At 56.1% G+C, this 66,103-nt stretch overlaps 6 protein-coding genes and 2 long non-coding RNA genes across 17 annotated transcripts; 3 read left to right on the top strand and 5 right to left on the bottom strand.

The window, feature by feature from the left end:
• The first annotated feature begins 12,289 nt into the window (after positions 1-12,289).
• On the top strand, positions 12,290-13,607 carry LOC117030093 (uncharacterized). Its single transcript, XR_004424325.1, has 2 exons — positions 12,290-12,482; positions 13,449-13,607. It is a non-coding gene; the product is annotated as an uncharacterized LOC117030093 (long non-coding RNA).
• A 291-nt stretch (positions 13,608-13,898) lies between these two features.
• Positions 13,899-25,108, bottom strand: PSMD13 (proteasome 26S subunit, non-ATPase 13). Its single transcript, XM_033119759.1, has 13 exons — positions 24,976-25,108; positions 23,520-23,598; positions 20,089-20,123; positions 19,946-20,001; positions 19,661-19,704; positions 19,398-19,484; positions 17,748-17,919; positions 17,205-17,284; positions 17,005-17,130; positions 15,680-15,742; positions 15,074-15,154; positions 14,813-14,929; positions 13,899-14,316 (listed from the first exon to the last, which is right to left on the bottom strand). The coding sequence occupies exons 1-13, from the start codon at positions 25,068-25,070 to the stop codon at positions 14,221-14,223; spliced, it is 1,131 nt and encodes a 376-aa protein (XP_032975650.1). The 5' UTR covers positions 25,071-25,108; the 3' UTR covers positions 13,899-14,220.
• Positions 25,109-25,324: 216 nt separating this feature from the next.
• On the top strand, positions 25,325-36,296 carry SIRT3 (sirtuin 3). 5 transcript variants are annotated; one of them, XM_033119764.1, is made up of 8 exons: positions 25,334-25,459; positions 29,887-29,931; positions 30,055-30,238; positions 30,321-30,553; positions 31,967-32,067; positions 33,139-33,300; positions 34,903-35,112; positions 35,908-36,296. In XM_033119764.1, exons 3-8 carry the CDS (start codon positions 30,192-30,194, stop codon positions 35,926-35,928), a joined length of 774 nt encoding a protein of 257 aa, XP_032975655.1. In that variant the 5' UTR covers positions 25,334-25,459; positions 29,887-29,931; positions 30,055-30,191; the 3' UTR covers positions 35,929-36,296. The 5 variants fall into 5 exon arrangements, with proteins under 5 accessions (XP_032975654.1, XP_032975655.1, XP_032975652.1 ...); XM_033119760.1 differs by lacking the exon at positions 25,334-25,459 and adding an exon at positions 25,641-25,748; XM_033119763.1 differs by lacking the exon at positions 29,887-29,931 and having other exon boundaries at positions 25,325-25,459.
• A 430-nt stretch (positions 36,297-36,726) lies between these two features.
• On the bottom strand, positions 36,727-42,197 carry RIC8A (RIC8 guanine nucleotide exchange factor A). The gene is made up of 10 exons (XM_033119757.1): positions 41,964-42,197; positions 41,632-41,679; positions 40,954-41,544; positions 40,458-40,549; positions 39,749-39,899; positions 38,697-38,792; positions 38,474-38,618; positions 38,246-38,390; positions 37,721-37,840; positions 36,727-37,441 (listed from the first exon to the last, which is right to left on the bottom strand). The coding sequence occupies exons 1-10, from the start codon at positions 42,045-42,047 to the stop codon at positions 37,321-37,323; spliced, it is 1,593 nt and encodes a 530-aa protein (XP_032975648.1). The 5' UTR covers positions 42,048-42,197; the 3' UTR covers positions 36,727-37,320.
• A 100-nt stretch (positions 42,198-42,297) lies between these two features.
• On the top strand, positions 42,298-46,138 carry BET1L (Bet1 golgi vesicular membrane trafficking protein like). Of its 5 annotated transcripts, none has more exons than XM_033119766.1 (4): positions 42,298-42,870; positions 45,339-45,430; positions 45,692-45,748; positions 45,867-46,138. In XM_033119766.1, the coding sequence occupies exons 1-4, from the start codon at positions 42,783-42,785 to the stop codon at positions 46,032-46,034; spliced, it is 405 nt and encodes a 134-aa protein (XP_032975657.1). In that variant the 5' UTR covers positions 42,298-42,782; the 3' UTR covers positions 46,035-46,138. The 5 variants fall into 5 exon arrangements, with proteins under 5 accessions (XP_032975657.1, XP_032975656.1, XP_032975661.1 ...); XM_033119765.1 differs by lacking the exon at positions 42,298-42,870 and adding an exon at positions 43,105-44,116 and having other exon boundaries at positions 45,322-45,430; XM_033119769.1 differs by lacking the exon at positions 42,298-42,870 and adding an exon at positions 43,961-44,116.
• A 3,036-nt stretch (positions 46,139-49,174) lies between these two features.
• Positions 49,175-51,629, bottom strand: ODF3 (outer dense fiber of sperm tails 3). Of its 2 annotated transcripts, XM_033121098.1 has the most exons (6): positions 51,519-51,629; positions 51,116-51,316; positions 50,633-50,734; positions 50,385-50,506; positions 49,597-49,737; positions 49,175-49,295 (listed from the first exon to the last, which is right to left on the bottom strand). In XM_033121098.1, exons 1-6 carry the CDS (start codon positions 51,625-51,627, stop codon positions 49,206-49,208), a joined length of 765 nt encoding a protein of 254 aa, XP_032976989.1. In that variant the 5' UTR covers positions 51,628-51,629; the 3' UTR covers positions 49,175-49,205. The 2 variants fall into 2 exon arrangements, with proteins under 2 accessions (XP_032976989.1, XP_032976990.1); XM_033121099.1 differs by lacking the exon at positions 49,597-49,737.
• A 1,319-nt stretch (positions 51,630-52,948) lies between these two features.
• SCGB1C1 (secretoglobin family 1C member 1) lies at positions 52,949-54,260 on the bottom strand. Its single transcript, XM_033121627.1, has 3 exons — positions 54,178-54,260; positions 53,435-53,634; positions 52,949-53,095 (listed from the first exon to the last, which is right to left on the bottom strand). Exons 1-3 carry the CDS (start codon positions 54,230-54,232, stop codon positions 53,063-53,065), a joined length of 288 nt encoding a protein of 95 aa, XP_032977518.1. The 5' UTR covers positions 54,233-54,260; the 3' UTR covers positions 52,949-53,062.
• A 162-nt stretch (positions 54,261-54,422) lies between these two features.
• LOC117031241 (uncharacterized) lies at positions 54,423-57,650 on the bottom strand. Its single transcript, XR_004424481.1, has 3 exons — positions 57,497-57,650; positions 57,146-57,270; positions 54,423-55,192 (listed from the first exon to the last, which is right to left on the bottom strand). It is a non-coding gene; the product is annotated as an uncharacterized LOC117031241 (long non-coding RNA).
• Positions 57,651-66,103: the final 8,453 nt, after the last annotated feature.

The following is a 66,103-nucleotide window of genomic DNA, read 5'->3' as shown; positions in this document are numbered from 1 at the left end:
AGGACATGGAGGTATCAGAGCCCTCACGCACTGCCAGTGGGGACGCGAGCGATGCAGATACCGGAAACCAGCTGGGAAGCCTCCAGAATTGAAACACGCTGTTACCGTGTGACCTTGTAAGCAACACCGAGGTGTCTACCCGCGGGCTATGAAAACATAACATCCCCATAAAAACTCCTGCACCCAAGTGTGTAGCAGCAGAATCGATAAGAGCCCAAAATAATCCGATGTTAACCGACAAGGGACACAGGACAGTGGCTCATCCACACCCGGGAATGGCATTCAGCCACAAAAAGGAACAAAGCACCAATACGTGTCATGACACGATGAGCCTCGAGAACATTATGCTCCATGAGGGACGGTGACTATGAAGGACAAACACTGCGAGTCTGCTCAGATGGAATGTCAGACAGGCCAGGCCAGGGACAGCAGACAGCGAGGCCTGGGCTGGGCTGGCGGACGCCTCCACCGGTACTGGGCAGGGCATTCTTTCTTGGGCAATGAAATGTTCTAGAATTGACTGTGGTAACGGCTGTACAACTCCAGGGATATACTAAGAAGCACTGAAGTAGACGGCTTTAAATGGGTGAGCTGTATGATGTGTACATTTATCTCACCGAAGATGTTTTAAAACATTTGCTGCAGTTGGCGACTCATCGGGGGTCCTTTAAGCAGCCTTGATGTGGTGAACACACCCAGTGCCAGGTAAGCTTGATTCACTGTCTGTGCCCCTGGTTGCCGCAGCCCTGTGGCAGCCGGCTGTTGGCTTAGTGGCTGCGGTGGCTCCAACAGTGGCTTAAATGAGACACTCGGCCTGAACAGTGGCACTGCTCACAGGGTAGCTCTGAGGGGTCTGGGACCCAGCTCCCACTGACAGGAAATGCTCCCCATTCTGCAGCTGTCCTGGGTGACCATGTCACCACCAGCCTGTGGAAGAGGGAAAAGCGAAGGCTGGCGACATGCCCTTTCCTTCCTAGAGCGAGACCAGGATTTGCACACGTCACTTCCACTCACTCACGTTTCACTTCCACTCTCTCTCTTGGCCACGAACTCATGGGGCCTCACTTTTTGTCAGGGAGTGTGGGCCGTGTGCCCAGCTTAAATTCCATGGATACAGATGCTCTGTCTTAAGTCTGTGCTGCCAAGAATTTATGATTCTTTCCCCACAGCCCTCCAACCTGAGGGCCCTGAGGGGACCACATGGCCCCCCGACCTGAGAGCCCTGCAGCAACTACATGGCTCATGTCTAGTGAATTTGCGACAAGATCCAGCAATTGATGCTGCTGCCATATCCCGGCTCAGACATGCAGGGACTTTAGCTCCAGGTGTGACAGTTGATCAAAGGTCCAAACCCTCAAGGACCACCCAGCAGAACCCACAGGAATATGGACAGCCCCACGACTCGGCCCACAGCCACACCCAGAAATCACTGTTCAGCTCTGCAAGTCTCAGAAAACATGTCACCCTGTGCTTCAGGTCCCCTGGGGGGGTCTGTCACGTCGCAGGGCAGTCTTGTCCTTGAAGAAGCTGTAGGCGGTTTCCCTCTGCTCGAGGTCAGGCTGAGGGCAGTGGCTGAACCCCATCCCGTCTGCGGCCCCCAGCAGCACACTCACTGCAAACCCCCTCTGTCCTTCCCTTCCGCCATGCCCCTCCAGCACCCTGGCACCCCCACGTCACTGTCCTGCTGGCTGGACCCCTCTCTAGCTGGACTCTATTTACCTTGGGGAGCAGCACCACAGCCCCCCACAGCTCCACAGCCCTTCTCAGCTCTCCTTCCAACACAAGGGGGTCTCAGGTGGGGTCCAGTGTGCAGGCGCTTGCCCACCCGCGGCCCCTTGTGCCCTTCTCCACCATCAGCAGAAGCCCCCCTTGTGCAGGTTTGTTAGGTGCCTTCCCATAGCTTGACTTCCCCGCAGGCGACCATGGGACACGGTCCTGGTAAGGACAGAGAGCTTTCCAGAAGCCCATGTTCCTGCTGAGGAGGATGAGAGAAGGTGGCACGGCCTTTTGCTCTTGGCCTCCCTCCCCTTTGTCCTGGGGTGGGGGCGTGGACACGGGGTCTGGGGGTCCGAGATGAGTGTGCATGAGGCTGGGGAGCAGAGAAAGCAAAGGAGCCTGACCAGGACAGCATCTCGGGCACCAGGACGGCGTCTCGGGCACCTCAGGCACCAGGACGGTGTCTCGGGCACCAGAACGGCATCTCAGGCGAGCTGCCAGGACCTGCCCCTGGCTCAGACCTGCTCCCAGGTGCTGCTGCCCTCCGCCCACCGCAGACGCCTCCTCCCCAGCAAGGCCTTGGCCACTCTGCCTCCCACAACAACGTCCACGGCCTCTGTGTCCTTGTGCCCACAGCCCCTCCAGCAATGTCCTTCCTTTGGCGCCTGTGGATTCCGAGGGGAGGCTTCTCTCAGGGAGCCTCTTGGCCACGGGATCCTCCAAGAGGCCTATCAGAGCAGCCGGAGAGAGAAACGCTTACTCTGGTCTGTAAAAGAAGACAAAGACACATTATTCAGCCTTAAAAGGAAGGAAATTCCTGCTACAGCATGGAGGAAACTGGACGCCTTTACGCTAAGTCAAATGAGCCAGACACAGAAGGACAAACACTGTGTGTCCTTCCACTCACGCGAGGTCCCTGGAGGAGTCAGATTCACAGACACAGGAAGTAGATGGGGGTGCCAGGGCTGGGGAGGGGGAGGGGCGTGAGTGCTCAATGGGGACAGAGTGTCACTCTGGGACGATGGAAAGCTCTGGAAGTGGATGTAGGTGATGGCCACACAACACTGTGAATGTGCCTGATGCCACTGGGCTGGCAGTAAAAATAGGTAAGAAGGTAAGTTTTATTGTGTGTATTTTTCCTCAACTTACAAAAGTGAGACAAAGAGACTCAGTGTGTCCATAATCTGACGAATGTTTAGCTCGGGAGTGCTCCCCTGACAGGTGGGAAACACAGCCTCTCTTTGTCGAGCCCGGAAGGGCTCAGCAGGACCTTGAGAACAGCAACATTGTGTCCAACCCGGGAGGACAGGCTCATAAAGTTTTATCGGGCTTATCAGGCCTCAACCCTTATCACCTGTGGAGAGCGGGTGGGGGGGCTGGGAGCAGAGAGCAGGGCGCGGGCTGGCTGGGTGCCGGTGTGCCTGCCTGTCTCTCTGAACTCTAATCCCCCTCAAGGCTAAATCCCTCACTGCCTTGCTGGCAGCCAGTGGGGCTTCTCTCACCAGCCCAGCGTCCACACTTTTGGCCACAGCACCACCTGTGCAGAGGGAAGTGCTCCCCCCATGCCCCTGTCACCTGGCCCCCAAGTTCCTGCTGGTCTCCCCTGGAGGGAAGTCTTCCGCTGGGGCCTCCAGTGGGCACTTGGTGGAGGTCCATGGGTGAGGTCCTCCTTCAAAAGGTGGCCTGGACCCTCACGTCAGGGAACAGACCCACCTTGTCGCCTCGTCAGATGGATGAGGGGGGCGCCCAGCTTCGCAGGAGGCCCAGGGTCAAGAAGACTGAGACCTGGCAGGAGCAGAGCCAGGGTCACCTCACACACAGCTGCATGAAGCCTTCCCATGAGTCCCTGTTGTGTGGCAGGGCTGGGGGCTCTCCTGGATCCTGAGGACAGGGCTGGGCCAGACACAGGGGGGCCGCTGGAGCCTGGCGGCTGCAGTGAGGAGCTCCTCCAAGGGCCTGGCTCCTGGCCTCCTCTTCTCACAGATCTGTGAGGGGCCCTGCCCCCCACCTTGGGCTCCAGTTGGTCCAGAGGCCCCACCCCCACCCCTGCCCAAGGCTCCCTCTGTCATCGACTTCAGTGAAGGGCAGCTGCTCACCTCTCACCTGGCCTGTCCACCCGTGAGCCTCCTCCTCTCCCGTGACATGACCCGCAGCACAGCAGTGGTAACACTCAGAGAGCACGCAACGACAATGCTCCCTCACTGCTGTGCTGGTGTCACCCCCAGGGGCCACCTGCTTAAGTGGCCTCCCCTTTCTCATCGCCTCACCTATGTCCAGGGGTCAGTTGTGGGTTTGAAGGGAGGTAATTGGTAAAAATGGTTTACAGCACTTAAAATACAGCCTAAATGAAGTTGGATCCCTACCTGACAACGCATAGGAAATTAGCTCACAATGGAACAAAGACCTAAGTTTAAGAATTAAAACTATAAACACCTTAAGAAAAAGCACAGGGGAAATTCTCCACGACCTCATTGTTAGCAACTATGACACCAATAGCACGAGCAACACAAGAAAAAAAATTTGACTTCATCAAAACTAAAACTCTTGTGCTATCAAGGACACTATCAAGAGAGTGAAAAGGCAACCAACAGATGGGAGAAAAATATTTGCAAACCGTATGTCTGATAAAGGATTAAAATCTATAACATACAAGTACTGATAATTAAGTTCGCGAACTCATCCTAGAAAAAGTGCTTCATACCTCATTGCTGAATATCACTACGGTCACCTTCCAATGACTCCCCTTGGGAAGCTATGCACCGATGCCAGCACCTAGTCCACCCTTCAAAGCAATCTTGGAACTCTTTTTCTGGAGTGGCCGTCAGAGTTTTTGTTGTATTATCCTTGATGTCCTGAATGCCATCAAAATGTCTTCCTTTCAATATTTCCTTTATCTTTGGGTAAAGAAAGAAGTCATTGGGGGCCAGATCAGGTGAGTAGGAAGGGTGTTCCAAAACAGTTATTTGTTTACTGGCTAAAAACTCCCTCACAGACAGTGCCGTGTGAGCTGGTGCATTGTCGTGATGCAAGAGCCATGAATTGTTGGCGAAAAGTACAGGTCATTTTCATCTTTTTCATGCAGCCTTTTCGGCACTTGCAAATAGTAAACTTGGTTAACTGTCCAGCTGGTACAAATTCATAATGAATAATCCCTCTGATATCAAAAAAGTTTAGCAACATCGTTTTGACTCTTGATTTGGACTGACAGAACTTTTTTGGTCGTGGAGAATTGGCTGACTTCCATTGTGCACTTTGACGCTTTGTTTCAGGGTTGTATTGGTACACCCATGTTTCATCACCAGTGATAACACGGCCCAAAACATCACCTTTTCTCTCCAAAGGGTCTTGGCAAACTTCAACTCTCTTTGCTGTTGTTCATCGCTGAGCTCCTTCAGGACCATTTTTGTACACACCTTTCTCATGCCAAGATTTTCAGTTAAGATTTTCCTAACTGCTTCTCTACAATGTTTACTTGGTCTGCTATGCTTCTCATAGTCAGCCAATGATTTGGATGCACAATTCGATGAATTTTTGCAATGTTTTCATCAATTCTTTTTACTGGCCGCCTCAACCTCTCTTCATCAGTGACGCGTTCTCTCCCCTCAGAAAAATGTTTAATCCGTTTGTACACTTTTGTTTTCTTCATGGCATTATCCCCATAAATTTGGACTAACATATCCTTGATTTCAATTCCACTCTTGACAAGTTTAACAAGAAATTTAATGTTTGTTTGTTGCTGTAATTCAAGCTGAGATATTCTCATGACGGCACACAAAAACACGCAATAACAGGGGCAGCCAGTTCGCTCAGCTGGTTAGAGCACAGTGCTCTTAACTACAAGGTTGCCGGTTCGATCCCCACATGGGCCAGAGTGAGCTGCGTCCTCCACAACTAGATTGAAACAACTACTTGACTTGGAGCTGATGGGTCCTGGAAAAACACACTTAAAATAAATAAAAGTTAAAAAAAATTCTTGAAAAATAACAAAACACACAATAACAGTAATAAACACCAGTCAGCAAGACACCGCCACACGTGGACATGAACACAGCTGTGAGACACTGATATCCCAAGGTTCTGAAACCTTCCCAAGCTGTCCGTATAGAGCTGCCAATGCAAGTGCACAGTGGCAAGTGTGTGAATTTAATTGTCAGAGTGCCTACAACCCCACAACAACAAACAAATACATAAAACAATCAAAAAATGAGCAAAGGACTCACTAGACATGTCTGCAAAGAAGACAAATAGCCAACAAGACGGCACCCTGAGGCCTCTTTGCTCCTCCCCACTCCACCCAAACCTCATGCATAGAGCATGTCGCCTGTCCCCTTATGTCCATGTCCACTAATCCTGGGTCCTTCCACTTTGTTTCTCAGACATTTCAGCTCCTGGATCACTGTCTTCTCAAATGCACTCTGTGTAACTTTTGTGATTTCAGAGTCAACGTAGACCATCTTTCCAACAGCTCTTACTCTCCTGCGATGGTCCCATCTCTGCCCCGGAGCTTCTCATGCCTCTGGTCACCCTTAGATCAAATACATCCCACGTCTGCACCTGCAGCCTGCCCTGGGTCACACCTGGGCAGACGCTCTGGACTGCTGCAGACACCCCACTTCTCCACAGCCCTTGAGAGCCAGTGAGTATCCGTTCTCTGTCTCCCACATCTCGTTCCCCAGTCTCTCTTGCTTCCACACTGGATGAGCTCCTGTCCGCCTACCGTGGCCACCCAGGAGCGCAGTAAGCCCCTCCCCTCCCTAGGTTGTCCCTCCTGGACGCACTCTGGCTCCCAGCCTCACGCCTTCCCTCGTCCCCGAGCTCAAGCCTGCCCCAGAAGTCACCGCCTGGTCCATCCTGCTTGGACTCCTGACTTGCGACACCCCAGATGTACATTTCCACCCAAATTTCCAACCTGTGTCCTAAACTCCCGTCTTGGTTCCACCAGCAGGTCCTACAGAAATTGCAAACTCACGTCCAAAAGCAAATTGCAGGCTTTCTCCCCAAAGAGCCTCACTTGTGGCCTTCCCCAGCTTGGAAGCTGGTGACTCGCTGCCTTCAGCTGCTTTACCTGGGACTTCTCACTCCCTCCAGAGCCAGCCTGTCACCCTCAACATGCCAGGACCCACTTACCGGCACTGCTACGGGGGGGCCAGCCCCTCACCTTCCCCCAGGTGCCCTGGTTCCCACATAGCTACCACAGGACCTTGTGAAACCTGCAGCAGGTCTCACCCCTTCTCTGCTCAGTACAAAGGACCAGGGCTCCTTGGCTGCTTTTAGGAGCACTGGTCCCTTGGGGCGGAAATCATACACGATGAGTCTGGAGCATTTTCTGGTGCCAGTAAGTAAGGAAGTGCTCAAAACAAACTAAAGAGGGGTGGCTGGATGGCTCAGTTGGTTAGAGAAGGAGCTCTGAACAACAGGGTTTCCGGTTCGATTCCCACATGGGCCAGAGAGCTGTGCCCTCCACAACTAGATTGAAGACAACAAGCTGCCGCTGAGCTTCTGGAGGGGCGGCCGGATGGCTCAGTTGGTTATAGCGTTTGCTCTTAAAAACAAGGTTGCCAGGTCAATTCCTGCATGGGATGGTGGGCTGTGCCCCCTGCAACTAAAGATTGAAAATGGCAACTGTACTTGGAGCTGAGCTGCGCCCTCTACAACTAGATTGAAGAACAATGACTTGGAGCTGATGGGCCCTGGAGAGGCACATTGTTCCCCAATATTCCCCAATAAAATTTATTTTAAAAAAAACAAAAAACAAACTAAAGAGTCCATAACGGAAGGCACGCCAAAGGGACACGCAGCCATAAGAAGGGGCCCCGATGCCGAAACCAAAAGGCTTGAGTAACATAGTAAAGTAGTATTGACTGTAGCCCTGAGTCCACACCGATTTAAATCACTGAATAAATAGTGATGAAGGAATAAGTAAATATGGATAAAATAATAATAATAACAGCAATAATAAATGGGAGAATCTCTCCCACGCAGGGAATCCCGAGCCATCCATGCAGATCTGCACCCTCAAGGCGGTGGGCACACGCGCTCCTTAAGCGAGGGCTAGGCAGGGACTTCCTCCCAAGGGTACAGCTCAACGGGGAGAAAAAGGAGTAACTGCAAGGGGCAAGAGGGACAAACCTCACCGCAGCCAGACGCTCAAGGTCAACATCACCGTGACAGGCCATGTTGACAGCACGTGCCCTTGACACGGGGTGAGGAGAAGGGCCTTTGACCTCCGTGGTAACCTCAGCACCCCGCTCCCTGCCCCAGAAAAACAGCACACAAACTCCAGTAGATGGCGTCCTACAAGGTACCCGAGCAGAGCTCTTCAAAACTGTCCTTGTCATCAAAAACAGAGGAGAGGAGCCTAAGGAGACGTGATGAGTACATGTCATGTGGGGTCCGGGGACAGAAAAGGACAGTAGGGGAAACTGAGGACATCTGCATAAAGTGTAGACTTCATTTAGTTAACACTGATATGTCAGTACTGGTTCATTAATTGTGACAAATGTACCCTAGAAGCTGTGTCAGTCAGGGTTCTCCAGGGGAAAGAGAACTCACAGGACAGCCAGCGGTGTGGGTAGATAGGATAGAGACATAGATTTATTATAAGGGCCTGGCGGACATGCCAATGCATTCGGCAACCTGGAGACTCGGGAGAGCTGATGGTGTGAGTTCCAACCCGGAAGCCGGCGGCCTTGAAACCCAAGGAAAGTTGATGTTTCAGGCCTTGGAGGCAGGAGGAGACCCAGGACCCATGAAGCAGGCAAGCAGGAGGAGTTCCCTCTTACACATGGGACGGCCAGTCTTTTTGTTTTGTTCATGTCGTCAACTCATGTGCAGCCCACCTGCACTGGGGAGGACGGTGTGCTTGTCAGTCCCGATACAATGTTCCCAACCCAGAAGTAGCCTCACAGACACACCTGCCTGGAGTGATCTGGCCAAGCATTTGGGGGCTCCATGGCCCAGCGAAGGTAGCACATAAAATGAACCATACCACCGACGTAAGATGCAACAATAGGGGAAACTGGGTGTGGGTTACATGGGAGCTGTCTGTAGGATCTTCAAAATTTTGCTGTAAATCTGTTCGTAAAAAATTCAATTTAAAAAATGCATTTTTCTGAGTCCTTCACGCTGTCAGGCTGCAGAGGCATGTGGCCTCTCTTCCTCTCTGCCTTCCCCAGAAGCTTCTGCGCTTCCCAGAGCAGACACAGGGTGGCACCATGTGCCCACGGTGGGCATCCAGATCTTCAGGTGGCTTTTCAGCTTTGGAGGGTAGGTGTGCATGGCAGCGGGGGCCCCCCCCCGCCACACACACACACCAGGGGCATGAGGGACAGTCCATGGGTATGTGCCAAGTTTGGTTGGAAGATGGGACGCCGCCCACCAGGGCTCTTGCCAGCACGTCCTGATGGTCCCCCTGCCCAGGCCAGGCCAGGACGGCTTGGCTGGCTCTGAGCCGTGGGCCCCACTCCCTTCCCAAGCCTCAGGTGTGTTACCGGGGTCCCTCCCCCCGACCCTGCACCCTCAGGCCCTTTCACTGCCTTGTCCAATGTGACCACCGTGGCTGCCACCACTTCTCCATGTGTGGGGACAGAACCAGGAGTGCAGTTTCCAGGCTCTTGCCCTCATGTGGAAAGGTGCTCACTTGGGTAGTAAATGGCCATCAACTATGATTGGATGGCCATCAGCTGTGGCTAGTTGGCCGTCAGCTGTAACCAGTGAGCCATTGGCCACTAATATAACTGCCGTAGTTACGCTAGCAGCAAATGGGGGCTAGCAGGAAGATGGTGGCTGAGCTGGCAGGAGCGGATTGTGGACTGCAGTTTGCACAGCAGATTGCAGCTAGCAAGTGAGGTTGGTTGGTTGGCAGAGAAGCAGACGGCAGGTTGCGGATCGTGTGGCTCCTACTTCCTGTGTCTCCAACCCAGCTGCCAGCGAGACTATAGTGGTCTGACTCCCCTATCTATGGCTCCGTGAATGTTCCTTTTTGGCCTCACCATGTCCTGCGTTCTTATGTGGGGAGCGGGACCAGAGACCCCGCATGACACCCTGCATGACACCATGCATCATGTATTTTCCTTGCAGGTAAAGGCAGACTGCAGTGGGGGAAGAAGTCCCTCACAGGCTTCTCTGTGGGGGACTCTTGTGGCCCTGGGGGTGCTGACAGCACAGGTTGTGCCGGCTCTCACCTCTGGCAGCCTCCATGTGGGGTGTGGGTGGCAGGGACCTGTGCAGGGTTTGGTTTGAATGCACGGTTCTGGGGACTTAATGCCAGGCTGGGGTGAGGCCTGAAGCTCCCTGCTGCGTGAACAGGGACCCAGAAGGGCCGGCTGTGCTTGGGAAGGCGGGCAGGTCAGAAGGCCTATAAGGATGGGCAGAAAGGGCTAAAGGCTGGAGCGCTTGTGGCCTTCTAGGCCGGAGGCAGAGGCTAGGGCCCTGGAGGACAGGTGCCCCTGGGGGCCTCTCCTACCCAGTGCAAGGCTGGGACTCTGCTGCCCCCCCAAGCCGGGAAGGGTGGGGAAGGAGCCCCCCTCAGCCAGGCCTGAGTGATTGATCCTCTAATCCACAGCCTTATCCCCAACTGGCCCCCAAAGCTATAATTAAAGCTGCAAGCGGAAGGGATTATTCTGGAGGAGGGGCAGAGCCCCCATGGCCTGTGGCCCCAGCTCTGCTGGAGATAACACTCAGGACCTCCCTCCCCTGGCCTCCTAGGGCTCGGCTCCTCCTTGGGAAACCAAGTCACTGACCAGGCTGGCCTGGGCCCCGGGCGGTGGGGAGGGAGCCCAGGAGCGTGTCCCACCGTTAGACCAAGTGTGGTGTCCAGGGAAGAACAAAGGCAAACCATGTCCCTCGTGCAATGTGGTCCTATTAAGTCACCACTTCTAACATACTGATGGGCGTGATTGTCCCTAGTGACAATGGGACCACGCTGAGTCTGGGGGTTAGGGACCAATGTGGTCAAATGTCGGCTGCTTCTCGGCTCCTGGGTGGGTACCCGTGCAGATCTGGTCTTGGGACACCTCATGAGCGCACTCTGGGCTGTGGCCTTTGTCACTCACCATGACAATCAGGTCAGTGCTGCTGGTGTGACCTTGCACTTGTCTGTCGTGTCTGACTCAGCTTTGCCTCCCTCAAGTCTAAGCCAGTGCCGGCACATGGGAAACTCTACCCGCTCCCATCCACTTGTCAGCACTGATGGAGAACCTGGCAAGCCCGACGCTGCCCCAAACACTGAGGAGTGAGCACGACCGGACACCCAGCCGCCAAAGCTGACAATCAACCAGAGGCCTGAAGAGGTGCCAAGGGAACAGGCCCGAACAGTGTGACAGCAGAGGGACAGGCTGTGTGAGGGCGGTGCCAGCATGGGGTGTCTGGCTGGAGGCTGGTGCAGGGGTGCAGGGCAGGCAGGAGTGGGACCCTCAGGCCATCGAGCCAGCCATGCAAGCTGAGGAGCCCCGATTGCTCTCGGCGGCTGCAGAGGACAGCAGTGGGGTGCGGGGCTGGCTGCGGCCTGGACACGCAGTGAGCACCAGAGGAAGACAAGGGTGGTGCTCAGACATGTGGCCCGAGAGTGGGGTGGACACGCTGCGGGCCACAGGGACTTGACCACAGGTGGGGTGCTGGTCAACGTCAATGCACCCTCAGTATCATAATTGGTAAGGAGCAGCTGGGATGAGCAGGCCGGTGAGGTCTGTGCAGGGTGGGTGGACAGACTGCCAAGGTGCTGGGGCCGGTGGGGGGCACAGGGTCCAGACGGGGGCGAGGAAAAACAGCGGCTCAGCATCCAGCAACCAGGAGGGACGCTGGAAAAGACACTGGGGACTTGACCTTGGCATCTGACTGAGGGTTCTGGGGTCTCTACCAGCAGACAGGGCCTATGGCCGCAGCGGGTCTCAGCTGGTCACTTCTATTCTCATAGAAATCAGTTTGCACAGACAGGTGTGAACCGGCTCCCAGGGGCAGGAAAACAAGTTTACTGACAGATGTCTGCGTGGGAAGGACACTCAGCAACAGAAGTGAGAGGAGAGACGGGCCTGCACCGGGGCCTGCAGGCAGGGACATGAGCCTGGCCAGAGCTGGCCCTTGGGAGCGTCCTGTCCCTCCACAGTGCACTTGCGAGGGTTGCCCACCACTCAGGAGCACAGGCCGTTAGTGACAGGCTGCAGAGCAGGACTCGGTCCACCTGGCTGCCCCACCAGTGGAGAGGAGGAAGGCTGGCCGCTGAGCCGGGAGGCCTGGTCAGGGAATTGCAGCCGCCCTCTGTGGTGCTGCCCGCTGACAGCCCAGGTCCTGCAGGTTCGCTCTTCAATTATGTCACCTGCCCCTCTTGCATTCTCAAACCTGACTTCCCTGGTCCTGGTCCTTGGTCGAGTCCTCCTCTCAACATGAAGTGACAACCCTTTCCGGAGAGGGCCAAGCCTGCTGGCAATGCAAGGGGCTCGAAGCCCTCCCTCGCATGCCACAGCAGGGGACAGAGCCTGGAGGCTGTGGTCTGAGGCTGGTTCCAGTTCCAAGCAAGAGTCCTTTCTGCCACGCCCTGTGACAGGAGGGGACAGCTGCAGCTTCCCCTCGAGCTATAAAAAGCTCCAATACCCAAGCAGAGGACACACGAGGGGACACAGGGAGCGTACCTCGCAAGACTTAGGCAGCTTGGCCCAACGACCATGAGGCTGGCCCCTGCCATCAGGCTGCTGCAAGCGCCCCTGCGGGGCTGGGTGGTCCCCAGGGCGTACATCTCCGCCAAACCGGCCAAAACACCCACCTCTGCCTCAGTGAGTACCTCCCAGGCAGCGGGGGTGGGGTGGGGTGGCCCTGAGGTGTTCTTGGGAGGTGGTTTCAGGGTGGGACACGGGAGACGGAACAAGCCCAGGCCTGGAGCTTCTAGAGGGGGTCCTGGGGCTGGGTGTCAGTCCTACAGCTGGGACAGAGTCCCAACTCCAGGAAAAGGGTCCCTGCAGCCATCGCCTGCAGGTCATCAGCATCCCGAAGCAGCCAGCAGTCAGTCAGGGGGATGGGGCTCCAGTGCCCAGGCCCCACCTCGCCTCCCGGCAAATGACAGGTGCTAAGGGCTGAGGAGGGAGGGCGCTCAGTGTGCACTGCAGCTTCGTGACCCGTTCAGGGGCCGAGGGGGCAGCTTTGGGGGTCAGCGAGAGCACCAGTGAGAACAGGCCTGTTACTCTTGGGCTCCAGCAGAGCTGACAACTCTACTTTCAGCATAAATAGCCCCGGTCTAGGTCATCTATGCAAGGTCATGGGTCTCAACAACACTCAGATCTGAGCCCAGCCGCAGGTGCCCGTTCCCAGGCAACGTTGCTCTTCAATCTCTAGGCGTTGAAGTCAGAAGCAAGGATTAGTTTCCAACCTGGCACCTAATTCAGCTTTAGGAAACGGGGGAGGGGCGGCCAGGCCCAGGCTCAGAACCACACGCGGACGCAGACGCGTCCACCCAGGCTTCTGAACCTGACCATGTAGAGAAAGGCCCGCTGTCTGCCACCCTGCACGACAGACTACACATCGTGCCCTGGGAAGGCGGTCAAGGTCAGGGCAGCCAGGCTGTCAGAGGCCCCGCCCACAGGCCGGAGCCAGCCCTCCTCCAGCTGACAAGCGGCTGGGCCAGCAGGCCTCCGGAGCGGTGGGGCGGCCTGTGTCCAACTCTGGCTGAGCCCCGCAGGCCTGCAGGACAGGACGGGCTAAGCCTGTAACGGGCCCAGGGACTCATGTGTGCTTCCCTCCCCCAGGAGCAGGCCTCGGCGCTGTGTGTGACGTTCTTCAGCTTCCTGATCCCTGCAGGCTGGGTGCTGTCCCACCTGGAGAGCTACAAGAAGTCTGCTGCGTGAAGGCTGTGCTGCCACTGCCGCAGGAGGGCGCGGAGGGGTGGCATTAAAGCCCTCCCCCCACCTGAGGCTCCTTGCTGATCCTTCTCACTCGTGCACCCCCCACCCGACTCTCAGCAGCACAGGGCCGGCTTGTGTCAGTGCTGGGGCACTCGGGTCACAGAAGCTGCTGGCTAGGTGGCAAGGGAGTGACAAGTGTCTGCGGCCCTCTGTGCCCAGCACTGCCAGGCCCAGCACAGGGCATCGATGCCCTTTTCTCATTCCCACAAACCCTCCCCAGGTTCCACATCTTGCTTTCATCTCTCCAGGTGCAGGTGTGACCTGCCTGGAATCTAAGCCAGAGGAACCGCCACAGGCAGGACAAAGCACAGATGTTTATTGCAGGAAGTCTCAATATTCACACATGTGGGTGGAGGGACACACCTTGAGGCCACTCCTTCCCATTCCTGGGGTGCCCACCCTTCCGCCTGCCTCATCACCAGAGACCCAGTGTCCCCACCCCCCTGCAGGCCACAGGAGACGCCCACTGAGGGGGCTTCTGCCTACAGCCGGGCTCCATAACCACAGTCCTGTGTTCATAGCAAGAACCGTCTCCTCTCCAAGCAGACGCCTTCCCCCCAGTAAACAGCCCAGCCACAGCTGCGTCGGCCTGAGGCCCCCGGGCGGGCCGAGGGCACTAGGTGAGGACGTCCTGGGCCTGGTGCTGCACCAGCATCTCCATGCTCTTCACGTCCCCGCACCAGGACTCCAAGCGGTCTCGCATCCCCTTGATCTGTGGGCAAAGCAGGGAGGGCCACACCGGTGTCAGGACCCCTGGGGACCATGACCCGAATGGGTGGCACCAATGGCGAGACTGGAGCTGGGGGGCGGGTGTACGAGATGGGATTACCCCGTCAACTCTTCCGACAGGGACACTTTCCAGACCCTGCATGAAACGACGCAGGCGACAAAAGGAAACGCACAGGTGGGTCTGAGCTCAGTCACATATAAGCAGGAGTGTTATCTGATCCGAGTGCCCATTTTCAGATTAAAAGGCATTATCAGCACAGGCAGCACTGGTGTCAGGATAAGCCTTTAAACACCGGGTCACCTCCCAGGCCTGCCTCACACCTGGGCCTCTGACAGCCGGCAGTGCCCACAGCACTAATTCCCGCTCCAAAAGCACTCCTCCAGCCACGCCTTCTCCCTCAGTGGCTTCCATCCGAAGGAAACTCAGAGCGCGGTACCCAGACGCCCCCACAGCGCCCCACGCACTCCAGTCACGTCACCTGCTGCAAATCCAACACGCGGGGCTGCACCCACGTCATGAGGACTCGCTTGTCCACCTCATCAATGCTGCCTTTCACCAGTCCCGCCGAGAGCGCCTTCATCACCAGCAGCTCCACCTGTGTGGAGAGGGGCCCACGTGAGCCTCCGCAGACTGAGGGCAAACACGGGGATGGGGGCTTCCTTCTGCACCTTGAGCCCTGGCCCCTCGGGGCAGCAGTGGCACCGCTGTAACACCCGAGCCCAGAGCCCAGGGACCATACCTCGTTCACACTGATTTTAGCACTTTTGGCAATTTCTTCAAAAGTGAGTTGTCTGTGATTGGCAGGTCGTGTGAAAGTCATCTGAAAAAAAATTTTGTTCATTAACCGCTTTGCCCAATAAAAACTGCCAGAGAACTGACCAGGATATTTTGGTCACGGCCAGCTGAGAAAACAGACATTAGTGCCCATACTGACATCTCCTGAACAGCCGTCGGATCTCCTAAGCACAAGCTTTCAGGACTCAGGTGAGGGAATGAGCTTTGGAACAGCCCTGGGACCTGCAGATAATGCGGCGAAACAAACAAAAGGTCCCCTTTCTCAGAAAGCTCGGATCCCAGTGGGGAAGACAGACGGGAACGAAGATGGGATGCCAGTGTGACCAAGTGACAGTTACTGCAGCTCGGACAGTCAGGCACCTCTTAGGGGTCATCGAAGCTGAGACCCAAACCCAAACGTAAAACACAAGTGGTGGCTGAGGAAAAGGTGGAGGAGAGGGGTGGGCCGGGAGAGATGTCACCCGTTCAAACTGCACCCCGAGGCTTGGAGGGCTCACGGGACCCTGGGGGCCGCCTGCAGGACCGAGTCCCACGGTCGGTGGTCACTCACCTCCATGAGGCACAGCAGCTGGATTTTCCTCAGCAGCTGGGCTTCATTGGCGGCTAAGTCAGGCTGCAGGGGGAAGACAAGGCTGGTTACCTGACCTGGGCGCTGACACTTTCACAACAGCCGGTGAACAAAAGACACCATGCAGGCGCACGTGTTTTACACTGTGGCCTTACGACTGGCTTCAGGTCACTGCAACTTTATTTTTCTTAGGAAATCATTAGAAAGTGCCTAGCTGAACTGCCAAGAACCAGCAAGGTAAGAGCTGTACTCATGTCACCAACCCTGGGGGCCAGGACACGAGGCAGGTGTGCGGGTCCCTCTGGCACAGGGAGCTAGGATGGACACAATCTGTGCCTGAGCAGACCGAGTTGCCCCGGGGACAAGCTCTCAGGTGGAGAGCGAGCTACGAGTCTGTAAGGAAAGCAACGTGGCCACAAGCCCACAAGCACCAGGATATGGCCTTCCCTCCGCACGCTGTGCGGGCCCTGCTGGTGAGCCAGGAGGCTCTCAGCTGAGCACAGGGCAAAGCAAGGTGGCCCTGTAGGGACGTTTCTGCACAAAGGGCCCGCTGCCTACAGATGGGCTCTGTGTGGACAGAGCGCTGGCTCTGGAGGCTTCCTCTCTGGTGTCTGGGACCAGCCACCTTCCCGAGTGGCACGCCGTCTCCCTCGACACTGACACATGGACCAGTCAAGTTCGGCCAGATCTGCTTCCTGTCTCTTCAGTGCACTTACATCTCCCCTGTTTCACATGTCAATTCTACATGTTCATTTTGAAATTTGAGAAAACTGAAAGTTTCAAAAAAGTACAAAACAGTAACGTTTCATTTAAAAAAGAACAGTTACCGTGGAAGCTCAAGTTCTCAGTAGGTACCTCCCTAATTCCCAGGCAGCCCAAAGGCGCCTTCCTGGCCCAGTGCCCTTTCTTGGCCTGCCCACCCTGACCCCGCCCCCGCAGGCCCCTCCCCCACACCCACCGCCATCCTGTCACTCAAGCACTGACGCCTCACAAGCCCACTCTGCAACATGCTCAGAGCCTCCTCTGCTGCAGTTGGCTCCTTACTCCTCACTCCTAAGGTCACACACAGCCTTTCTTTGGTAGCGTCTGTGACACCCCCGACCCAGTGCAGACAAGCTCCTGTGTGCACTGTCTGCAGCACTGAGCACCACAGTGACCCGCCAGCCTTGGAACCAGCTGCGCTGTGAGAGCAAGGCCGGCCCATCTCAGCGTCCAGTCCCCCAGTGCCTGGTGCGCAGACCGACGTGCTGAATGAAGGCATGAGCACTGCGAGGAGCTCTGCCCCGCCCCCCCACCCCAGGACTGACCTGTTGGCCCCAGGCGGCCCTCAGAGACTGGAATCTCTCCACGTTGCCACTGTTGAAGGCGTACAAGGTGTCAATCAGCCACTGCCGGTCGGTGTCCCTCAGCGACTCCAGCACAGGGTGCATGAGCTGTGGGGACACAGCCAGTCAGCATGTAAAACGCACAGTGGCCCCTGTGAAGGCAGCGCCCAGCGCCCACTTACGAGTTCTCCAAAGTTAAACACTCCCTCGCCGAGAAGACCCGCCAGCCCCAGCGTGAACGCTCTCTCCTGCTGTTCTGGAGCTAGGACAAGAAGAAGCTCGTCACACCATCACGTGAACTGCCCAGCACGGCTTTCAAAGTCTCACGTGAAGAAGCAGAGAAACCTTCCATGTTCGGGGTGTTTACATCGCAGAGCCCTACCACCAGCCACTTCTTTTAAAGCAATGGATTGACTCCGATTAGAGCTGCAACCACATATGCAAGTTCCGTGGGAGACAAAGTCACTCGTTTATTTCCTCCTCAGTGTACGTTGAGTCTGTCTGTACTCCCCGCCTGCCTCCTCCCGGGAGCGCTGTGCTCCTGGCCCCCGGCGTTTAGGAGAAATAGGCCCTCCTGGGCCTCACTTAGCCTGCCCACCCTCTAACCACGCACTTTCCTCAAGAAGGTGGAACACACTGGGGCTGCTGAGACCTGCTGCCTCAAGCACCTCACAGCAGTGTTCCGAGGGTGAGCTCCTTGTGTGCTGTGGCCTCAGGCCGGGTACCTGGCAGGTCCCGGATGTCGACACAGCCCAGGAACCGCAGCGCGTCCTTGTAGTAGGAGGCATGGTTCCCAATGGTCTGATAGTATTTGCTGGACAGATCGTAGAAACGACTGTGAACTGACGTCACACCAGGCAGGTTGTGGAGCATTTCCTCCACGTCTTCAATGGTTTCCTGTGCACAGAAAGCAAGACCGCCTTTCTTTTTAACTTGGAACAGTTTAAAGTAATATGTGACAAGATGAAAAGCACAATTACTTTGACTATATTAAAATGGAAAATTTCAGTTCATTCGAAACGGGAAAAGATAGTTATGACACATGTAACCCATAGGGAACGTGACCACTAAGGAACACTCACAACCAACAGGAGACAAGCAACACAGGGAAATGGGTACAAGAAAACATATAAACAGGCAACTGACAGAAGTGGAGACGTGGAGAGGCCAACAAACCATCAGTCATCTAGAAACACAAACTGCACCCCCAGCGAGACTCCATTTCGTCTCCATTAGGTTGGCAAGAATGAAATAGTCTAAAAAAGTACTGAAAACACACACTTTGGGAGTCCTGGCACGTGGTGCGGCGGGACATGAGCCACCTTGGAGAAACATCTGGCAACACCTGGTACAGGTGGGCAGTACACGCCGTACGCCTGTAGTGTCACCCACGTCAGATTCTGCCCACGTACAAGGGGAGCCAGGCATGGAAATGCTGCTAAGAGCACCATTTGTAATAGAAAAAAATCAACGTGCATCCCTTCACTGGGGTACTGATACACAGGCTGTGAAGTATGTACACAGTGAGATACCACCTAACAGCACAAACAAGCCGGCACCCAGTTAGCACATCCAAACAATACTGTGTCACTTAGAGTTCTGCATCCCTGCCTGGTCTGAGTAGCACCTGCTCGAGCAGTGCTGGGGGAGCGGCCCTGTAGCTCCAACTGCTAGCTGCTGCCTCACCCCTAAGTTGCTTGGGGCACCTGGACGCCCAGTAGCATCCCTTGCACTAGCTTATAACTCAGTACGTCTTACATACTTCTAAACAAAATGTAGTGAATGAGTACGCGTGTGGCTGAGACGCAGTCATTTTTTTAGGGCAGTGAGCACAGGAACACTTACCCCCAGTATTTCCTTTAGTATTAAGCTCATGAAAAAATCTAAACCAAACCACACACACACATATAGTCTGGTCAAACAAGGTGAGCTAACCACCACCTAGACCCACAGCTGTGCCCAAAGTTACACTACAGTGGGAATGACACAGGCAGATGCAGACAGAAGCTCCAATAGTGACCAGGGTGCAGACGGCAGGTGCAGCGTGAGGCTCGTCAGCAGTGTGTGCTGGCCTGGTCGGCAGGAGCCTACGTGCTGAGCACCGGCCAGGGCTGTGTGGCCTCCTGCTGGGTGGACATGCTCTGCTCATGCGGGAAAGTGCTCTGCTGTTTGAGGGTAGGGGCACGACACCAGCAACTTACTCTTCAGCGGCTTGGGGGGAAAAACACAATCGACCACACACGCTGATGGGCCAACTATTAACAATGAGAATCTGAGGTAAGGGTATAAGAGAGTTCTTCGTGCTATTTTGCAACTGTGTGTGATTTTAAATTATTTAAATAGTTCAAGAAGAAAACCAGGATTTGGAGCCTCACCTTTGTAACCTGTAGATCCCCAATGTTTAATTTTAGAGCTCCAATTGCAGTTTTACACAGGATCACCGCCTCATCGCTGCTTTTCACCTAAAGACACCAGAAACAAGGGACCTCAGAAGTGCAGGCAGCAGACTGAGGGCACGGGCCCTATGCCCCGGCGGAGCTCGCGCGAGCAGATGCCAGTCCCCAGAGCTGTGACAAGGAGCACAGACTCAAACTGTAAGCCACTGGTTTCAGAGGTCTGGCTCAAACTTTAAATGTACCTTCTCACGAGTCTTTTCCAGAAAAGTAAGAGCCACATTAGGATCTGGAAAAGGAAGAAGAACCAAGTCAGAAGAACCACTAACAAATTATCTTTACAGACTGGTTTCTACCAACCAGGACGCTCGTAGGTAGGGTAATCTTCAAGTTTAGAACACAAAACATAATAAAAATATGCTAGAACCTGATGTTTTCTATCAAAATGCACAAATTCAATTAACTTATATTTCAAGATGATTTTAATTACCACTTGGACCCGCTCCTTTAAGAAACAAAGTGGGACTCACCGGTCATCTGTCTCACGACATGAAGAATGATTTCTACCAGGGACAAAGGGTTCACCCTGAAATAAAGTACCGGTCTTTGAGTGTCAGCAAGTACCTATGTTTTCATTTTCAAAGTCAAAAACTGACAAGAGTTTTTTTTTTACCTGTGTTCAAATTCACTAATGAAGTTTTCATAAAGCTGTGGAACCAAAACATGGAGAGTAATTACAAGACGTCTTTCATTCTGCAAAACCCAGACTCCAGACACTATCGTGGTGCTGTGTCACGGCAGCATTGCATGGATGTTTGCCGAGTGACAGGAGACTCAGATTTGGGCTTATTATGTTCACAGAAATGATCACCAACAGACTACTGGAAAAAGCAAGGGTTTTTTATTTCCCACCTAGCTTTGGGAATTAGAACCTGCCATGTAATAATCGCCTCAGGACCAATACCTATACTCTTCTTCCAAAGTACTATGTCAAACAATCGGTTTGAAGGTCGGTAACCTGTCCTGTTTCCCCGAAAATAAGATCTAGCCAGACAATCAGCTCTAACGTGGCTTTTGGAGCGAAAATTAATATAACACCCGGTCTTATGTTACATATAAGACCGGGTCTTATATTATTGCTCGGCTAGGTCTTATCTTCGGGGAAACACGGTAACAGATTTTAGAAGACTGCCAGGTAATTACATCTCCTTGCCAAATTTCTCAGCCATTCAGTAAACACCTGGGCACTTACTCGACTCTCTGCTAGGTACCAGACACAGGACGGCTAAGACAAAAGCGTGGCCTCTGAAGAGCTCCTTGTAAACAAATGACAATATGGAGAGCTTAAGAGCCAGGGAAATAAAAGCACATAGGTGGGTCAGCCAAAGGGAGAGGTTTCAAAGGTTGTTCCAGAAATGGTGACAACTGAGTTTCAGGGAACGCAGAGCAGTTAGAGGTGGATAAATTTGGTGTAGGAGAGGGGCCAGTTGGGAGACCATTCCAGACAGGAACAAACATGCAAAAGTACTGAGTTAAAAACTGTACGTTTCAGGACGGTCTGTGAGGGACACAGCGAATGGGAAGCACTGGGGCTTGGTCTCTGTCCTAAGGTCAAGGTTGAGCCGGCGGAGACACATGCTCACATTTGCATCTTAGAAACACGACTGGACACAGATAGCAGCAGGGGAACAGACAGAGAGAGAGACTAGCTGAGGCTACTAGTCGGCAAGACAGGAGATTGAGGCCAGACCAACAGTCGGAGAGAGGCCCTGCTCAGGTGACTTGATCAGACATGAGCAGGCCACAGAGAAGGGGAGCCAGCAATGACCTCTGAGCTTATGGCTGGGTAACGGGGCAAAGGAAGTGTCCAGGGCAAAGTGTGTGTGTCGGGGGGGGGACCTCTAGACAAGGTCAACTCAGGATAAGGAGAGTCTGAAGGTCCTCTGGGATACGAAGCTAGAAAGACGAAAACATCCCTGTGAAAGAAAATGTGGTACGCATATACACATCTGTGCGCACATGGACTCACAGATGCACACACTCGCACAGGTGCGCACGCGCATACACACACACACGAATATCGTCCAGCCATAAGAAAATCCTGCCATTTGTGACAAGGATGGACCTTGAATGCATTATGCTGAGTGCAACACCTCAGAGAAAGACAAATACCACATGATGTCACCTACATGTGGAATCTTAAAAAAAATCAAACTCATAGATACAGAGAAGAATAGTGGTTCCCAAAGGCAGGGGTAGTGGGTGAGTGAAATGGGTGAAGGTGGTCAAAAGGTACAAATCTCTACTTGTAAGTACTGAGATGTAATGTTACAGTGCAGTGACTACAGTAAGTAACAGTGTCATAGATTTGAAAGTTGCTGAGAGTACGTCTTAAAAGTTCTCTTCCCAAGGAAAAAAATCGTGACTACGTGAGGTAGTAAGTCAAGTTACTGCGGTGACCCTTTCTCACATATACACATCAAATCGTTATGTTGTACACCTTACAATGTTACACATCAATTATTTCTCAATAAAACCGGGGGAGAAAAAAAAGCAAGAAATATCCCTGTAGCAGCCAGTTAGATATTTAAGTTTGCCACCCAGCAAAAACCAATGTAAATAAAATGGCTGTTTCATTAAAAAGGACTATTTCAAAGATATCCTTCTCATTAAAAGGGAAGGTTTTAATGTTTCTGGCACCTATTATAATTTAAAGGAGAACTTAGAATAAAATCCCTCTAAAAAAAGAAGTCTGCTAAATCTAGAAACTCAAAATTATTTCTGGTGACTACAAATTCATGAATGCTATCTATCTTAAAGTTATGTGGGCTGGGTCCCAACAAGTTTTGAAGGCTTATTTTGTCCATGTAAATATAGTAAAGTTAAATCTGCTGACCTGAGTGTCACATTACCCTGAGGTTGAGGAAATCTTTTGCGTAGAAAGTGATTTAAAGACAGGAGAGCACAGGATAGAAATAAACAATTATGAATTAGCCTTCACTAAGATTAGAACCTCAGGGAACAAACATTGTTTGTTCTAATTTATCATTGATCAGCTCTAATTTATCGTTTCTCCACATAATCCAGAAGACAGAATGCCTAGCAAAATCTCCAGGCTTACAGATGATTATAAGTTCCTTTGAGTAGTCAAATGTCAGACTGATGGGTATAAACCACAGGAAAACCCTAGGAGCTCAGTGGTGGGGTAACAAGGAAGCAAGCGCCACGGTGAGCACATATAAAGTAACGTATCCGGGGCCAGCAACTCAAGCTATCACTATGAAGTAGCTTTCAGCTCCAATGCAGGTAGGAATCCCTGACTCACGCAGAGTCCAAGAGAAACGCAGCAAAGATCAAGAAGTCAGGAAAGACTTCACAGAGGAAGCCACAGTGAACACATTTGTGGAGGTCTGTCCGGGGGTCTGGGAAAGGCTGGGGCAGAGAGTGGTCGTTTTAATGCTGACAAAATTCTCCAAGTGCTCTACTACAGAGGCAGCGTGACGGTACACAGCACCCCCCGCTCCCATCCCCCTCCGAAGCACGAAAAGCGAAGTACAAAAGGTGCTCTATCTTCCACGGTGCCCAGGACAAAAGTTTAGGCCAGCAAGCAGAATCGGGGAAGGTGAGGGAAGAGTGACAGCAGTTATTTAAAGGATCCCTATGGGAATTCTCCTCTCTATCTTACCCCACCCCCTCACTGGTCCTGAACTTTCAATTTTTGAATAATAGTGTCTGAAAGTACAAGACGGAAAACAAAGGCTATGAACATTAAGATACAGGAGATGCTGTAAGACAGTATTTCAGGCTGGGATTTTAGAAGAAGTCAGAATGTCAGTCTGAATCCTCTTCTGCCACGTGTTAGCTGTGACTTATGGCAAGTTACTTAACCACTTGGTGTCCACTGTAACGTCCCAGAAATTGAGTAACTGTAGTACTTATCTCCCAATGTTATGGAGAATAAACGAGGAAACACAGAAAGCCCTAAGTGCCCTGCACAAAGTGACTGCTGAGCAAGCGTAGTGTATTATTTTCAACCCCACTTACTATCGTAAAAAGTCCTTGAGCTCATTTACGTAATCTGACCTAGCTTGACAAATCATTTACCTTAATGAGACCATCTCCTTGGGCAAAGCACGGGTCTTGCACAAAATCAAGCACCTGAAGAGTCAGCTGATGCCACAACCTGAAAAACATAAGGCCCTTCAGACCTGTGAACTCACCTCCAGTCACAGACGCCCTCAGCCCTGGTGGGCCTGGGAGTAACACATAGTCAGGAAGGAATCCCCGTGCACCAGGAAGGCTGCTCACGCAGACGCTGATCAGCCCGAGTTCTTTCCTGGCCGTGCCGCTCAGCGGTCACCTCTCCCTGAGGGCAGAGAACCTGGCACTCAGTTCTCAGCTGACAAGGGAGCACAGCTTTCCGCACTCCCTCCGAAGGCTGCCGCGAGGTTCGACTGGAAACCAGAACTTTGGAATCACACACACTCAAGTTGAAATCCTGCTCCTCCACTTATTGGCTGAGTACCTCAGGGAAGGAGAGCAAGCTGAGCTTCAGCCTCCTCACCTGTGAACCGGAGGATGGAGAAACTAAAGGAGCGAATACATAAAACCTGAGAACGGCAGCACATTTGAAACCAAAGGCCAATGTTCAACGCTGCAAATACAGTACTTTGAAAGATACAAAGTGCTACCCAACACAAGCAGTTATTTGCCAAACACTAAGAATTTTCCCTCAGAAATTGCGTACAGCAGAAAGCTGAGCATCGCGTGCGCCAGGCCCGACGCTCAGCGCTGGGCCGTTAACAGGAAGGTTATCACGAGCGTCTTTTCCTACGGGTGCTCCTAATTTATTCTAATTCATTTAAAAAGAGGTTGGTGCTTAGCAACCACTTAATCGCTCTGACACTCACCCTATTTCTTTCTTCTTTTTTAAAATTCACCCTATTTCTAAACAAACCCAAACTGCGGTCTCCCAAGGAGCACAAAGCCCCATAACGAAAGACAACGGAAAGCAGGGGCCGTGGGGAAGGGAAAGCGGTTGCACCCCAGCGTGTAACCAGTTGCAGAGCCAACGCGGGAAAGGACAAAACTGCGCCGGCCTCTGCTTTACCCGTTGCCGACCGCTGAGGAGGGCGGCTGTACGGACCGCCAGCCACAGTGTGTGACACGGCTGCGAACAGACACCAGTATGTGTTACCCCACGTGGATGGCAGGGTGACCCCGAGAGGCGGTTTGCTTGTTTGACCGGAATCAAGAGCTAAGCTCACAGGCCAGGCCTGAACGCTCTTCCTCAGCCCTGAGAAAGCGGAGCTCAGGACCCAGGCACGACCGGCCCCTCGGTCAGGCGGGCAGTGAAGCCCCTGCGTGGCTCTGCTGCCCGACGCTTTCAGGCTGCCACCCCCTTCCTCCTCCGCTCGGCCCCTCCGGGTTCCTCCGCCCACCAGCCCCGCCGGGCGGGCCCCCATTCCCCGCGCCGGGGCCCCTCACGGTCCCGCCTCTCCCCCCGCCTCCCATTCGGCCTCGCTCTCCCGCCCGCGGATCCCCGCAGCGTGGCGCTCACTTCTTCGTGTAGAGCTCCTCCAGACGGTGCCACACGGCCGCCTGGCCGGGCCCGGAGCTCTGGCTCTGCTGGAGGAAGCCGGGTACGTCCTTCATGACGGCAGAAAGACCGAAGACAGCGGTACCACCGAGAAGTCAGCGCCGCCGAGATGGCCGCCGGAAGTGCTCACTCACTCCGGAAGTGCTCACTCACTTCCGGCGTACACTTCCGGCATCGCGCCGCGCGGGGCAGGCCGGGAGCGCCGTAGGCGGCCCTGGGCGCCCGCTGGTTGTCAGGGTGATCGCGCCTGTGTGCTCTGGACGAAATTGTCCCCGGGTTTGTGCGGGTTTCCGCGCCGCTGGCCGTGTCACTGAGGCGTAAAAGAGTCCGGGCACCTGGGGTCGACCAGCCCACCGACTGGCTGTGTGGCCTTGGCCTTTGTGACCCGCAGTTTCTCAAGTGCGATGATAATAGTACCTGCCTGGTAGTGTCCCGCGAGGACTAAGTGAGTGTAAACGTGCACCCCATCCTAGTAAGCGCTCAGGGAGTCACCACCACACCGCCCGAGCAAAGCTGGGGCCGCGGCACGGCCGAATGCAGGCTCCAGGCCCCCGGCGGAAGGCGGGAGCTCCACAGACTCGGGCACCGCCTCCGCCGGGCGTCCACCGCCCCCGGGACGCGCGGGGCGGGGCTGGCACGTGACCCTCGGGGACGACGCCGTGAGCAGGCGGCGGCGAACATGGCGCTGTGGGGTCGGCCTGCCGTTCGCGCCCTCAGGCTCTGGGGCCCGGGAGGTGAGCGGGCCTGGGCCCGCCTGCCTCGGTTTATCCGGGTAGCAGCCGCGGGGCGGGGCGGGGCGCGCGGCAGGGCCGGGCCGCCGAGGTGGCGGGTGTCCCCCGCCGGGAGGGCGAGCGCGGCTGCCCGGCTTCCCCTGCGTGGGGGCGGGGCTCCGGGGGAGGTCGGTTCGCAGGGCGCCAGGGTCTCCCTGAGGCCTGTGCAGCGTCGCTTTGTCGTGTCTTCTCGGGGGCACCTCTCAGAGGCGTGTGCCAGCAGCACTTAAGGGTCACTGCGGATACTTCCCGCCCTTAGAGTCTGTTCTGTACCTGGCATTTGTACTGAACAGGATGTCCTGGAGTTATTGCCACTTCACAAATGCTTTCTCAACCTTCTGTTCTGAACTGTAGCATTCCACTATGTCCATTTCATAATGTCTTTATTCTCTTATTGAAAGAATTTCTACTCTTCAGTCATTACAAATAATGCCATGGTGAATTACCTTGTTGGTAGCTCACTTTTTGGATAAATTCCTAGCACTGGAACTCCTAGGCCTAAAGATACATACGTTTTCATTGTCCCCTATAACGGTTGTGCTGCCGGTGCCTCCAGCAGCATTTGTCTGCGTTTTCTACACAGTAATTGTGTATTTTGGAACCCTGGTCTGGGAACTGAGCCTACACGTGGAAAAATCTTAAGGCCCGTAGTTAGGAAACGAATTAAAATGCCCAATATTGGATGAATATTTGAGAAAACGGTACAGTCACTTGATGCCATCTTATACAGCTCCTAAAAGTATTGGTGAAAAGTTTAATAAGGTGACACGAAGGAGGCTTTTGCTCATCCAGGAAACTTTTACCTGTTCTGTTTTCACACTGTTCTAGGTGTTGAGGGCAGCAGGGGCTGGACAGATAGCTGCCTCTGTGGAGCTGCTTCAGCATCAGAGCCTGCAGGGAGTTGTGACGGGACAGTGACCTGGGCCGCCAGGTGCAGCTCAGGAGACTGCTGACTACCATGAAGCAGACCCTTGCTGCCACTCTCCCCAAAACAGGCGGCTCAGGCCGCGAGGGGCAGGCCGCTTGCCCGGGCTTTCTGCATGTGGAGTTTCTGCCCTTTGAGTTCGGATGTTGGGATTATGTGTGAAATCATCCCTTTTGCCTTCCTCAGGCAGCACCCATGCTTGCTCCTCTGGGTCCCTGAATGCCCAGTAACTCGTGGTCCATGTACCATGTAGACTGTAAGTCACACTTCTTGAGTATATTCTAGACTCCAGGTAAAATTCTGACTCTAGAATATATATGACCAAAATTATATTTTGGTAAAATTCTGTGCGAGTGTTTTTCAGTGACAAACATTTATGTGGAGGTGAAGTGTATGTCAGCTGTCCTAGAAACACCTTGCACTCAGTACGCACTCACAGTGGTAATCAGCTCTATGACAGGTGGGCTTCTGTCCGGCACCACCAAGCAGTTCTCCAGTTTTCCACAGACACTGACCAGATGTCCCCTGCCGTTCAAGTCTCAGTCCCACAAACTGCCCCCACTTCAGATGCCAACCCAGGTTGTCACCTCTGCTTCTGATTCACTGGCTACAAATCAGAGGTTCCCATGACCCCTCCTCAGATTCGATTAATTTGCTAGAGTGACTCACGAAACTCAGGAAACCAGTTTACTTACGAGATTTCCAGTTGATTACAAAGGATTTTAAAGCCTACGAATGAACGGCCAGGTGAAGAGATACACAGGCCAAGGTCTGGAAGGGTCCCTAACAAAGGAGCCTTAGTCCCCATGGAGTTTGGGCCCTGGGGCCCGACACGGGGATGCTTTCTTTCTAGCTCCCAACTTGGAAGTTCTCTGAGCCCCCTCCTTTTGGTTTTTTAGGGAGGCTGCAACCCTGTAATCACAGTTGATTCCCCTGGCAACCAATCCCCATCCTTAGGGGATTTCCAAAAGTCCCCTCATTAATATAAACTGAAGGCAAAGACCAAATACTGTAACAAAAGATGCTCCCATTGGTCTCAGGAAATTGGGTTTTGGGGACAAGAACCCATCATTACAAATCACACGATCACAGGATCTCCTCGTCCCTTCTGTATTTCTCGTAATCACTTGCACTTTGGAGGAGCTCCGGTGAGTGGATGTTTTCATGCTGTGTGAGGTGCTCAGTCCATTGCTGTGGTTGAGGCCAGAGCGTTGCCTTTGCTTCCTGCCCCGCTGACCTGTTCCCATCAGAAAGCCCCTTTCAGATGTCACGGGCTTGCGCTCAGAAGAGCTCCCGTGGCAGGTACTCTGCAAAGTCCTTGGTGCCCACCTTCCCGCTCAGAGCTGCGTGTGTGGCCTCTGCAGGACATGGCGGAGGGCACGCCACCTGCCACCTGTGTGTCCTGTACATGCTGCTGGGAGGTCAAGCTCTAGACTTGAGATTGTCTGTTCCTTACTTTTGGCATTGGCAGCTGAGGCTCGGTGTGGAGTGACCTGAGACAGGCAGCAGGCCAGGGCCCTGCTCCTGCTCATGCACCTTCCCTGGCACGGCCATCTTCCTCAGGATGCACCCTTTACAGCTCTGCTTTGGAAAACCAAGACGACGCTTTGTGTGGCAGCAGAAGGGTGCGCGTGGACTGTGGGTAGTAAGTGGGTCCCTGGACTGCAGCATCACAGACCCCAGAGGAGTGAGAGAGGCAGCCATGCACGGAGGGAAGGAGGGACCCCAAAAGGAGCTGGGAGCCAGTCTTGCCACCTTGCAGAGGAGGGAAAGTGACTCTTACGGGGGTTCAGCAGGAGCCTCATGAAGGAGGAGGTGTTTGACCCTGGCCTTGACTCTGGGAGATTTGGACATGCTGAGGTGGAGAAATGTTTTTCCAGGTGGAGGGTACCCACAGGAACCAGGAGTCCTGTCTGGCTGAGAGGAGGAAGGGAGAAGTGGGCCTTGGTGCTGTCCCAGGAGTGGGACATGCTGTGGGGAGCAGAGCTTTAGGTGTCAAGTTGGTCGGTCTGTGAAGAGTTTTTATAGTTGGTTTTGTAAGGAGCAAGAGAAGAACACAAAGGACACAGAGCAAACAGAGCATTAGGGTCACTCTCCTAGAAGATGAGTCCAAATTGTCCTGACAGGTACCTCAGGATGGCCATTCAGGGGCTCATTTCTTGCACGTATCGCAAGTGAGTTCAGGGAACACTCGGGGGCCTGTTTTTTGTCTGTGTTCACTTTACATTCATCATTTTGGGAGGGTCATCGGTTCAGTTTGTGGCATCTCTTTTCCTGTCAGGGTGGAGGGGTCTCTGTACCACAGTCACAGATGTCCTGGGGTAGTTAACAAGGACCATCTCCCAAAAGAACAGATGTGGTGGCGGGCAGCCCCTGGCATGTGAGAGGGTGCCCTGTGCGGTGGGCTGGCAGTCCCGAACTCTGGGTGAGTCGCCAGCATGCTGCCAGGAGGTGAAGGCGTCATGTAGTGCCTTCCGAGAGCAGACGGGAAACTCGGGGGGGCCCTTCCAGGCCCATGTGAGTGAACTTTAGTGGGACCTTTGCAGGTGCTGCTCCAGACCTAGTGTTACCTGTGCTGCTTTGTTTCCTTCCGATTACTTTCCAGAAGCCTCACTGAAGCCTGTGGCTTGTTAGTGTGTGAGTTCTCTCTTCCTGGGTTGGACCACTTCATACTCCTCGACAGTGACCCTTGTTGTGAGTGTCTCAGCTCCTGGCTTCTGGAGGTGACCTGCGAAGCCTAGAACTCTGTGGCGAGCGCCCTGACTTGCAGTCTCCCACCGCCTTTCCCTGGCCGTGTGGTTTGTGTGGCTGCAATCTGAGCAGCCTCCAGACTGGCTGCGAACGTGGACATCTGCAGCAGTGTGAACCTCTACCTGTCGGGTGTGGATGTTTCTTTCCGAGATTGTCTCTAGAACCCGCTTTTCATCCTGATCATATTTGGGGTAAAGCCTGAGACATTTAACTTTGATCAGATGTCACTGCACACTTGTCACGTCCCAGGTGTGACAGTGTGTACTGCTCTGCAGCGCCCACAAAGGGAGCTCCTGGCTCCGGCCTGTGCCCTTGGTCACAGGGTTAGGAAATGATACTTTCCGTGTTCTCACATTTCCTGTTAATGGGAGTTTTTTCCTCCCAAATAAGTCTGGATTTCTGAGTTAAGACTGCTTTCTGTTTTAGCGCATGTCATTTGTGATGGGAAAGGTGGTCATTTGGGGAACGTAGGTAAGTGTGTGGTCATTCTCAGTGGTGGGGTGGGGGCAGGCAGACAGTCTCGTTCTCGAGACTAGCCTGAATGTGGTTGTCATCGGTTACCTGGCCACTCTCCTTTTTCTGTCAATATTACAGGTGGCAGAAGGCCCATAGCTTTCTCTGCGGGTGTCTCCGGGATCCTTGGAAATGGTGGCAGCAGTAAGAAGGAGAAGCTTTCTCTGCAGGACATAGCAGAGTTGATCCGAGCCAGAGCCTGCCAGAGGGTGGTGGTCATGGTGGGGGCTGGCATCAGCACGCCCAGCGGCATTCCCGACTTCAGGTGCCCTGTGGTCCCCACGCTGCCCTCGCTGCTCTCGCTTGACTCCTCTGAAGGGCTCAGAGCATTTGGCTTGTCTCTGCAGGTCACCAGGCAGCGGCCGCTACAGCAACCTCCAGCAGTACGACATCCCCTACCCAGAGGCCATTTTTGAGCTCTCCTTCTTCTTGTACAACCCCAAGCCATTCTTATCTCTGGCCAAGAAGCTGTACCCTGGGAACCACAGGCCCAACGTCACTCACTACTTCCTGCGACTGCTGCATGACAAGGGGCAGCTTCTGCGTCTGTACACACAGAACATCGACGGGCTCGAGAGAGGTGAGACTGTGTGGCTCCACGGCCTGCAGGGAGCTCGGGAGCCCGGGCTGCTTCCCCATCCTTGGCCAGGTTCTGAGCCAACTAGCCCTGCCTTGTTCCTGACCCAGGGTCACTCGGTGCCCGAGGGGCCTGTCGGGACTGCGCTGGTGGACCGTTTACCAGTGTGCCTGCCGGCGACCTGCCGGCTGAGTTCTGGGCGGGACAGGCTGACAGCAGCAGCTTCGAGTTTTGCACGTCGACTTATTTTTTACAAATTTTGTTGTGAGGTTTTCAAGCCCACAGAAGTAAAGAGAAGTAATGAGCTTCACGTCATCATCTGTGTCCTCCTCTGTCTTCTCTCTCATCCCCAGATTTTTTTTTTTTAAATTTATTGGGGTGACAATTGTTAGTGAAGTTACATAGATTTCAGGTGTACAATTCTGTATTACATCATCTCTAAATCCCAGTGTGTGTTCACCTCCCAGAGTCAGTTCTCCTTCCATCACCACGTATTTGATCGCAGAAGATTTTGAAGCAAGTTCCTCACCTTACACTCTTACCATAAATACACCAGTGTGTAGCTCTGGAAGACAGACTTTGATACATGACTGCGATGTCATTGTCACACAAAGGTCACTGCTAAGTCCTTAACACTAGTAAAGTCAGTGTGTGACTGCCACTGTGATCGCATGGTGCCACACAGGCGACCCAGGGTGCTGAGGTCTGGCTCTGCATCTCCGAGCGGCACATGCAGTGACACTGACAGGTGCTGACAGACGACCCGGCAAACCCGCAGCTTGGCCAGGCTGCACATGTGCGGTGCTGTGGAAAAGAGTCCCCCCGCCCCTCCTCCCAGGAAAGTGCTTCCTTGCCAGCGTTCTCCATCTGGGGGGCCCCCATGGGGACAGTCTTCTCCTGGAGATGGGGCAGCCCTGTGGGAAGGCAGGGGCGTCTGGCTGTGGGCTGTAGCGTGTGTGGACGTAGGGCAGCTGCCTCTGCCGGGGTCAGGGCTGCTTAGCCCCAGCTCTTCAGAGCTGGCATAACTTTCATATGTGGTGACATACCTTCAGTTATCTTTTGGCTGTTTCCCCCAATTTCTGGAAATGTATTTATATCATTTTCTCACTTTTACTTGGTGTCTGTAGAATAGGAAATGCTTTCCTAGGTATTGGATGAAATTGCATCTGGACTTACACCAGATGTTTGCTGTGCTGTTTTGACAGGCCTTGTTTTAGCTGTGACCTGCCTCCTTCTGGGAGCCGTCACCCCTCTGCTTCTGGTCAGGGGTTATCATCCGTAGGTGATGGAGGCAGGGCCATCCGGCCCCCAGGGAGGGCTGTCACTCCCCCTGGGGGCCTCACAAGCCCAGGCGTGCTGTTTGGGGTTGTGTGTCCACCTGAAAGCAGCAGCACTCAGTGTTGGTTTGACTTGCAGCATCTGGCATCCCGGCCTCCAAGCTGGTTGAAGCTCACGGGTCCTTTGCCTCTGCCACCTGCACCGTCTGCCGAAGAACAGCCCCAGGGGAGAACTTCTGGGTGAGTTGGCAAGCTTCGCGGCACGAGCAGTCTGGAAAAGTGCTTGTTTCTAAGCACTGTCGTACAGACAAGGGAACGGTAACAGTGTGAAAATGCTTCCCTCTATTTTGAAATTAGAGATGTGATACATGCTTGTAAAAAATTAAGGCCATAGAAAAATACATAGGGAAAAATGAATCTCCCTTCAGCCAATTCCTGTGGTCCACTTTTCACAGTTTGGTGTACGTTCCATGCCTTAGAAAAACGCTGTGTGTGTGAACACACACATCTGCGTACCCACATCCACACAGAGTTAAACAATTATTTTTCAGTAATGGGATCATTAAGCTTAAGGTTCTACAACTCGGTTTGTTCCTAAGCAAATGTTCCTGGCTCCCTTGTCGATAACTGCAGCTCTGCCTAGGCTTTAGAAACTGCACATACGACATGTAGTAGCCATCACCTGTCGTGGGGTATTTTTGGATGTTTGTAATTTTCACTGTGAACTGACACAGAGATGAGGCACCTTTAGGCCCCCTGCCTCCTCTGTAGGATGAGCTTCTCCAAGTGTGAAAGGATGGAGCTGAAAATCTTAGTCGACGCTGAAACATCGATGTGGCACAGGACCCTGTCGTTTGTTTCTGACTGAGGTGAAATCCACCTAACACGGAATTCAGCGTCTCAGTGTACAAGTCAGTGGCGTTTATTTAGTGCATCCACAGAGCAGTGCAGCCACCGCTTCGAATTCAAAACACTACTTCACCTCGAAAGGAGACTGTCCATGAGTCAGTGCACCCCATTCCCACCTTCCCCCGGCCCCTGACAACCACTGATGCTGTCACCGTCCCCTTAGTTTTGCCTTTTCCAGCACGTCACAGGTTGGGACCATAAAGCATATAGTCCTCCCCAAACTGGGGGCTGCGTGACAGTTGTGGAATGTCGAGAACTGCTGGAGCTGCCTCCTTACGGAGTTATGCACTCGGCGATCACACCCCCTCGCAGCTGTGGGGGTGGGTGGTGGGGTAGTGTTTGCCTTTGCCTTTGCAGTGGGTTGTGATCTCTTTCTCGGGCCCATGTCCTGTGTCCCCCCAGGCTGATGTGCTGGGGGACCGGGTTCCCTACTGCCCAGTCTGCGGTGGCATCATGAAGCCCGACATCGTGTTCTTTGGGGAGTCGCTGCCCGAGAGGTTCTTGCTGCATGTGGTTGACTTCCCCATGACAGACCTGCTGCTCATCCTGGGGACCTCCCTGCAGGTTTGCGGGCAGGCCGGGGAGGCAGGGGGTGCGTGCAGTGGGCGCAGGCTGCAAGGACAGGCACGGGGTCAGGGGGCTGAGGGCTGCGGGCACCCGGGCCTCCCCCGGAGGGTGAGGGGATTCAGCTGGCAAGGACACAGGCGTTGCGGGATGAGAGAAGGGGGGACACTTGGCTTTGGAGGTGCTGTTGCTGTGGGGAAGTGAGGCGGCAAGGGGAGTGGCACCGTGAAGGGGGAGGCAGGCCTCTCAGGTCAGACCAGCTGCATGCTGGCAGCAGTGATCAACTTGAAGGGGTGGGACCAGGGATATACCCTATTGCCCCGAAAATAAGACCTAGCCAGACTACCAGCTCTAATGTGTCTTTTGGAGCAAAAATTAATATAAGACCCGGTCTTATTTTACTATAAGACTAGGTCTTTATAATATAATATATATATAATACCAGGTCTTATATTAATTTTTGCTCCAAAAAATGCATTAGAGCTGATTGTCAGGCTAGGTCTTATTTTCAGGGAAACATGGTAGGTGTCAGAGACAGGGTTAGAGACACCATCGAAGCGAGCACACGTCCAGGAGGCTGCTTGTACAACAGGCAGAGATGTGGGTACGGTCAGGCGATGTGACTGAGATGGTGAGGAGAGGGAGGCGTGAGGCCCAGTCTGCCAGCCGAGGAGGGAGGATGCTGAGCTCGGTTCTGCATGTGCGTCTGCCTGAGACGCCCGCTGGACGAGTTCGTCTGCATCTGAAGCTCAGGAAATCCGTAGAGTGTGGTGAGGGCAAGAAACAAGACCCTGGGACAGGCTGTACCTGACTGGACGTGGGTAGTGGGCAGAAGGGCCAGAAGACCTGCGCAGAGGCCACAGGTCTGCCCACTGTGTGCAGGTCATTCTTGTGCTCTGGACACACACAGCAAGTGACAGCACGTGGGCGATGGGACACGCGACGGGGACAGCTGGACAGGGAGACTGGAAGGGCTGGGAGCTGTGGTGGTGGCAGCATGCTTGGTTTGCGTGTGCCTTGTCAGGAAGGTGACACTGGAGCTGAGCTGAAGGAGGTGACGCTGTTAGGTAGGGGGTGTCTGGCAGGAGACACCCGGAGACAGCGGCCCAGACCACACGGAGCAGGTGAGGGGCCAGCAGTGAAGGCGGTTTGACTCCTGTCCCTCTGGGTGCTGTGTCGTGAACAGACTCGGGGGGGACACGCGTGGCAGCAGGGCGAGTCAGAGGCATGGCAGAGGCCAGGTGAAGCCAGCAGAGGCCCATGGAGCCAGGTGTGTGTGAAGGTGCAGCCTGGGGGTGCAGCCCGGGGAGATCCAGGGCTGTGCCCCGAGCAGCTGCGAGGACGGGGTTCATTTCCCGAGGCGGACAAGCCTAGCGGGCAGGTTCGGTCCACTCTGCCCGGGGCCCGGGGCCCGGGGCACACCAGACGTGGGATCCAGGAACGGCCAGAGCTGGGAGCCTGGAGGACATGAAGTGGCTTTTCAGTGACCTAAGGTCTCCCCGTCAGTGTACGCTGTCCCTCTGAGGCCTCAGCCTCCAGCACGCAGTGTCCTGAGGGTTTGGAAGGGGACGTGCACCCCTCACGTCTCGGCAATTTTTCCAGGTGGAGCCTTTTGCCAGTTTGTCTGAGGCCGTGCGGAGCTCAGTGCCCAGACTGCTCATGAACCGGGACATGGTGGGGCCCTTGGCCTGGCGTCCTCGCAGCAGGGATGTGGTCCAGCTGGGGGACCTGGTTCACAGCGTGGAGAGGCTGGTGGAGCTGCTGGGCTGGACGGAAGAGATGAAGGATCTTGTCCAGCAGGAAACTGGGAAGGTACAGACTGCTGAGCAGGGTCCCCGAGGGGCCACCCTCTTCACTGCCCCGTGACCCGGTCATGGCGGGCACCAGCTGCCAGGCCTGTGAAAGCCTCCTGCCCCCCCTCAGATGCAGGCAGTGACGCTGAGCATGCTCACAGCTGCAGGGCAGGGACACGTCCCAGCAGCCTGCGCCCCCTCACCTCTGTAGTGGCCTTTTCCCCCACGTGGAGTGGCCCCCACCACTCAGGCTGGGGTGGAGGCGGAGCGCTGCAGCTCCAGGGGCTGCAGTGCTGTGCCCGCGTGGCATGGAGCCCACACGGGTAGAGCTTAGGAGTCGTCAGTGTGAGAGCCTCTGACCGAGGGTAGAACCAAAAAACAGTGCCTGGCAGCTGTAGTTTTCCATCCCATAGGCATGAGAAGCGATAAAATGCAGTTTCCCGACATGTGGCTGCCGCCTTGACAGGAGGGTCACGTCCCGTGTAGCACGGAGCCCCTGAAGGGCAGTCGTCCCACTACCCCGGGCAGCCTGTGCAGGGGCGGGGGTCCTCCTGGCTCTGGCTGACAGCCCCTGAGGACTTTTGGAAGTCGTCCTATAGGATTCGACCTGTAGTCTTCATTTCCCGTTTTGTTTACACTGTAAAGAGCTGCTGCCCAAGAGTAAGGGGTGGCACACCTGGACTTGCTGCTTCATCGAGGCCCCAGGCAGCCTTGTCATCGTAAGGGCTCTGCGGCAGCAGCTTTAGAGCACAGTTGGAGCCCAGGCCAAGGTCTGCGGCCAGCCAGGTGTTTAGGTAACTTCTTTGTGTTCCAGGTCACTGGGTGCGACAAATAGGGTGATGGCTGCCCCTGTACCAGTGGGGACATGGGAATCACCACCCATGTCTGAACAGACCCCATGCTGCAGGACAGCGTGCAGGTGGCTGTGAGCTGTGCTGACATGCAGGGCCATCTGTCAGGGATAGCTGCCTGGCTGCCATTTGACTTTCCACCCAGCTTGTGATGGTGAGCTCTGACACTCGGACTGCACTGCCTTCCCTGTGCCCAGGTCCCCACCTGAAGGACGGGCTCAGCCCGTGTGGGTCCGGGTCCCACACAGGGCACTAGGGTTGCCAGCCCTACACTCTCCTCAGTCAGCTGTTTTTCATTAGAGCAAGTTTGTCCTTCATTCTGGTACAAAGTAAACTTTAATGTAGAAACTGGGCACCTCTTCATTTTTGTCTCCTCGGAGGAGATCCAAGTGTTGACACTGAATGTGGAAAGGGGTCCCTAGGAGTACGTGTTTCCCTCTACTGGAACAACCCGAGGACTGAACATCTATCCCCGGGTTCGCCCTGGAGTTGGGCTAAGAGCCCCCAGCCCTCACAGTGGGTCAGGTCCTGTCCACTCTCCTCCCATGCCATTCACAGTAACTTCCCCCAGAAACCCAGCGGCTCCAGGCCGTTCCAGCAGCTTTCTGCCTGCAACCTTGTCCCCACGGCAGCATTGCAGCAGCACCCGGGCTGGCCCCCCACCCTGCGTGCACACCTCCCTCCTGCGTGGGGCCCTGGGCTGGCGCTCAGCACGAGCAGATTGAGAACAGGGCAAGTGGTGACCTGGCAAGTGGTCAATTCTGCGAAGAACGAAAACCAGCTCCCACTTCCTCACGTGCTTTACTTGGTACCTTACACACATTCACACACACTGCTGCCCAAAGCTGCCACAGGACGGTGTCTCCATGCCGCCTTGTGGGATGTGATAAATACAGGGCTACGGGTGCACTGACGCCTTTTCACCCGTCACATCACGTGAGGATTCCGGCCCTGAGCTCCGTGGGGGCAGCACACAACTTGTGTTTCTCACAGCAGCATGGGAAGTCCCAGCAGCTTCTACCCCAGAAGTGCAGCGCTTGCCCGACCAGCTGGCTCTGGGCCAGCGTGACAACCATGCATGTGTGGGCCTGCACCTGTGTGCACACATGCTCACTTGAGTCCCACTAAGGCCCGCCCTCAGGCGGCAGCTCACATCAAAGCAACTACTTCATTTGTGGGACTTCAGGCCGAGTTCCCAGAGTGATAGCAGGAAAGACCCTCGCAGTCCCCGAGACAAGAAATTGGACCAGAGGGAATCATGAACAAAATTTTGGGACAAAGAGAAAGGGTCTCCAAGCTGGAGGGGGCTGTGGTGCCCAGGTCATGGCACCATGGACAGCACCGGTGCTGAAGGGGCAGCAGAAGTGTGGCTGTCCTCAGTCGGGGTCCGAGTCGGAGTCCGAGCAGACCTGCCCCTGCAGGCTCTCGCACACAGCGTCCTGCAGGGATGTAAGCTGTCCCCGGGGACTCATGCCCATGGGCTGGATGACTCTGTGCCTGCAGGGAAAGGTGTGCTGGGGCAGAAGTCCTGCTCACCCTGGCTGCTCCCGATCCCTGGGGAAGCGTGGGTGGGAACTTGTCCATCAGGCCTGAAGCCTAACTGCTACCTCGGGGCTATGAGACCTGACACCATGTCTTCTCTGGGTCTCAGCTTCCATCTGTAAGATGGACACAACACTGCCCTCCACCCCGACTCTGGCCTGGGTGTTCCTCTAGGCTAGGCATTGTCAAACGTCAGTACTAAGTTCTGGTGCACCCCCAGGGCTCACCACGCACCTGGAGAGCTTGTCAAGCATGTTCACCAGCCTCATGGCCTCGTGCTCCTTCTGCTCGTCCGTCATGCCCGCCATGGGGTTGGGCGGCTTCTCTTCCACCCTCCCGGTCACTGGGTTTATGCTGCTTCCCGGGAAGGGGCATGGGGAACACGTTAGTGGCTCTCTAGGACAGCAGGGGTTGCCTGAGGTAGGTGCAAGCCCACATCTCCTGCTTGTGCCCAGACCGGCCAGAAACCCATTCTCCTGTGAGAGAGGTTAGGGAGGCGACGAGGAAGAAACTCCATCCCGGAGCAGCAGTTAATCAGCTCCCGACACCCAGGCCACCCAGGCCCCCCAGGCCCCCAGCTGGCGCGGCCCCTTTAGCCTGTTCTCCAGGAAACATCGTGTATCAGTACCCATGTCACTTGGGAACAGTGCCAGACTCGCAGAGGCTTGCCTCTAGTCACAGTGCCCCCCGCTCCCCCACCCCCCGTCCATGTGGCCGTGGGCAGGGGGACTGAGGGGAACCCGAGGGTGGGGCACACACCTGGCCTTGGCTTCTTTGTACTCGTCTGTGTCCGTGTCCTCGTCCTCCGAGTACTGGCCTGGAGGCCGGCCCCCTGCCATGAGGCCCCGGGCAGCCAGGAGGCCAGCGGCGTTTCCGTAGCCCGTGTACTTGACGAAGCGGGGCACTGAGGGTGTGGTGGCGGTCAGTGTGCAAACAAGCTGGGGGGGGGCGGGGGACAGCGCTTGGCCGGGCAGGCCCCACACTCACCGCTCTCGGAGCAGAGGACGAACAGGAACTCGGCCGCCACCCTCTTCACGTCGGTGTCCAGGTGGGTCATGAGGCGCACCAGCTTGTTCCGCAGCAGCTCGCCCACCTCCGGCCGCGTCCTCACGTCCCTCAGCGGGGGCAGCACCTGGGGACGCAGCCGCCCTCAGCCTGGGCCAGGCAGCCGGGACGTCCCCACCAGGGCCCAGCGCGGCCGCTGCCATACCTGGGCCTTCAGGAACTTGCGGGCGGGGCGGTGCAGGCGGGCACACTCAGTCAGCACGCTCAGCACGGGGGCCACGCGCTCCTTCAGCCTGTGCGTCTGCAGAGGGGCCTTGTCAGCGGGCTACGCCCCTGGCGGGCTGCCAGGCGGCTGTGCGCTGCTCGCACCACGTGGGCCCTCCCAGCAGGAGGCAGTCGGGACGAGGCCCCGCTGCTTGTGGGCAGTGAGTGCCCGCTGAGCCTCCAAGGACTGGGCTGGAACCCAACCCAGAGGGCCACCTCTGTGCTGTGACGGGACAAATAACTACTGAGTCTAACTTCCTCATCCTCAACCAGGACTGTGGGGCAACAGCGTTTCAAACTGAGCACTCAAGTGGCGCTCAGAAAATGGTGGCTAAAAACGTGAGAACAAAATCGCTTTCTGTGGGTGTCGTGGACAGAGACCAGGGAGCTCCCAGCTCCCGGCCTCCCCTGGTTACCTCCCTGGATCCCAGCACCAGCAGCGGTAGTGCTAGGAACAGATGGTCATGGCTAGTGTGTCCACTGCTGGGCACATGGCCTAGCCCACCATGCACGTGAGTGTGGGTTCCCGAGAGTCTGTGCTGTGCGGCGTGCACATCCACGAGCTCCCGGAGGGCTGCTGAGAGCCCCTGCCGGCCACTGTGCTCAGATGCAGGCACCTGTGGGTCACGGGACAGTTGACGCCAGTACCCGAGAAATTCCTATGCAGTGACACTAAGACTCTGGAGTCCCAAGCAGGGGCTGGGGGGCTTCTCAGGACCATTCAGGAGGGAGCCCCCCACAGGTCTGAGAAAGAAGCACTCTGGTTGACTGAAGACGCTCCACGGGAAGCTGCACAGTCAACCTCCCTGGCATGTGTGCTTCTCAGGGCAGAGGGCCTGGCTTCCTGCCCGGTTGGACCCGTGAGGCTGGGGGCCCAAACCATGGCACTGAGCCCGTCTCCATTCACCAGTGTGGACTTTGCAAAAGCTGTGGCCACAGCTGCTTGGGAAGCCAGAGCCAATGGGCAGCCCCCACAGCAGGACCCCTGCCCACCTGGTGCAGACGCTTCTCCAGGAAGCTGAGGAGGACACGGATCACATCCATGTTCACGCCCAGGAACTCCAGGGACCCTTCCTGCGGTTCCAGGGTGAGGAGGACATCCAGACACTGGAGGGGCAAGTTCCCCAAGAGGTTCACTGTGTGGCTGGGGACAGACGGGGGCGGGGGGCCTGCTAAATCCAGTCCCCTAGCACAGGCACAACCCTTGGTGTACCCTGCTGGGCTCCACACAACATGAACCTAAGGAGCAGCACCAGGAACCGAGGCTGAAGGGGCACTGACCTCGGGCACTCCTGCCCAGTGGGGTAGGTCCCCAAGAAGGGCAGCACTCTGTGCAGATGCCCCACCTGCCACCCTCTGTCTGGGCTAAAACATCATAGGCAATCTCTGGGAAACCAGGGTCTGCCTATGCACAGGGCACCGAAAACAGCGGTAAGGAACTACGTCGCCCTGTAGATACCATGCCACCCACTGCCACTACCCGAGGTCCAGTGGCACTTTCCTGTCCACACACAACAGCTCTTATCCTAGTACGTATTGCAAGTGCCGGGCTCTCTGGAAACACACTGATGTCTAGTCCCACTCAGATGGAAGATTCTGCAGGGTGGAGCCCGGTCCACTGGCTGGGCTGGGAACCCCATCTACGCTACCTTCTACACTGGTGAGCACACTTCCCTCCCGGGATGACAGGCCCCACACTCACCCATGGAACTCCTCCGTGCGGTCTCCAGCAGCAGCCACCATCACACAGTGCCGCAGGAGGGTCCCCAGGTGCCGGTAAAGGGCAGCATCTTCCTGACAAAGAAAAAGGTTCCTGTGACAGAGAGCCACAGTTGTCCCACCGCTGCCAGCTGGCGTGGTGTCTACCCCAGTCCAAGACCACGTGTAGTGACGTGCATCTTGTTGAGTGTATGCCCCAGCCCCCCAGAAAGAGCAATGCAGCCCCTTGGGAGTGCATCCCACTGTTTCCCAGCCCCCATGCACTCTGGTGGCAGGAGTCACCTGCAGCCTCTCACCACAGCCCTCCTGCCAGGCTCTAGGAGCCCTGGCCTCCGCGTCCCTCAGAAACCCTCCTCGAGGCCTCAGAACTGGTGTCTCCTTGCCTCCTGCCTCCTCCCTGTGTCAGACACCCGTCGGCAAGGCACGCTGACTACCCAGCAGCGTTACGCGAGCACCAGCCACCGCGCAGGTCGACTCACCTGGTCCACCTCCCTCTTAACAGAGTCGAACGTGATGTTGAAAAGCACCTTGAGGATCTCCATGGCCCGCTCTGTCTCCTGGGGAGGAAGAGACCTCGGGGTGCTGTCTTTGGGGGTCACCCCCAGCGTCAGCTCCAGCGCCTCTGTCAGTAGACGCACACCCTGCAGCTCCTGAAACAGCTGCTGGCGAACGTCGGCACGCAGCGCCGTCAACAGGAAGAGGAGGCGCAAGTCAAAGAACTGGACGTCGTGCGGGACGCCGCTCTCCCCGTGCAGCCCCACGCGCTCCGCCAGGCTCACCACCAGGCGGGCCTCTGCTGCCAGCACCTGTGCCTCCGGGCTGCTGAGCACCAGGTTGCACAGGCACTTGAGGGCCTCGAGGACAATGTCCATGTTCAGGGCCTTAGGAGCTAACCCCGCGGAGCCGGAGATGCCAGCATAGCAGGCCAGTGCCTGCAGGCTCTGGCGGCTGGTGAAGGGGTCCAGGCAGCTGCGGTCCCTGGACAGGATGCGGATGCTCTGCAGCCAGGTGACGCGGCGGGAGAGCGGCAAGCCCTGCTCCAGGCCCAAAACCAGCAGCTCCGCCAGCCTCTGTGGGCGGAGGGAAGAGTGGCTGCAGCAGGCGTGTCGGCCAGCGACCGCCCGTCCCTTCTCCTTCACCCCTCGGGCAGCACCCACCTTCCTGTCCTCCTGTTGGGCGTCCTCAAACGTGAAGCTCTGGGAATTCTGCAGAGAGACCCAAAGACTCAGGGAGCACAGGTGCACACGGGCAGGGCCCGGGTTCCCAGGAGGGCCCTGAGGCCGCAGGGACCCCTCTGCAAAGGAGCCCCACCCCTACACACCTGTTCCCGGGGCGCGCACCCCGACTCGCCCCCCAGCAACGCCTCGTAGACTCTGCGCCCCGCCCCTCCGCGCTCCCTCCCACACTCACGCACCCGCTGCCGGCCACGCGCGTGCCCCACCCTGCCCCACCGCCTCCTCGCACGTCCCACGTCCACGGCTCCGCTCACCTCCAGGTTGTACGTGCGCAGAGCCTCCATAATTACGTCCTCCTCTCCCGTCTCCACGGCATCCGCAACCGCACCGGGATCCATGGCGCCCCCGGCACGCGGCGCCGGGAAGGAGGGAGGGGCCACGCTCCGCGGTTCCGGACCGGACTCCAAACGCCTCTCCCTGACTCGATGCGTGGGGGTCGCCGGGACCGGCGTGCGCGGCGCCGCGGGGCGGGGCGGAGCTCGCGCGGGGTACGCCGGGACGGGCGTGCGCGCCGCCGCGGGGCGGGGCCTGGGCTGCGTGCGCCTGGCGGTGGCGGGGCTGGGAGCTGGCAGGCTCTGCCTCCGGGTCAGCACGGGCTTCAAGCTCCGACTCGGTGATGTTTGGAATTCGGGGCCTCGTGACTGCCCCCGCTTCTTGTGCCGGAATTCCCGGCAGGAGAGGACCGCAGCCCCCAAACCCCCACCACGCGCACAACAGCGCTCCTCTGGAGCCGCCCCACGAATGCGATGTCGGGGCAAAGCCGAGGTGAAAAGGACTTTGCAGCCCTGTGACCACTTGGTTTGTTACGTGTTCGAGTGACTGCTGCATGCGAGGCGCTGGGATGCGGGTAAACAGGACCCACACGTCCCTGTCTTCGTGGCGCTGACGTTCCAAAAGTCAAGGGCAGCCAAGAAAAAACGGACAAACGAGACGACTTCAGGCAGTCGTAGTGCTGTGATTTAAAACAGAAAGGCGTGTGGTTGTAACCGAGCGGTTTGCTCCCCCCTGCGCTGCGCGTAGCCAGTTACACTGACACTGGGTTGCCCTGAAGGAAGCCTTTATTGTAGACCGCCATGCATTGGAGAACCAGCAGCTTACGCGGGAAGAACCCGAACTCCCTGTCCGCTTGTTGGCAATTGGTTTTAAAGGGTGAAATGGAGGGTAGGGGGTCTTCAATACGTTATCAGTTCCGGGGTACCATATGATTGGTTGGAGCTGGAGTTACAAAGACATCTTAGTTCTGGTCATCAGTTCTCTGGCGCCAGCTAGCCTGATGTTTACGTGCCTGTTGGAGGTTTTGTAAAAACACTTCCAGGTACGCGTCAGTGTGTTAGCTGTGAATCCACAGGGCGAATTGGTGCCCCAGGAGCCTGATTTATGTCTGAGAAAAAAAAAAAGGGACTTGGGTCTGATTTGTTACAAACAAGAAACAGCGGGGGTCGGGGGGGTTTGCTGAGAAGGGATCGTGTCTGGGCTGCGTGGTGCGCTGCAAAGGGCTCTGCGGTGGCATTTTTTCTGAGACAGGACGCTAAGAAGTGAGCCAGGAAAGGACGTGGGGGAAGGTGATTCAAGGCAGGAGCAGCCACTTGGCAGTTGGAGAATGGCCATGGGGGAGAGAGGAGTGTGGGGAGGTCAGGATGAAGGCAGCGCCTGATCACGTGTCCGGCGCGACTTCCCAGCTGTGTAATCGGGACACACTGCCTGGCCTGTACTCAGTCTCCTCTTTTGAAAAGCACAGGTGATAAAAATTCCCATTCCAATGGTTTGTGAGGACTTATGACAGCAAATGATGTCTTCGGTGGGTGACTCCTGCAGCAAGTCTTTGTTGGGCATCCCGGTTGCGCCAGGCCCTTTGTCAGCAACGCCCGCGTGCAAAAGCGGGAAGCTCCTACCGGCCACACGTCCCCGCCACTTCCACCCCACCCCTGCCTCGCCGCACCGTCTTGTCGGAGCGCTTCACCCCTACGTCTCCTGCGGCGCTCGCTCGTTGCGGGCACCGATCTCCGCCGCGTCCCTCCAGCATTAACTGGGGCCGGGACTTCGCCACGAACCTGCGCCTTAACCGCACCGCGGCGGGCGGGGGCGGCTCCTGTCCGGACCTCGCCGCCCCTCTCTCGCCTGGGTAAGGGCCATTTGGGACCTGACGCAGCCTTCGGCGAGAGTGACGAGTGTATGTCAACACCCTCACCGGCATGGAACACACTGACGCCCCGTCCGCAAGTCAGGCCACTTCTGCTCCCACCGCACGGCCCCCGCGGCCCGGATCTCAGCCGGAAGCCGGCGGGCCCGAGCGGAAGGGGCGGGGCCGGAAGCCCCGTCCCGTGACGGCCACGTCGCCGGAGCCTGTGGCGGAAGCGTTGACGGAGCCCGGGGCCGGAGCCGCGCACGATGGCGGACTGGGCTCGGGGTGAGCGCGGGAGAGTGGAGCCGGTGGCGGCGGCCCGGCCGTCGTCGACGCCGCTGCCAGCAAGAGCCCGGCCGGCTGGGTGGCTTTGGCGGGTTGACCCGCTGGCGGGCGGAGCCAGGCCGGGCCGACCAGGCGTCAGCCGGCCCCGCCCCGCCGCCCCTGAGGGGTCGCCGGACCCGGGGGTGTCCCCGCCCTTCCCCATCGCGCAGCTGCGGGGGCCCGACGGCCACGGCCCCCACCGTCCGCACGGGCCGCAGGCCAGCCCCCGGGAGCGGAGGCTGCGTGCTGGGAGGGCGGAAGCAGGCCTCGTGGTGACTGGGGCCTGGGCTCCGAGGGCCTCGGGGAGCCCCGCCCGATGCTGATGCCGCTTTGCCGAGCTGTTTGGTCCTTAGGAGTCAGTGAACGCGAAGGGGCTGGTGGGACGTAACACCCTTTCCTTAGGGGTCTGCACATCGGTGATTCCCAGGGCTGCTCCCCCATTAGAGGGGTCACGTCGAGGCTTCTGCCCCACGGCAGGTGTACACTCTTAAGTGGGGGGCAGGTGGTTTCCACACGCCTGATGTGCCGGTAATTGCGAATCACCTGGCCCCGCCCTAGTCACTGGCAGGTCTCAGCAGGCACCACGCCCTGTGTGGGTCGCAGCCCTGATCAAATGTCATCCCTGCCCTTGGGGTCTGTTTTGGGCAGCACTGCTCAGTTGTCGGCGCTCTGGTTACTTGTCACCTCACCAGGACCCAGTTCACAGGTGTCCCCTGCAGGGACCTTCCTGCTGCCCCCTGGGTGCCTCTCCTATACCTTTCCTACATCCACACCAGTTTACTGTTTATCTCGTAAAACAGGTCCCATGTACACCATTGGTGACATCCATGGAGGGATGGTACAGGTGGTGTCATAGTACCCCAAAGTGCCAGTTTCACTGAATTGTTTGTGGTTGTACACTTTGGGGGTGCCTGCCTGTCCCGGCCTGGACATGTGCTCAGGCCATGCGCTCACACAACAGGTGGTCACGCACACTGTCACCCAGCCTGTCTCATGTGCGAAGTCCTTGCACCAGCCCCTGGGGTACAACTGGACCTGCTCAACAAACAGGTGGACCCCGTTCCCCCAGACATGACACTTGGCCAGATGGGATCGTAGTGGGAGTCCTGAGGTCACGAAGGGCCAATGCACAGGGTCAAGGGCTCATGGGTGGTTGTCCCCCTCAGCCTCTCTCTTCCTGCAGCTCAGAGCTCTGGCGCTGTGGAGGAGATTCTAGACCGGGAGAACAAGCGGATAGCCGACAGCCTGGCCTCCAAAGTCACCAGGCTCAAATCGGTCAGTAGTGGCCTCTTCTACCTCCACCTGGACCTGCTCAGGTGGGATGAGAGGGAGGGTAGAGTCCTGGAAGGGTTAAATGTGCTTCCCGTCCTTCTGTCCCATCCATGGCAGCGGTCACCTGTGTGAGGGCCAGGTGACATCTGGACCTGACTTCTGGTGGTGGCAGGGTTGTTGGCAGCGTCTGCTGGTCTTGTCGGGGGTCAGGCGCTGTCCCGTATGTCTGCCCTGGCCTGACCCTGCCCCTTCTGTCCTGACCAGCTGGCCCTGGACATTGATAGAGATGCTGAGGACCAGAACCGGTACCTGGATGGCATGGTAAGGGTCTGCGACGTGCATGAATGTCGTGGGCAGCTCTGCCCTGTACTGCCTGCTTAGCCCCCCACCCCATGCACACGGCAGCGCCCGTGTGACCCAGCTGGGATTCCTCCCGCAGGACTCGGATTTCATGAGCGTGACAGGCCTGCTCACGGGCAGCGTGAAGCGCTTTTCCACAATGACGCGGTCTGGGCGAGACAACCGAAAGCTGCTGTGCGGCATGGCCTTGGGCCTGGTCGTGCTGTTCTTCATCCTTTCGTACCTCCTGTCCAGGGCAAGGACGTGAGCCAGTGGGAGCTGGCTTCTGCGGGTGCCCGGGCTACCAAGGTCTTCCCTACCTGGTGTCCTGGGCTCCAGAGGACCTGCCTACAAAATACTCCTTTGAAATGATGACCGTGGCTTAGGCATCTTCTTCCTGTGTGGCCGGGAGCCCACGGCTGCCTCTGACTCAGCTGTGTTGGCTGGTCCCATGTGTGCAAGGGCCCAGGTGCGAGAGGCACTGGCAGAGCCATGCCTGAGCAGAACAGCTGGACGTCCTGGACACGGCTGCTCGGGGCCAGCAGCCCTTTACAGGCCCTTGGCTCTGATGTCTCAAGGCTCCTCTGCCCGGTCATCTTTGTCTGGTAAGGTCACATCTGGTGTCCGAGGTGCCTGGACCTGACACAGGAAGCGGGTGTGGCTATGGGCCTCTACTCAGCGCCATCTCCTCCAAGCAAGAGTCTTCAGCCCAGGGGTGGGAGTTACTCCTGGCTCGGGCTGCCGAGCACGGGCCCACCGCCAGGCCTCTGCCTGAAGCCAGACCTTCGGGGAAGGGCAGGGGTGTGGACGAAGGAGCGGCTGCAGTCGTGGCTGGAGGCACTGGACCTTCATCCTTCTGGATCTCGCGGCTGTGTATGTGTCAGGGTTTAAGATCTTTCCAGCACCAAAGATGTAGTTCCAGGAGAGCAGGGCTGCAGAAACGGGCCCATCTGGCACTTCCGAGTCAGGCAGGGGCAGGGAGGGGGCTTCCCTGCACCAACCCTCCTCATGGGGCCCGTAGGTCACTTTGTCAGGGTCACTGGGCAGTTTCCTCCCACAGCGAGTGTCCCCTTGCTGTGCATGAGCTCTGAGCCACACCCTCGTCCCCAGCTCCTGCACATGCCCGCCCCGCTCCCCTTTCCCTTACTGCCCACATGGCCAGCCCCCGGCTCACACAAAGCAAACCACAGGCCCAGCCAGGCCAGTGGCTTCTCACCCCACAGTGAGAACCCAGCACCCTTGACATGAAAACACGTGTTAGAAAAGGGGTCCCCGTCGGCTCTGCCCTTGTGCCTGTCTTCTGCCTTCCCAGTCGCGCCCCTGTCCACCCACCTGCCCCATCGCCCTACATGTGGCCACAGCCTGGTGCCTGTCAGCTCCTGCTGCCCCCCGTCTGGCTCTGGCCTCCGCCCTGGACACTGCTGCTCCCTGTTCCTCCTCTGCAGGCCCGACCTATCCTCACATGGTCGCTGTCGTGCCCTGGCCCTCAGCCCCCAGGGAAGGAGGGCCCTCTTCTGAACTCCCGAGGGCTCTGTGCTATCTCCCCACCCACCAGCGTGGGTTCTTGTCACCAAGGTCGACTTAGATGCCGCTGTGTGTGGGGCATGGCTGCCCCCACCACGTTCCTGCCCCCAAGATCCTGCCTCACTCCCCAGTGGCCCTGCACACCCCAGCTTTGGCTTTGTCCTCGTCACGGGGACTTGGCTTGTCACGGGGACTTGTTCACTGTTCACCAAGCTGGAAGCTGCTGCCCGTGTGTACAGCTGGTCACCGCAGGCAGTCACACGCCTGACCCCCTCCCGGGCTCACCTCGTGTCCTGACAGCAGGGTGCTCTGGCCGCACTGCCCACTGGCCCTGCCAGTGCAGACTGGCCTTCGGAAGTGCTTTCTGCCACCTCTCTGAGATGTCCCGTTGCTAGTTCTGTCCCCATCTCCGTCTCCACAGCTCTGCAGCCATTTTGCAGCCTGGGTGTCAGTTCCTTTCTGACTTTTTCTCACTCTCATGGTAGGATGAATTCCATGAAGGGGGCGTGGCGACTGATGCCGCATGTCAGCTGGTTCCCACAGGCCATCAGCTTCCCGCTCAGCCCTCTACACTTGGCACTTAGGCCTGTGGATAAGTACGGTTGCCAACACTGATCCCCGAGACCAGTAAAACAGAAAAGCACCTGGGGCCCCGCCTGTCGAGTGAGGACAGACTGCCAGGCTCTACCCCATAAAGCAAGATTGGAATAAACAGCTTCGCCAGGAAGCAAACATGAAATCTTTGATGTTCTTGTTCCCGTGGGGGCTTCTGGGAGCTTTGGAGTCCCAGTCCATGGACTGGCCGTGGGCACCTGTGGGCTACACACCGCTTGCTCCGCTGTCTGGTGTCCCCTGTCCCTGCACCCCTCCTGTGGGCAGTCCCAGGCTCGCCTTCCTCTGCCCAGGCTTCTGTAACTCCAGTGGGGACAGCAGAAGAATCTCGTCGGGGATTAAACAGATCAAACGTGAGCTGCTGACTCAGTAGCACTGCTGGCAATCCTGCGGGCCACAGACAGGGCCACCCACGCTGAGCGACCTCTCCCCAAGGCTGAGCTGAACCCAGACTCCGCGTCAAGGCCTGACCTGGGACTTCGGGGCAGCATCTAGAAGGGCCCCTCAGGTCCAGGTCAGACACCACCTTTTGTGCCCATGTCGTCCTCTGTAATCTGGGATGTAGAACAGATCACCTTAAAACCTAGTCGTTTAAAAATGGCAATAGTGATCTATGTCTCGGTTGGTTGGTTGGAACCTGAGCTAAGCATGGCAGGAACAGCTGTCCCTGCTCTATGATGTCAAGGGCTCACCTGGGGCCACAGGGCTGGGCTGCCATCACCTGAAGGTGAGTGCCGCTGTGAGCTGAGGGCCTTGGTGCTGCGGGTGTGGCTGCTGCTGTGACGGTGAACAAAGTTGGGGGTGTCCTGGAGAGGCTGTCTCCTTTGTGTGTTGTATGCCCTGGCCTCAGAAGTCATGACGCGTTGATTTGGGCGGGCCACAGGCCCTAGCCCAGATTCGAGGTGAGTGGCACAGACCCCCACCTCTCAGCAGGGGGAGTCAGTCACACAGGGAGAGCACGTGGCAGGGACAGGAGCAGGTGTGGCCACCTTTGGAGTCTGCTCCCAGACTTAGAGGGCAGGAGGGCGTCTGCTCAGGCCACTGGCCCTGGAAGCCAGGATGGGACCCAATGGCTGCACTGCCCGAAAAGCTTGATGCTGCCCCCCGGACAAACCCATTTCTAATGGAATCATGATTTATTAAGTATGTGGGCAAGTAGCAAACAAGATTAGCAAATGGGAAAGGAGCATAGAGAAAATAATTTCACAATTGTCCAAACGAGCATGCTCTGCCCTGCGGGGCCAGACCGGCCCAGCCCACAGCCCAGGAAAAGCTCAGGGTGATGGTCGGGTTGGGACCAGGGCTATTCCACGTCTACGACCAAGGGCGTCATGTAGTCGGAATGTTTGATGCCAAAGCTGACGATGGGGGCGCAGGGCTTGGTCATTGTCACCTAGGAGAGGAGAGGCCGTGAGAAGAGTGGGCAGCCCGGCCCCACCCAGGTTCTGCCCTCACTGGGCCTGCAGTTGCTGATGGTGGCTTTGCTGTCCCTCCTGAACCCCAGGCCATGAGCAGCATGAAGGCCACACTGCCAGGTTTGAACACAGAGCCTGGCACGTGGTGAGGGCTCAGGAGCATTAACTGTCACTGGTGTGTGGGCACGCAGAGCCTGCCAGCGGGGGCAAAGGGCCGGGCGCTGTGAGCCTTGCAGGCTGCAGCCCCGCCCACCCCTCTGGGCCCAGCTCTTCCCAGACCTTCTCAGGGCTGTGGGCTCCTGGTCCTGGCTTGAGGGTCTTGTCCCCCGGGGGCTCCACTCGGCCCGCGATGGTATACTGTGGAGCCTTGAACTTGGTCACTTGCATGTTGGTCTGACGGTAGGCTGCGGGACCTGGGGTCTGGGAGGCGAGAGAGGCTCAGACAGGCTCTGCCGGCAGGCCATGTGACCAGAGGGCAAAGGGCCAGCATTGGACAGTGGGTTTCAGGTCCTGAGTCACTGCATCTGTGTGTCGGGCCCCTTCTGTCTCCAAACAGTCACCATGGGGCTGACCCAGCGCTGTGGGACCCTCTACCTCAACCTTACTGTGGCAGTGCCACCCCAGCATGTGCCAGCCCTGGGCTCATCCCTTCTGTGAGTGTGTGACAGAAGGGTGTCCCTTCCAGCATAGACACTGCTGGGGGCCTGAGGGCCGTGGGCTAAGCTGGATGGTGGGTCAACTGTGCTCTTCAAGCTCCGGGGCACACGCCCACCTCAGCCTCAGCCACTGCCTCTGTCTGCATCCGGAGCCCTGCCCCCAGAAACCGCACAGCTCACTTTTCTCCTCCTCGTCTTCTGCAAGCACCCATGTAATGGCTACTTGCCCTCCCCTGCTCAACCCTGCTAGGTACTGGACCGTAACCCGGGCACGTGGCATGTGGCAGGCACCCAGAGGACCGCACGCTGCGGGGCTTCAGGATGATGGAGTCAGGCTGCGGGTCCTGGGTTCTCAGGGGAGGGCCATGTGGGCATCGGGGGGGAGCTGTGCCCCCGCTGGGCGCCCCTTGCCTTGTGCAGGTCGTCACTGAAGTGGCCCAGCTTGCTGCGGCCCTTGATGGAGAAGGAAGGCTGGGACACTTTGCCCACCGTGTGCGGCCCCAGCACCGCCGGCAGCATGTAGGCAGCGGGGCCTGCGGGCAGGAGGGCACTGAGTCTCCGCCTCCAGGAGACCAGCTGTCAGGCTGCCCCAGCTCCCTCTGCCCCCCGCCCCCTTAACCCTGACCCATTGGCCGTGGGCTGTTGGGGTTCCTGTGGACCTGGGGTGCTGTCCACTCGGAAGGCCTTGGTCCGTGCAGAAATGGAGTGGCTGGGTGCTGAGTCAAACACGTGCCTGACAGATCTCTCTGGAAAATATTCGCCTAGGGGGAAGGAGGAGAGGGGGTGCTGGGAGAGCCAGGACCATCCCTGCAGGTGCCCGGCCCAGCTCAGGGGGCTCAAAGAGGAACCCCCAACATTGCAGGTGTGGGGCCTCTGTGCCCCAACACAGATGGTGATGGATTGGTCGGAGTGCCCAGGGTGGAAGTGCTGACCTAGGCCTGGGGCAGGGATTGGGGCCGAGTGTGACCCAGTTCCCAGCTGGGTTGAGATGGCTCAGAGTCTGCCCTGGGTCAGCAGCTCATCTTTCTCACGAAGACGAGGACGAGGACGAGGACATGTTGCTCCCCTCCTACCCTTGGCTCACGGACATGAAGTGGCCACCAGCAGGGTGGCTTGGCGGAGGCTGGGCCACTGTCACTCACCGGGACCAGGGGTTAGTGTGGTCTTGGTGCTGTAGCGCCCCAGGATGGAGAAGGTGGGGCCGAGGTCCTTGCCAGTTCTCAGTATTTTGGGGTTCACACTGTAGCGAGGCCCCGGGGAGCAGTTCTCTGCTAAGAGCATGGGGGCCCCACGGAAGCTGTACGCAGGTGCTCGCAGCTTGGTGGGCGTGTGCTTCACAAAGCCTGTAGGGAGGGGCCTCTGAGCAGCCTCGAGCCAGACCCCCAACCTTCTCCCCACCCTATCGACCCCAGAGGGGTCGATAGGCTGGGAGACGGGGATGAACCCCAGGACCACTCATCCAGCCCTAGGCCCAACCCAGGGCGCCCCACCAAATACCTGGCTCCTGTCCCCCCGCAGCCCCCTCCTGGGCTCACAGGCACTGACCTGTGGTAGGTGGAATCAGGTACTTGGGTCCAGGGCTGCTGTAGAGAGCCATGATGGGCCCCCGGGGGCGATGGGGCCTCCAGGTGCCCACCCATATCTCCTCTGCCATGACCAGGTCTGTCCAGGGACAAGAGGGTGACCCAGTGCTGGGAGGCTCCAGCCCCTCTCCCCCATCCCTGCGTTTTCCCCCACTGACGGGCAAACTGCCAGCCACAGCCTGCTCAGTGGGTCTCAAGCTGAGACCCAGACTTAAGGGAAGCTTCTGCTTAAACTCGTGAGTGTGCCTCGCCCTCACCTACCCAAGGACAAGGGGCATCAGACCCACGAGCTATGTCCTCGGGCCCTTACTGACCAGCGCTCACAGGCCCAAGGGGCTCTAGAGGGCCAGCTTCCTCCCACCCACGGGATCCTGGGCATGGCCAGCTGGGCAAGGAGCAGTGAGTAAAGGGGACCCTGTGGAGGAACCCTTACCTCTTCGGTCCAGGAACGGTGCTCAAAGCAACCTGTGGACCGAGCCTCCTCAGAAGTCCTGTCGCATCGTCCTCGGTTCCCAAAAAAGGAGCATGGAGAGGACAGCGTCTCCCTCTCCCGCCTCTCCCACTGGTGGCTTTGAGAATTGGGGAGGGGTCCTGGCCCCTGAGCTCTAGAATGTGGCTCTGTGGGATGGTGGGTTCTAGATCCCCGTCTGTGTGATGGAGACAATGGCTTCTACCAGAAGGACGCCACCCTCGCCGGGCATGGCTCTGGTCCCAGGACTTGCTGTGCTCATTGCAGTGGGGACACACAGGCATAGAGGGCAGCAGAAGGGACACCAAGGCGCAGAGCCAGGGGGCCACCAAGCAAAGGCTGTGAGGGCCAGAACTGAACCTACTCAGCTTGGCCCCGTTGGGGACCCCTGAGCCTGGGGACAGGAGCAGGAATGTTCGGCGGGTAGGTGTCCTGGGATCCAGGGTGCAGGTGGGTGGGCAGGGTGGGAGTGGGAGCTGCTGCTTCCTGTAGGACCTTCCAAGACCCTGCTCTGTCCTGTGCACCGTGGTCGGGCCAGTCCTGACTCAGTCCTTGTTTCTCGACTCCGCCAGGGTCCCTTTGGGGTCGGGACCCTGTCTTCCCGGCAGCCCCGTGCCATGTGTATTTTGTGTGTATGTACCATCGGGGAACAGGGCACCCCACCGCCTGTCACCCAGCCAGGCCACTTCCTGTTGCAGGTGCTTCTGCCTCCCTGCCCCCTCCCCCCCAACCCCAGGCTGTGGACTTTTCCCATCCGTCCTGCTCTGCCTAGCTGCCTTACTCGGGAGTCAGAAAGATTTCCACAGGGGGGTCTGCCCGCTGAATAGGGTTGCTTATCTGTGCTTTATGCGTGTGACCTTGTGCTTGTGTGTGTAGTTGAGTTGGGGAGAGACGAGCCAGACCCTGAGATGCAGGAGGCTTTATTAAGTGAAGGGCTTCAGAATAAATTCATACGTGGGCAGTGGCCAGGGGGTGACATGGCCATGGCGGCTTGTGTAGCTGGTCCTGCGGCTGCTTGTAGCCACGTCTGGGGTCCACTAGGCACCATCGTCACTACCAAGCACTTGCACCTGGAAAGCAGACACGGGTGGGCCAGGGGCTGGGGTCCCACCCGGTGATCCCTGCAGAGTCACAGCTCCATCAGGTAACAATAGTCCCAGCCCAGCCTCTGGGGGATGGAGGGCCCTGGGGAAGCAGTGTGTATACCTCTGTGTGTGTGTGTGTGTGTGTGTGTGTGTGCGTGTGCAGTTGTGTGCATGAGCACACATGCATGTGTGTGGAGGGGGCTGAGGTCTGCTCTGCAGGCAGTGAGGCCTGGGTGTGCACATCTGCTGTCTGAGGGAGGTTGGGGTGTCTGTGGAAGCAGGGCTGCCGCCCTCAGGGAGGAGGTGCCCTGCCGGCCACCATACCAGCAGCTTGACCATCTCCTCCTTGTGCGTGGGCTGCAGGCCGTCTATGCAGGACTTGAGCTTGGCCAGAGCTGCCTTGGCGCCTGCGTTGACGTTGTACTTGCCCAGGGGGCCCTCATAGAGCTCCTCTGTGGACCCCACCAGCAGTGTTTGTAGGAAGTCCATGAAAATCTCATTGTTGTCCTCTCCTGTGGCCAGACCTGTACCGTGGGGGCAAGATGTCACCAGGAAGGGGTATGAACTCCTACCCCAGCCCCAGACCGCCCCAGGTCTCCAACTTAGTGGTCTCTAGACGTGCCCCATCAATGCCCAGCTCACCTGCCCCAAGTCACCCGGGCGTTATAGCACCTCCGCTGCCCCGGGTGCCCCCACGGTCACCCCGCCTCAGCTGCCCACAGACCCCTCCCATCACCGCTAACCTCAGCTGCCTGTCTTTGCTCCAGGTTCCCTGGCATCACGGGGAAGGAAAGTCAAGCCCCTGCCCAGGCAATTTCCCCTCCATGTGAGGTTGGCAGGCCTGGGGTTGGGTCAGGCTGGACTAGAGACACTGGGCTTGGTGGTGACGCTGGGGCTGGGGTGGGGACCGGAGGGAGCTGGGGCCGACTTGTTTGCTCACATCCGTGTTCTGTGAGGGAGGGGGGCCGGGGGCCTGGGAAGGTGGCACCAGTCACAGGGAGTGGCACACAGGTCCTTGTCGACCCCCCAGGCAGAAGGTCTGGAAGCGCATCGGGGCGCAGACTCACCGCAGGTGCACAGCAAGGCGAGGGCTGCCAGAAGCAGGGCACTGCTCCCCATCATGACCAGGTTCCTTGGGAGCTGCCTCCAGCACCGGCTTTATGCCTCCTGGGCGGCCCCTGGAGGGGCGGGCCCACCTGCCCATCAGGACCTGGCCAGTGAGAGCACAGAAGGTGTGGCCTTATCTCAACCCCCGCAGCGGGTACCGAGGGGCTGGGGGTGCTGTGTGAGGGGCAGTTGGCCAACAGTTCTGGGGCGAGTGCACTAGGTGAGGACCACGTGAGCCTGGTCAGTAAGAAGGGCAGGGGGCTGCGGTGCTGAGGGCCTCTGGCCACGCTGGCTGTGGTTGCGAGCGGCAGGCTCTGGGGTCAGCATCCAGCTGGGAGCCCAGGGACTCAGGCTGCAGGGCTCTGCTGGGGCAGGTGTGGCAGCGGGGGTGGGGTGAGGGGTTTCCTGCGGCCTGTGGATCTGGCTGCTGGGAGACGGGCCCAGGGATGCCAGAGGCCTCAAGTGGCAGCAGTGTCCCTGGGATAGAAGGTGGGCCTGAGAGGGCCTGAGGGGTGGGTCAGGGCCATCCCTGAGGCCTGGCAGGGTCACCGTGTCACCTCAGGAAGTGAAGAGGGGCCACAGCCTGAGACCTACCTTCCTTCTGTGGCCAGCACAGCCAGGCAAGTGTAGGGTCTTGGGGAGACCGACTGTCACAGGCCTGTTCTCATGGAGCAAGGGAACATCGGAGCCCCCAAACAGACATTCCTGAGTCTGGAGTTCTGGCCTTGCCTCCTGTCCCCTGCTGCCACCTGGTGGCTGATGGCAGCCTAGGGAACTGGGACGTCGGGCTCACCCTTCGGGACCCAGCAGCTCAGCCGTCCCAGCATTCAGCACCGACCTGCACCTCCCCCACACCAGTCGCCATGTCCCTTGTCACCCTACCCTCACCTTGCTCCACCTGGTCCTGAGTCTGTCACAGACCCCAGACCCTTGGCCTGTGCCTTCCTGAACACAGCTTGTCACCCATGCCGGCACCTGTGTATAACGAGGAAACAAGGAAGCTCACATGAAATGGAACCAAAGATGACATCAGTTCCTTCCACACAAGACTCCAAGAAAAAAGGAGTGTGATGAGGCCATTGTGACAGAACAATGTGGCTACATGGGCGGAACCAGTCAGCAAAGTCCCTGGGGCTCCTGCTCTGACGGCCCCTCAGCTCCTCTGACTCCGCGGCTGTGTCCTCATGGCTGCTGCTCTGTCCCCAGTAGCCCACAGCGACCAGACATCTGTCATTCCACCCCTACAGAGGACGTCTACCTTCAGGGCCGGATCCAGTGGAAAACGTGAGCCCAGCCCTTGCTGCCCACCTTGACTCTGGAACGCTGGCGACACAGGGCTGGACTGGGCACCCCTTTGCTGCACTGGGCTTGTGGGTTCCCTTCTCCCCAAAGCCCAGCTCCCGAGGCACATGCATTGGACGCTGCTCCTGCAGCCCATCCTGGCCTGTCAGCTGCAGAAGCCCACGTCCTGTCACAGCGCCTGTCACAGCGCCTGAGGATCTGAGCACCGACGAGCTCACCACTGCAGCTGCCATTCTCGGTGACATCATGTCTCCCTGGGCCCCTGCCCCCCACCTGCTGGTTCAGCCACAGTCAAGGCTGAGCCGCAGACAGCCGACAGGCACACTCCCTCTAACCCCCGATTTCAGGGGCCCTTGCCTCCGGCCACGTCCTCTGTCTCAGCTCACTGCCTCTGGTGCAGGTCCAGCAGCTACTCGGGCGCGTGGTTGACCCCACCATCCTCACCAGCTTCCTGACCGTCAGGCCTGGATTCACCATGACAACCACTGCCCAGCTCACACTCGCAGTCTCTGCCCTCCTGCCGTCAGGGACACTAGATGTCCCCACCTCTTCCTCACCACCTGCCAGCTCAGTGGGATGTACCAACCTCACCTTGGGGAGGTCCTTATGCTGCCATGACTCTAGATGCCCAGGGCGACTTGTCACCCTGCCCTCCTGTCTTACCTCTGGGCCTTGTTTCCCAGCTCCCTGAGAAACTAGAGTTTTCAGAAGAACTACACACACGCCCGTCACCAAAGCTACCAGCCGCCTGTCTCCAGGCATGTACTTGGTGTTCCCTCGTGTGGTGAGGCAGGATCGTTCACGCATCCAGACAGCAGCCCTCCTGTCACTTGCCCCACATGAGGCCTTTGTTGCCTCTTTCTGCAACATCGGGCTTTATCTCCAGTGCCTTGTTCGTAGGAGCACCTACTCCTGCTGCACAGCACCCATCTTCAAGCAAATGCAGCCCAAGCGCCGTCCGCCCATGGTGCTGGGCCCTCCAGGAGGCCCCCGGCCCCCTCAGGTTGGGTGTGGCTGCTGGGAGCAACAGTGAACCCTGTATCCCTCAGCTTTCTAGGATGCACATTCTTTTGATGGAAAACTACGGTCAAAACGTTCTATGAAAACCCCCATATTCTGTGGATCTGCAAGGTGTTTGGTATAATTCTCACAGACGTGCAAATCCCGAGATCACATTTGCTAACTTGTGGGATTCACTGTTGCAATCGGTTCTCTTCCTCTCGTTTGGGACCTTTGTTGGTGCCCACAGCCTTCTGCGCCCAAAGGGAAAGCCGGGTGTGGTTCTTGCAGGGACATATAAGGAAGGTATCACACTGTCTGGTCACGTTGTCAGTGAGCTGACACCAAAATGGCTTCTTTTGTAAGAGTTCATGCTGTGCCAACGTTCTTTGCAGGACCCTCCTCCCTGCCCCACAACTGTTCCTGGCAAAGACCCAAACGCAGGGAACCTGGACCGATGGGGTAACAGCCAGAGCGGGCACTCCTTCCTGGATTGGCCGGTGGAAGTGGGCTTTCCCAAAACAACACCTTGCAGGTGAACCCCTGCTCTACCCCCTGGGAGCTCGGCCTGCCCTTGGCCCCGCCCACCCAGAGGACACGGGTCCGTGCCCTCTGCCCGAGACTCACTGAGCAATTCTGTCCACTTCATATCCAGCATCTGTGTACGTTTGCCCTGCAGGGACAGCTGCACTCAGAAGGAGGCGCTCCTTCCCTGAGATCCGTGCTTCCTGCTGGAAGGCACTGGCCAGGTCCTGTGGGGCAGCTCAGCGTGAACAGAGGCAGCGACCTCGACTGGCCACTGAGGACCCCAAACAGACGTTCATTGTTGGGAGTCTGAACACTGACCACAGGGGCTGGTCTGTGCTATGTAAATGCACCAAGCCGCTGACCCTGGGGGCAGAACCGCACCCACATGTCCTGTGGGGCACAGCTCTGGCCCCCTGGCCACCTGGTGACTCCCTCCCGCCCCAGCCTGACCTGCACCAGAGCTGTGAAGCGCTGCTTGTCCAAGGGAGGGCTCCCCCGGCTTCCCGGGTACTCCAGTCAAGGTTGAGCCATCAAAGTTGTATTTATGCAGAAATGCAGTGGCTGAGTTGACAAAGGTCTGACGGTTGTTGGCTGTGGCCACCATGTCTGTGAACCTGCGGGGTGACGAAGGGCAGTATGGGCCTGCCTTGCAGTGGACAGTGGGTCACTCTCTCCTGGGAGGCCAGTGAGAAACTACTCAGAATACTGGTGCTCGGCTGTCCATGCCAGAAGGGCACTTGGGCGGGAGAGGGTGGGCAGAGGCTGCCAGGACACTTGCTGGTGATTTACGGGCTTGGCTAAGGAAAGGGGAGACTCTAGAAGTGTGTCCAGCTCCCAAACATTGAGTGGCCAGGACCCGAGAGTCAGAGCAAGCTGTCACCCAGCACGGGAGCTTAAGGAAGTAGAGGACTCTGCTTCGAAGAGGAGGAGGAGGAGGAGGAGGAGGAGGAGGAGGAGGAGGAGGAGGAGGAGGAGGAGGAGGGCAGAAGGTGATTTGGAGGTGGCTCTTCTGGTTCCCTGGTGGGTTAACCTGGTCACTTTAATCTAACTCCCATCTGCGGAGGACTCCGCACTCTTGCTATTTCCGGTCAGAACTCTTGCAAATCCCCAAGCTGCCCCCGGAACCACCCCCACACCCCCTGCCTCCCTGTCCCTCTAAGAAGTCCCTGAATTTCTTGGGGTTCTTGAGGTTGTTATAGATTGCTTCTATTTCAATGTATTTTAAATTAGTTTTTAAATTTAATTAATAGCAGCAATTCTTAAGTGGGGTCCATATGCCTGGGAACCCTCCAACTAAGAACCCCTCGTATATAAGCAGTATTTGAGGAAGGTGATCCATAAATTTCATCAGGTTTTCAAAAGGGAGAAGTAAGCCAGAGAAGTTTTAGAAATATTGGTTTAGAATTTTGAGAACCAAGCATTCTGGATTTTCTAGGAAAAATCTAGGTCCAAATAACCCATTCTATTATCTCCACAAATCATCAAAAATGTCCTAGAAATGCCAATATTTTGACTTCCAAGCTTAATCCACAGACTGCTTTTGACACTCAGAAGTGGAAGGAAAATTCTCAGACAAGCTATCCTTCCGGAGCTCAAAGGTGCGTACACTGGGCATTGCCTGGGATTAGGTGGGGCCCTCCCTCCCCCCATTCCATGGAGGAAGAGACTGGGGCCTGGAAAGAGACCAGAACCTCTGTGCTGCCCTCAGACCAGGTGCTCCTGGCAGGACTGGGGCTACGCCCAGCCCTCCCACGAGGAACCCAGAAGGACGGTCAGCCCCAGAATGCAGGCCCCCCTCCCGCTCCCCCTCAGCCTGGCCTGATCCCATGGCCAGGTGCTCTGGTCAGCTCACTTCTGAGTGCCGAAGTTCCAGCCTCCGATGGCCAGCAGTGTCTTCAGCTTGGGATTCCTGGGAAAGGCCAGAGGAGGGTCAGAATTTACCCAGCCAGCCCCCGGGGCTCACCTCACTCACTGGGAGAGCAGTTGGGGACACCCTGGCGGGGTGGGGGTGGGTGGGGTTGTGAGGCCCCTGTGCCCAGAACCTGTGCTGGGGCAGCTCTAGATGTGGAAGGAGACGGCACAGCCTTCCTTAGAGGACATCTGCTGGCTGAGGGGAGTACAAACCGTGTTCAGGAAGCCAGAGATTTGGGCAGATCCTCAGGGAGGTCTTGCCGCAGTGGTGAGGGCCGTCCAGCTGACGGATGGTGGATTTCAGGGGAAGGGCACTCATTCCCGGCAGAGGGAAACCATTTCGTATTCCAGATCCCACGGAGACCTAAAGTGGAATCCTTCCCGAGTCCCTGTGACCCCACCTCTTCCATATACGCACTGGAAAGCCCAGAGAGGTGATGAAACTTGCTCAAAGCCACACAGCAGTTGTTGGGGTGGCTACATCAGAACACCACAGACTGGGTGGCTTATAAGCAACAAGATTTATTTCTCCCAGTTCTGGGGGGTGGGAAGTCCAAGATCAAGGTGTATCTGGTGAAGTCAGCTTCCTCACTGCCCCCTCCCCCTCCCGTTTCTACTGTAACCTCACAGGGCAGGAAGGGCGATGGAGTTTTCACAGATCTCTTTTATAAAAGCACCGATTTCATTCCTTCGAGGTCTCCATCCTCATGACCCAATCACCTCTCAAAAGTCTCACTTCCTAATACATCACAGTGGACGTTAGTTTCCACCACATGAATTTGGGGGACACAGACATTCAGTCCGCAGCAGGCAGGAGCTGCTTCCAAGCTTGTTGGCGTGGTTGCTGGCAGGATTAGACTCCTCAGGTGTTGTTAGACTGAGGACCTCAGTTCCTCCAGAGCTGTGGGCAGCAGGCTCCCCGTGTCCCCTGGCCACACGGGCCTTTCCATGGGGCAGGTCATTACAGGAGCAGTGTCCCTCCTACAGGTAGAGGACTGGACAGAAACCAGGTTCCCCTGGGACAGTCTGAGGCCCTGACCTGTCAGGTCCAAACCCACGCTTAAACTTGCCTCTTGCAAGTATTAATTTATGTGTAACATTTAAAAAATATTCGTTTATTATACCTCAGTGTGGCCAGTCCCTTGCCATCACAAAAGTCCTGGCTGACACAACAGAATCAATGAACCCTGAGAGTCTGTCTGCACGGTGTCCTCACTGGGCGGGGGGACGGCTAGGGGACATGAAGACACTGGGTGCTGCACAGCTTTGTCCCGGGAGAGGGAACCCCAGAACAGTGAGAGGAGAACCAGCAGAGGAAGACTCCCAGGTGGCTATTTGACCTGTTTGTGTTACCTCATGTTAGGGTCCATTTTGCTAATGTGTATTTTTACTAGGAAATCACCCATTTAATGCAATAGGTTCATCTTATTTCAGTTTTAGTTTCTCCTCTCTTTCTAGAATTGTTACAATGTACACATGTTGATGCATTATTATTCATTAAAGTCTGTATTTTATTCACGTTCCTGCATTCAGGATCCGTCTCAGTGCTGGCACCTCTATCTGTTAAAGCCGACACCAGACAGGTTAATGCTGACAGCTGGGGTACGGGGTACCTGGTGAGTGAACTGGGGTGTTATGATAGGAAATGAGACCAGGAGAACATGAGGCCTGATAAAGTCTCAACACTGTGCTGATGATAGAGACTTGATTTTGTAGCCCAGGTGAAGCTGCTGGTTGTTCCACACACAGAAAGTGACAGGATTAGATCCCTAACTTAATTAGAAAGATCTAGCTGGTCATAGTGTGGAGGTTGCACTGGACAAGAGAAGGACGGTAGCAGGGAGACCAGTGAGAAGAGTGGTGAGAGGCACTCTGGCCTGAGCTGAGACAAGGGCCTTGAATTTGGAGATGAGCCGGGGTGAGAAGACCAGGGAGGGGCTGTGCTGAGTGCCGCCCTGAGGATGAAGCTGGCACAGATGCCAGAGTCAGCACTCGGGGGACTGTGGCTGTGTGGACACCAACAGGAGAGCTCATTCTGCCATAAGGAGACTGTTTGCTAAACTCTTGATCCTTCCAGTCCATAGAGGTAGAGAAAGGACTGGGAAGGGAAGCGGGAGGGGAAGCGAGGGCCCATCACGTGTGGGGCAGGAGCTGACCTGCGTCACCTCACTGACCTCACAGCCACCTTGAGAGGGAGCCGTTATCCCCACCTGACAGGTGAGGAGCCTGACTTTCCATGTCTTTGTCTGAAGTCACACAGCTGGTACTTGGAGGAGACAGAAGCCAGCCCTGCGCCTGTCTGAGGCTCAGGCACCCCTCCATGAGGAAAGTGTCACCCCAGACTCCATTCTGAGCAGCCAGGAAGCTCTTGGCAGTTGTGACCTCAGAGGAAGGGAAGATGGGGAGAAGCAGACCCGTGCCCTGGGCTGAGGAAGAGATTTTAGAAGGCCGGAGCACAGGCAGCGCATAGCTGTGGGGGAGTCGTTGTCATAGGATCTGGTGCTGCTTGTCCTCCTGGGAAGGGCCAGGCCACCTGCTCCCTCCCCAGCTACCTGCCCCGGTCCCACCCCAAAACCAGCCTGGGTGAGTGCCTGGCACGCTGCACCATTATCTTATGTGCAGATTTTCCTCAGTAGAATGACCAGGATTCCACCCAACGCTGCAAGGACTGTTTGGATCACTCTGTTTGTCCAGGATCTGCTGTGTGGAAGCTCTAAGGGCCCACATTGGGCAATTTCAGCCTTGGTTCTTGGCTCAGAACTGTGTTAGAATCAGTCTTCATTTTAACTGTCTGTGAAATGGAGATAGTAATCGTCTTGCCGCTTCTGGAAAATGGGAGCAGTGGGTGAGAGGAGGCCTGTGAAGGGTCTCAAACTGGATTTATTTCTCAACAAGCTTAGTCCCAGCGGCCTGGATTGTCACAATGAGCAAGGGAAAGTTATTCTCTGCTGCCATCTCGTGTGCATTTTGGGAATAACAGCTGAGTGGAGGTCAGGATAAGCTCTTCTTTCCAAAGGCTTCTGAGCCAAGGTGTCAGACCCAGGGCTGTTCCCCAGCTGCAGTCATCTGTGCCCTGGCAGCTGCCTGCTGGACAGCGGAGTCCTGGAGGTGAAACCTGGCACTGGGCTTGGCACACCTGAATTAACTGCCTTCTCGCCTGGCTCTTACCTATGCTGCCTTATGCCACCCTCCCCTCTTGCCTCCCAACCATCCCCAGGGCCGTTTTTTAACTCACAGTGTGCTTAGGGAGCCTCTGTAAGTCACCACAACTGGGGGCAGTGGGGTACAAACCAAAGATTTATATTTTCATGTAAGAGAGGCAGCCCAGGATGACCACTCCAAAGGAACCCAGGTCTGAAACCCGAAAGCCTGGGTATGGAAAGACCACAGGGAGGTCTGCAGGGATAAGACTGCAGCCCCCAGGGAGAGCTGGGGAGGCAGGCTGTGGTGGGATCTCAGGCTCTGGCCTGGGCGCTGGGGCTGTAGGGGCCTTGGGGACTCCACTCCAGGTGCAGCATTTGCAGGGGGAGCTGAACACCAGGCTCCTCCGGCAGCTTTGCTGGAAGAGCCTCCCCCCCCCCCCCCCCCCCCCCGCACAGCTGTGGTAGCTGGACCTGTCCTCAGCTGTTCCCGGCATAAGGGGTTGTTGTTCAAGGCTGGGTCCACCCTCAGGTCCAGAGGGATGCTTGGTGTGGGAACTTCAGTCTTGGGGGGGCCTATAGGCATATATGGAAGACCTGGGAACACAGTGCAAAGTCAGCCAAGGACACCCCAAGAGATCCCAAACCCATAGGCCACGCACACAGTCAGCGACCATGCGCTGGCAGCAGCTCAGCACCCCACACCCTCCATTCTTTGTCTATTTCTGCCCCTCTGTGACCTTCTCCATCAGTCTCTGTCAACATCTGTCTTTGTCTGACTAGGTTCAAGATATTCATGAAACATGTTTGTTGATGAAAAAGCATGCAGCCTAAGAGAAAGCCTATAAAGAGATTATCTGTGCCAAACCGATGCTAATTGTTTTGAAGCAAAATCTCAACGGACTGAGAAAATGCTCCACAAAGTGGTGCTTTGCAGCTTATTTTACATGTAGAATCAAAGGAGGAGGGTGACATGAAATCCATTGGTGGTAGATTAATGGGGAGGGAGAAAGCAAAGTGGGGAAATCTCTGTGATTAAAGTAAATTGGAGAGACGGGTACTTCTTTCACATAGGTGGAACAGGATACTTAATAGTTCACTTTTCACAGCACATAGAGATGGGAATCAGGAGACAAGAATAATAATGAGGGTTCCTACAGCTTCCAGCTCTGGTGGTGCTGGGGGAGGGAGGGATGACTGACATTCCAAAGGGTGTGTTCTCTTAGATGCAAAAAGACAACTGACAGGCTCACTTAAGGTAAAGACTGACCTTTGTCAAGGAAGCTGCAGGCCAAGGATGTGACTTCCCGCCATGGCCCGCCTGAGTTAGGGATTTTTATGTTCACGCCATCCTATGTGGTTATTTTCAGTCTCCTGAGCTTGTCAGGTTTCACCTGTGGCCCCTTTTCTGTCCTCATGCTCTTGTCACCCTTCAGTGACCCTTTCGAGCTCCCAAGAGACCTTACTTCATCCCTAGCTCAGGATGTCTTACCTACCCCTGTTCCCTTTCTGTCTCCCTACGTCTCCTGCCTGCATGTGGGGTCCCTTACTTTCTCCTTTGTGCAGGGTTCCCATATGTAGGTATTAAATCTATTTTCTCTTGCTAATCTGTTTCATGTCTATTTGTTTATTACAGCAGTCAGAAACCTGGGGGTAGAGGAAAGTCTGTTTCTCCCCCACATAAGCGAGTAATCAGATGTTTAATGAAAGGTGAAATTTGGGAGTGTATCAAGATCACCAGGTCCCGAACTAAGATTCAACAATTTAAGTAAACTAAGTTATTCTAAGGACTAAATGATTGGATCAGTGAAATATGTGACAATCGACCAATTTAAGTTCTGGATGTGAAACTTTTATTAGAGTCAAAGGTGGAAATGAAGAGGATCAAGAGTTTTGCCCTTGGGCAACTTGACTTTAAGCTGGTGGTTAGGAAACAAAAGACTCATAAAGAACCTTTGACCCTCCCCCTTTCCTGCCTAAGAGATTCAGATGGAAAGACCTGGTTTAGGGAGGGAACCTTGGCATAAACTCCTTAGCATAAGGCGGGAAGACGCCCAGTGGAGCCTGCTGACCACCCTTCCCCCGTGTCCCATGATTGTCTGGGTAGCCTGACAGCAATTTACCTCCAGAGAGTGTGCCACTCTTCCTAAATTACCTGAAAAGCACCCAATCTGACCTCGTTGCCTTTGGAATTTTTACGTGTATGTGAATTCCCCATGCGCATATGTTAAAATTCGATTTTATCTTAGTCTGATTCTGTTAATTTTATGATTAGGTCAGCTAGAAGAAGTTGTTATTATAGGCAGAGAGAACAGGGCCAAGGGGAGAGAGGGGAGAAAAGGAAAGAAGATGTGAGAGGAAATAAAGAAGAGAGAAGATGAGATCATTCCTTAGAAAAGCTGCAGCACAGCTAATTGTGATGGATTATAACACTATGAGCACTGCATGCAGGGAATCTCCACCCTCTGTGTCACCAAGACAGTTCCTACAAGGGAATCCCTGCTCCAATGGGAAGGAGACCTCAGCAAAGACACACCCTGGGATCACCTGTGACTCCACCTTTGAATATTTCTCACCCTCTTTCAAATATAATCCTAAATTTTCTTTGTTCCAGCACAGTCGCTTGACTGGGCCTGCCCACTCTTGTGTTTTGTGGATATATTTTCTTTATTTTAACATTTCCTCAGCCTGCTTGCCTTTGTTCACAACGAGTTGTTCCTACATCCTGGAATGCCTTCCTGTGATGACTCTGACATGCTCTCCGATAACACACTTACTAGGTTAGAGCAAAAGAAATAATTTTTAAAGCCCCCACAGTATTGGGGGAGCCTGCGAGGAGAATTACTGGCCAGGACACTACTAGTTCTTGGAAACTGCTGCAGCTGAGAGCTCAAGGACGTCTGCCGGCAGAGGTAAGCGGTGTGTTTGTTCTCCCTGTCAGCCTTCCCGGTGTATTTTTGTGGGGTTTGGGAGAATTTAGAAGTGCAGCATATCCTTTTCCTCTCTTCTACATGTAGATTGGCAGGAAAATATGTTTGCGAATCTAGCTTCTCGGGAGCAGCGACTCACAGGTTTTCCTTATTGATTCTTCCTCCCAGAGGTCATTTTTTGTGTCTATGTCTCTTGTGTCATTTGTCATAAGGAAATACTGCAGGGACAGAAAGCCTTTGGATACCTTGGTTAAGCTGTGAAAAGGCTTATTGGATTGAGTAGCTATAGAATCCTACCATCAGTGGCCAGAGTATGGATCCTTTGAATTTGAAACATTTCTAAATTGGAAAATGTGTTAGAGAACTCTCTTATGACAAATAGCAATTTGATTGGACCCTAGAGAAAGACCACATGTTTAATACAAATGGCCACAAGGAAATTGAACTATTCTTAATCTTTTCAATGAGTTATTTTTGGGTCCTATCAGATGCTAATATCGATATTATGTTTAAAAAAGGTAGAAGGGAAAATCAAGAGATGTGCAAATGTTAAAATTCTTTCCGGACATTTAAGATTTAGAGAACTGGTATGTTGAAACAGGTTTTAAAGGATTCAGTAGCCAATGAGAAACTTGACAAAAATGGAAGCTGATTTTTCAGATAGAAGTGAGACAGTCTCAGCATCTGCTCCCGGGCCCTCTGCAGAGTAAATCTGAAATGTAAATACAGCCCACAACTGCCCCAGGCCTGCTGAACTAAATAAAATAAAAAACTTCAAAAGGGGCACTTATAACAACACAAGCCTCCCTTGTCCAGCCTGGCTCCCCTTTTCCTTCCTCCTTAAAGACTCTGAAGCACAAATAAAACCCTGAGCACAATCCCCTTAGCAGTAGACAGGAAGACTCCATACAGGAGCCTCACAACTTTACCTGCCACGTGTGTTCAGCTTGTCTTGAATTACCTGTAAAGCTCCCATTCTTCATCTAAAATCTAAGAGCCCCCTCCCACCCTTGTCTGAAATGTCATATTTATCTTATTTCTTCTCACTGTATTTGGAAATGTCATGCTTCTGTGAA

This window comes from Rhinolophus ferrumequinum, chromosome 11 (assembly GCF_004115265.2).
Source record: "Rhinolophus ferrumequinum isolate MPI-CBG mRhiFer1 chromosome 11, mRhiFer1_v1.p, whole genome shotgun sequence".
Taxonomy (NCBI): domain Eukaryota; kingdom Metazoa; phylum Chordata; class Mammalia; order Chiroptera; family Rhinolophidae; genus Rhinolophus; species Rhinolophus ferrumequinum.
Note: the sequence above shows the minus strand (reverse complement) of the source record. Positions and strands in the feature narration are given on the sequence as shown.

Bases quoted from the DNA above. Each gene is read 5' to 3' on its own strand.
- SIRT3 (XM_033119760.1), top strand. From the start codon at position 25,694: ATGGCGCTGTGGGGTCGGCCTGCCGTTCGCGCCCTCAGGCTCTGGGGC. The intron at 30,239-30,320 runs GTGCCCTGTGGT...TTGTCTCTGCAG, and splicing joins AGCGGCATTCCCGACTTCAG to GTCACCAGGCAGCGGCCGCT. The intron at 35,113-35,907 runs GTACAGACTGCT...TTTGTGTTCCAG, and splicing joins TCCAGCAGGAAACTGGGAAG to GTCACTGGGTGCGACAAATA.
- ODF3 (XM_033121098.1), bottom strand. From the start codon at position 51,627: ATGGCAGAGGAGATATGGGTGGGCACCTGGAGGCCCCATCGCCCCCGG. The intron at 50,735-51,115 runs GTGAGTGACAGT...CCTTCCCCCTAG, and splicing joins CACACTAACCCCTGGTCCCG to GCGAATATTTTCCAGAGAGA. The intron at 49,738-50,384 runs GCAAGGGGCGCC...CTCGCCTCCCAG, and splicing joins TCAGTGACGACCTGCACAAG to ACCCCAGGTCCCGCAGCCTA.
- RIC8A (XM_033119757.1), bottom strand. From the start codon at position 42,047: ATGGATCCCGGTGCGGTTGCGGATGCCGTGGAGACGGGAGAGGAGGAC. The intron at 41,545-41,631 runs GTGGGTGCTGCC...CTCCGCCCACAG, and splicing joins CCCAACAGGAGGACAGGAAG to AGGCTGGCGGAGCTGCTGGT. The intron at 38,391-38,473 runs GTGAGTGTGGGG...CCACACCCTCAG, and splicing joins CGTCCTCTGCTCCGAGAGCG to TGCCCCGCTTCGTCAAGTAC.
- SCGB1C1 (XM_033121627.1), bottom strand. From the start codon at position 54,232: ATGATGGGGAGCAGTGCCCTGCTTCTGGCAGCCCTCGCCTTGCTGTGC. The intron at 53,635-54,177 runs GTGAGTCTGCGC...CCCACGGTACAG, and splicing joins CGCCTTGCTGTGCACCTGCG to GTCTGGCCACAGGAGAGGAC. The intron at 53,096-53,434 runs GTATGGTGGCCG...TCTGCTTTCCAG, and splicing joins AGGAGATGGTCAAGCTGCTG to GTGCAAGTGCTTGGTAGTGA.
- PSMD13 (XM_033119759.1), bottom strand. From the start codon at position 25,070: ATGAAGGACGTACCCGGCTTCCTCCAGCAGAGCCAGAGCTCCGGGCCC. The intron at 17,920-19,397 runs GTGAGGCTCCAA...TTCTGTGCACAG, and splicing joins GGGATCTACAGGTTACAAAG to GAAACCATTGAAGACGTGGA. The intron at 14,930-15,073 runs GTATGGTCCCTG...CTCTCCACACAG, and splicing joins CTAAAATCAGTGTGAACGAG to GTGGAGCTGCTGGTGATGAA.
- BET1L (XM_033119765.1), top strand. From the start codon at position 43,902: ATGGAACACACTGACGCCCCGTCCGCAAGTCAGGCCACTTCTGCTCCC. The intron at 44,117-45,321 runs GTGAGCGCGGGA...TGTCCCCCTCAG, and splicing joins GATGGCGGACTGGGCTCGGG to CCTCTCTCTTCCTGCAGCTC. The intron at 45,749-45,866 runs GTAAGGGTCTGC...TTCCTCCCGCAG, and splicing joins ACCGGTACCTGGATGGCATG to GACTCGGATTTCATGAGCGT.